Source organism: Carcharodon carcharias, chromosome 6 (genome assembly GCF_017639515.1).
Source record: "Carcharodon carcharias isolate sCarCar2 chromosome 6, sCarCar2.pri, whole genome shotgun sequence".
Taxonomy (NCBI): domain Eukaryota; kingdom Metazoa; phylum Chordata; class Chondrichthyes; order Lamniformes; family Lamnidae; genus Carcharodon; species Carcharodon carcharias.
In genome coordinates, this window is record NC_054472.1 from 107,369,785 (window position 1) to 107,441,873 (window position 72,089).

Below are 72,089 nucleotides of genomic sequence, written 5' to 3' on the forward strand. Positions count from 1 at the left end.
CCTGACTCTCTGTCTTCTGTGTGTTAACCAATCTTCAATCGGTGCTAATACATTACCCCCAATACCATGAGCTCTTATTTTGTGCAATAACCTTTTATGTGACACCTTATTGAATGCCTTCTGGAAATCCAAATACACCACAACTACCGGTTCCCCTTTATCAACTCTGCTTGTTATATCCTCAAAGAACTCTAGCAAATTTGTCAAACATGATTTCCCTTTCATAAAACCATGTTGACTCTGTTTGGTTGCATTAAGCTTTTCTAAATGTCCTGCTATTTCTTCCTTAATAATGGACTCTAGCATTTTCCCAACGACAGATGTTAGGCTTCCTGCTTTTTGTCTCCCTCCCTTCTTGAAAAGGGGCATCACATTAGTGGTTTTCCAATCCGCTGGGACCCTCCCGGAATCCAATGAGTTCTGGAATATTTTGACCAATGCTTCCACTATCTCTGCAGCCACTTCCTTTAAAACCCTTGGATGAAGGCCATCAGGTCCTGGCAACTTGTCTGCCTTTAGTCCCATTAGTTTCTCAAGTATTTTTTCCTTTGTGATAGAGACTGATACAAGATCTTTCCTCCCATTAACTCCTTGCTTATCTCTTAAGACTTTGGAATGTTTATAGTGTCCTCCACCTTGAAGACCAAGGCAAATATTGGTTTAAATTATGCCATTTCCCTGTTCCCCATTATCAATTCTCCAGTCACATCCTCCAAGGCTCCCACACTCACTTTAGCTACTCGCTTTCTTTTTATATATTCATAGAAGCTCTTGCTGTTTGTTTTTATATTTCTATCCAATTTACTTTCACAATCAATTTTGTCCCTCATTGTTAGCTTTTTAGTCATTCACTGCTCATTCCTAAAAAATTCCAAATCCTCTGGCCTCCCGCTATTTTTTGCCAATTTGTATGCCTTAGGATTTGATTGGATACTCCCCTTGACCGCATTTGTTAACCACAGGTGGTTCATCCTTCTCATCGAGTCCTTCTTTTTGACCGGCATAAATTTTTGCTGAGCATTATGAAATATCTGCTTAAATGTCTGCCACTGCTCATCCACTGACCTTCCCCTTTGTTTATTTCCCCAGCCCGCTTTAGACAACTCTTTCTTCATACCTCTGTAATTGCCCTCTTTAACTTGAGGACACTGGTTTGACATCCGAGTTGCTTGCCCTCAAACTGAACTTGAAATTCTACCACGTTGTGATCGCTACCCCCAGAGGATCCTTAGCTACGAGATCTCTTATTAATCCTACCTCATTACACATTACTAGATCTAAAATAGCCTATTCCCGGGTAGGTTCTGCAATGTATTGCTCTAAGAAACAATCTCTGCCGCACTCAACAAATTTGTCTTCCATATTATCCCTGCCAATCTGATTTGTCCAGTCAATATGCAGATTAAAATCACCCATGATAATTGTAGCACCCTTTTTACATGCCTCCATTATTTCCCGATTTATACTTTGTCCTGCAGTGAGGCAACTCTTCAGGTATAGACGACTCCCACCCATGACTTCTTCCCCTTGCTTTTCCTTATTTCCACTCGAACTGATTCCACATCATGGTCTATTGCACCCATATCACTACTCACCACCGCACTGAATCCTCCCTTTATTAAAGCTACCCAGCTCCTTTTCCTTATTGCCTATTTTTCCAGAATGTCAAATACCCTTGAATATTGAGTTCCCAGTCTTGGTCACCCTGTAACCACATCTCCGTGTATCAAGTCATATTCATTTATTTCTGATGAATAAAATGTATTTACCCAGAGACAGACAACAGCACCTAAAAGAGCAGGATAGAGGAGGACCCGGAGACAGACAGCAGCATCTAAGAGTGAGAGAGAGGAGGACCCAGAGACAGACAGCAGCATTTAAAAAAGTGAAAGAGGGGAGGACTGGAGACAAACAGCAGCACCTAAAAGAGCTATGCAGTCCAGTCTAGTCTAGTCCAGTCTGCCGCTTCAGAGCAGACTAGCCATGTTCTAAGAAAACTAAAGCTGTGATGTCACAGGAAAACTGGCTGTTGATCGGTTGGTGAGTATTTTTTCTCATTTATCTTTCAAAACTTGGGTAATTTTAGAAATTGTAAGGTTATATTAGTAATAGTAAGCTTTACTAATAGTAATGAAGCTTATTAGATTGGCTGGTGAGTATTTCCTATTTATCTTAACTAGGGAATTTCAATTGGGGTAAGTGGACCATTTATTGAAATAAGAATATAACAACAGGCAGGACTAGAGACATTAATTAAGGTTTCATCAGTAAAATAATTAATTAAACGCTATAAAGATGGCAAGGCAGGTGATGTGTGGAGGCTGCAGAATGTGAGATCTCGTGGACACCTATGTGTTCCAGGGCAAACATGTCTGCAGTAAGTTTCTACAGTTGGAGGAACTTCAGCTCAAAGACATGGAACTGTTGCAAACACTGTAACACATCAGGGAGGCGGAAAGTTACCTGCACACTTTATTCCAGGCAGTGGTCACTTCCTTTGGGATAAGGGCATCTGATTTGTTCCATGGTCAAGGACAGGAGTGTATGACAATGAGTGAGGCAGGTAAGGGAATCGAGAAGGTAAAAGTGGATGAGCCTCACTCAGCCGTTGCATTTGTCCAACAGGTTTGAGAATTTTGCAGCCTGTATGAACAAAAACGGGGTCTTCAGAGTGTATAAGCAAATTGACTGTGACATCATGGTACAGGTAGCCATTCAAGCGGTGGGAGTTAATAGGAAGCAGTGGTAGCAGGGGATGGAGTAGTCAGAGGAATAGACACAGTTCTCTGCAGCCAAGAGCAAGAGTCCAGAAAGATGTGTTGCTTGCCTGGTGCCAGGGTTCAGGATATCTGCTCTGGCATGGAGAGGAATTTGCAGTGGGAGGAGGAGGATCCTGTTATCGTGGTCAAAATAGATACCAAAAACATAGTTAAGATGAGAAACAAGGTTCTGCTTAGAGAGTATGAGCAACTGGGGGTTAAATTAAAAAGTAGACCCTCAAAGGTAATAATCTCTGGATTATTATCTGAGCCATGAGCAAATTGGAGTAGGGTAAATAAGATTAGAGATTTAAATGCAGGGTTCAAAAATTAGTGTTGGGGGAATGGATTTTGATTCACGAGGCACTGACACCAGTATTAGGGAAAGTGCGAGCTGCACCATTGGGACAGTCTTCACCTGACTATGGTGGGAATAGTGTTCTGGTGAGTCATATAACTAGGGTGGTAGAGAGGACTTTAAGCTAAATATTGGGGGCAAGGAATCAAGTGATAGAGGATGAAAGAAAGAAGACAAGGCAAGACAGCAAGGTAGCAGAAAGGGAATTGATATCTGAGTGTGGCAGGAAGGAACAGAGTGTACCAATTTAAGAGTGTACCTGCAGATAGGGCTAGATGTTGTGAAAATAATAAAAAGACAGAATGAAAGGCACTCTACTTGCATGCACAAAGCATTCACAACAAGGTAGATGAATTGACAGCACAAAAGGAAGTAAACAGGTCTGACCTAATTGCCATTATGAACATGAAATTTGACCAAGACTGGGAACTGAATGTTCAAGGGTATCTAGCATTTAGAAGGATAGGCAAAAAGGAAAAGGATGTGATGTAGCATGATTAATGAAGGATGATATCAGTACATTAGTGAAAGCGAGTCTTAGATCAGAAGATCAGGATGTAGAATCAGTTTGGCTGAAGCTGAGAAACAGTAAGGGGCAGCAAACATTGGTAAGAGTTGTTTATAGGCCACCAAACAGTAGTGGTAATGTAGAGGCAGTGAATGCATTGGTGGTCATCTTCCAAAATTCTATAGATTCTGTGTGGTTCCTGCAGTTTGGAAGCAGCAAATGTAACCCCACTATTTAAGAAAGAAGGGAGAGAGAAAACGGGGAACTACAGACCTATAAGCCTGACATCATTAGTTGGAAAAGCATTAGAATGTATTATTCAGGTTGTGACAACTGGAAAATTAGAAAATAATGGTAGGATTGGGCAGAGGCAACATGGATTTATTAAAGAAAAGTCATGTTTGACAACCCTATTAGAGTTTTTTGAGGATGTAACTAGCTGTTATGTTCCTTCTCTGTTGGGTCGCTTTGCTCAGCGAACACAGTTGCACGCCTCTCTATGGGTGAGTGAGTTGATAAACAAGATACTGCAGGTGCAGAGACCAATGTAATATGAAGCACTTGCTGCTTATTAACATGTGTGTTTCTCCAACCAGACCATATTCTAAGCTACTGATTAACATTGTAGTCGGTTCTACACAGCAATTGGGTAATACGGTCACGTGGTCAACCTGCTCACACACTCTTAGAGGTGCATTACCATACTAGCAGAATAGATAAGGGGAACCAATGATGTGGTCCTCCACCAGGACCTCTAGTACCACATTCAAAATATTGTGCACCCTCTCCCTCAGTTCCTGAGACATCTTTCTGTGTTGACTTCTCTCAGTCAGCTCACTGCTCACCTTCAGTGGAAGTTGGTGAGTACAGGCTACATATTCACTTCCAGGATAATTGTGTCTAATCAGCACTTGAGTGCGAAACCTGCAGCTGTTTGTTTCAACATCTGTAGGCAAGTTTAAATCATGATAATCATCAATTATCTTTACTTCCTCTCTTATTATTCTTATAAGAAAATTGCCCAGTATTTTCTAACTGATTCCTAGATCTGAGTTAAACTCGGCTAGTGTTTGAATAGTGTGAGCAAGAAACTTAGGCCAGGATTTTCCATGTCCGTCAGCATCGTGTTTGTTTGGTGGCGTGAGCGGACAATATGGCGAGAAGGCCAAAAGTGGGTTTCACAACACCGTGAAACCAGTTTGTTATTGTCTGCTCTGCCCGCCATTGGACGTCAAGAACCTCATTGTAATAAATCAACATATCATTATAAGGCCAGCCCACTGGACTCATCACCCCCACCCCACTGGATCGTCTGTCCACGTCAGTGGGAAAACATGATGACATGTTTCACAGCAGCATATATAACTCTTGCACTTAGCGGGCTGCACTTTGCTGGGAACTTCAAGGTCTGTTTGCCTACGTTGCTTCAGTTAGCGCTCACAGTTATCAGCACCAGGTTTTACAGACAGCACCACATCACTTTTAGGGTGGCTCACGGCAGGTCTTTAGCTACCAGATTAGCCATATGTGAACGGCTTTTCAATGGCTGCAGGGCAAGGTTTTGCTTGGGGAAGGGGGAGAAGTGGCCTCAGAAAAAGGAAGAGGCTGCAGGACGAGAGTTGTACTGGGGAAGGGTAACCCAGGATGTGTGTGTGGGGGCATATGTTGATCTGTGCAAGTGGCCTCAAGATGGTTAGGCCTGAGGAGACAGTCTGCAGAGGAGATGAGGACAGGTGGACATGTGAGGGTGTGTGTGAGAATGGGTGGTGATGTCCCTTGTGCTGGCAGTGAGTGAGATGTCAGTGAATGTGTGATGGGCTTGAGTGTGTGATTTTAGAGTGATGAGATGGATGCCATACTCTGGCTGCACGAATGAGATCATTCATCCCCTATCTGCACTGGATGGCCAACCTCTCCTGTGCAGCATTGGCACTGATCATCACTGCCATCACCTACCAAGCCGGAGTGGTAATGTTGCTGCTCCTCCTGCGGCCAGAACTGGAGTAGAGGAACATCACAGTGAGCCTCCATGGCGTCCAAAAGTTGCTCGAGGGCTGCAGTCTTCTTGTCTTTCAGGGCCCTGTCTTCTTTGCTGCAGTCCTGGGCTGGAAGCACTGAGCGCGGCTGTACTTTAATTATGGTGCCTGGCGTGATGAAGCGGCGAGGTGATGGTATGGCGGGCGAATGAGAGCCCGCCCTTCATGGAAACAGTGTGTTTCCCGGGAACGAAATCCCGGAACCTCATTTAAATCCCACTAGAATTGGCAAGGGTGAGTGAGTCTGTGGTAGAGAAGTTTTATGGTTTCCTTGTACAACCCTACAGGAGACAGCTGTACCTCCTGGTCCACAAAGAAAGTAAAAAGGAAGATTAAAAACTTACATTTTGTACCTCTTTCGTCAACAATTCACTACTGCGGCTTCCACCTCAAGCTGCCAAGTTAAAATTCCAGTCAGGTCCCAATGACACTATGTGTAAACAAATGTCCCACTGACTTTGGGCAGATGTTCTTGCTGCGTGTTCAGTTGCGCAAGTCAAAGTGCAACTGGTCATCTCCCGGAGGACTCCAGTGTGCGTGATTAACTTGGGTAATTAATCTGCCCACTCATTTTCCACTTGGCAAATAGGATTTAAAACATTCCCTTAATGTTTCCTAATAAAATCTGTGGGGCTATTTGTGTAATAATAAGCAGTTTTGTAGACTGTTGAAGCAGTTCTTAGTTATTTACAAGAAAATTATTTGAAGTAAATAAAAAACTAACACATGATGAGGTTTGGTTATAAATTGTGCAAATTCTTGGTGTGCAAACCAGCAGGAGAAAAATACATTTGAAATAAATTTCAATTAAGGAGGGCACCTTAAAAGTCAAAGCAACATAACAACTCTTCAACTGCAACACTCCTTCTGTTTTGTTTTGCTACTTCTGTTCTTTTCACATATTTTATTTTAAGTTGTGGGTCACAGAGCTTGAAAATTGATGCATTAACATACTGAATTCAAATTAGATGAACAGCAACACAACAGGTGTGATATTTAGCAACCAGTAACATTCAGAATTCCATGCAATATTTCTGAAGCTATCAAACTTTAAATGAAAATTTCCAATTCAACAAAAATAGGCAGAACTAAACAAGAATTTGGGAATTATGGCCCTATTTTCAGCAGCAAGTTTTAATATGGACTTTATTTTCATCACATTGTCAATTTATTTTCAATCACTAAATCAAGAAAGTTAATAACTGAAAAGCAATGGTAAGTTGGCTCAAAGGAGATTATATTGGATACAACCTAAAAGTTGGCACGAGGATCGTGGTGTACCATTAACCCGTGCCTGGTGATAGCGTTGCAGACAGCATTTAAATTTATGTTATTGACTCTTTCAGACAATTGCTGTGTGTCGCTCATGCCACTAGTGCTGGTCATTGTTGCAAGCCCTAGTAGGGGGCCCAATATCACAGGTCGCTAATGTTTGCTTAAAGGCAGCCTGCAGCTCTTAAAGGGGAGATGCATTGTGGCTGCAATAAGTAGTGAGCTTTATGAACTGAATCTGTGTTGTGAAAGATTGAATAATTGATTAATATGCAAGAGACCGTGCACCAATGGTTTTTTTGATAATACATTGGAGACTGTGGTGGAGTAAGTGGAAAAAAGAAATTTCCTGATTTCACATGAGTTGTCAAGGTAAGTGAGTGCATCTTCAAATGGCTTATCCTACCAACTGCAGCACTAGGTTCATCCACTGTGCAATTCTCTACACTCTCACCATTTACCTAACAAAAATCACTATCAACCAGGACTCAGCTTTACCTCACCCTCATACACATAGCACTATGGCAAGCCTCACACCTATAATCCACAACTCGCATATTCTGGCAACTATTCAATCATGACCACAACATCACCCAAACATATTGCAGGACACTCACTCACTGATACAGTTCCCCCTTTCTTGCAGAAGAAGGTGGCAGATAATAGGAGGCACCAGGAATTAAATGGAGGGGGACAAGCATGCCTCTATGTTTTAACCCCCATGGAAAAGCCCGTGCAAGCCACCATGGGAAAGGGCATTGCTGAGGCTGTGGCCAGTGGTGGCAGCAAAGAGATTGATAATGAGGGTTTCTGCATACTTTAGCTACCTTCTCTCACTCCAGTTCTCCCTTTTCTCCTCATGTCTTTTGACTCAAAAGTTACAGAGGGTGTGAGCCCACACTTTCTCCTCATTGTATCTTTTTCATTTCAGGTACCCAAGAACTGGAACATGCCCAGCCAGTGGAGAAAGAAGAAGCACAAAAGTTAGAGGCTAGGGTAGAGGTGGGCTCTTCACAAGTGCACAGAAGCCAGGGTAAGAGGAAAGGTGTGTGCAGGTGCTAGCTCATCAGAGAATGAGATCAAACAGTAGTTCTGCTCAGGGAACTCTGATGAAGACCTCAATAAGCCAGGCTACAGAAGAAGGTCTCTTAGGTGTAGTGTTCAACTGTTCCAAGTTTGATTATGAGTGTCTATTGACTTTTGACTGCTCAGAGTGAATGCTTATTTAAGTCTGGATGTGGGCACTTGAAAAAGAAACTAAACTGAGGCAAGCTGCTGTAAGCATGAGAGATCAGGCGTTTTAAAACATAGAATAAAACTCTTGTTATACATAAAAACTGGTCTCTGCATCTCTGCATATCATCTCTGCATATATCTGAAACATAAAACACAAAAATGTGTATATATATCTAAATGCTGATACACTGAAAAGCCTGCCAAAAAGCCTATAGTTAATGCCAAGGAATATGAAGGAGTCCAGCACAAACTTACCACATGGCTTTGCACAGAGCTTGGAGCCCATCCTTTTCAACACGGTCACCCACGGCAGCACATTTGTAGAACTCACCATGATGCAGAGTCTGATTGACAATGTCACAGTTTCCATTGCAGCATAAATAGTCTCCATCCACGGTCTGAGTGCTGCAGTGGAAGCTAAAACTGTTATCTTGTGAGCTCAGGCAGCTGCCCTCAAGGGGGTTTGGATATCCCTGCTCAAAGGGGTTTCCAGTGCCTCACAGCAGCCCTTCAAGTTGTTCTCAATCAGATTAGTTGGATTGCTGAGGCGCTAGCCAGAACAGTGACAGTAGATCCATGGACAATAAACCTGTTGTCCTGCTTCACGGTGACAGTATTCCTTCACCTATCCCTGCTACCTTGCCAGTGCCCTTCCTGTTGCCTCTCAGCCTGTCAGCACAGATTATTGTAGTGCTGGCTGAGATGATGCATGAGATGATGAAGTTGAACTCTCTAGAACCAGAGCTGCTTGAGATTGCTTTTCAAAAAGCCACCTGCAGCCCTCCCAATTAGAGGTCAGCAGCCTCCCACCATGGTGCAGCAGCTGGGGAGCATATTGTAGGAGAAGTAGGTTCGATTCACAGGAATAGGTGACTTGGATGGGCCAAACACTCCTGGAGTCACCTGTGTAGATAGTGCCGGGGTATGCACCTGCTGGTCCTCCCCCCATGGGTGCCCGAGGGCCCCTGGCTGACTCCTTGAGGAGAAGGGGCATCTGGAATGAGATCGAGCTGCTCCGCACCCCTCTCACGTACATACTGTTGGAGGCCAACTATGGCATCAACATGGAGTTCAGCCCATGCAGCAGTGCAGGGCCTAAGTCCTGGACAAATGTCTCTATGGCAGCCACCATCCCATCAGTGTTGAACTCGGTGCGTTGGCAAGCAGGCACTATCACCTCAGACTGAAGTTTGACAGACTCCTCTATCATGCCTTGCAATCTGTGGAGTGCAGCAGACATCTGTTCCTGATCTTCCCAAGCTTGCCTTTGCAGCTCTAGCAACTGAGGTGTGACTGAGTCCAGAGGCTCGTTATCTGACTCGGACTCAGCAGATTTCTGGTTTCCAGCAGTCCTCTGAGCGCCAGAAACCTGGGAAGTCCCTGCCTCCGCCTGCTGTGGATCAGACAGTGCGATGTGCCCACCAGATTGTGACCCCCAAGCCTACACTAGAGGTGTGTGTCTCAGGGCTGGTAGAGGGTGTGGGTGAGCGCTGTGACGGATCTTCAATGACAGCTTCAGCAGATACCACCGATGCCACCACCTCCCAAGCTGGATTGGTGATGTTGCTGCCTCTCCTTTGGCCAGAGTGGGGGTAGAGGACATCACGACATTCCTCCAGAGTGTCCAAAAGGCATTCCAGGGATGTGTCATTGACTCAGGGGGCTGCAGTCCTCTTGCCTTTCAGGGCCATGACTTATGTGCAACAGCCCTGGGCTGAAAGCACTGAGAGGTGTGCGTGCAGCTGCAGTTTAAATATGGTGCCCGGCGTGAAGAAGCCGTGAGGTGATAGTGTGGCAGGAGGCTACAAACGGCGTGTTTTCCTGGAATGAATGATTAATAAGGCAGAATTGGGAAGATACGGCAAGAAAAGACGTCATTGCAGCCGGCAAGTAAAATGTTATTTTTCTGTCTGCTACCACACTTAATGCAAATCTGGGATGATTCTTCCCTTTGTAATACAGAGAGTCTCAGTGACCTCCCTTATGCAACAGTGTTTTACATACTTCATGATGTTGCTTATATCTCCAGCAGTAGTCTGGAAGGATGAAATACATAAAATTTAAGAGCCACAATTCCCTTGACAGCCATAGGCAATGTGGGTCTTGCACTCCTTTGAGATTATAATTGTGCCAGCAGTGCTTGGCAGATTTCAGCCACAACCTCTTTAATAAAGGGAAGACATCTCAAGAATTGTTCATTGCTGAAGTTAAGGTGAGAGAAGTGCTTCCTAAAAACCTTCTGCAGATTAGGCCTCCTTTCCCCTGCTCTTCCTCCTCCCCCTTCTGGCAGCTCATCCTGATGTGTGACTCCTCTTTGAGCAGCATCTTCCAGTTGGTGAGCGGGGGTGGGGCGGTGGGGGGTGGGGGGGGGCTCACTTGCCGATGCATAGAATGATGCGGGACAAAGTCAGGCGTGCGTCCCAACGTCACCCCGCATCATTTAGATTTACAGTTCAGCGGGCGCGCAGCCAATTCGGCTGTACACCTGCCGAACTTTCAATGGCCTACAAGGCCATTAAAAAACTAATTAAGATAATTAATGGACCTGCCCATCCAACCTTAAGGCTGGCGGGCAGGCCAGGAGCCCAGGCGGGCTTCAGAAAAAACATGAAACCTCATCCATAGTCGGGATGAAGTTTCATGTGGGTATTTAAACTTTTTATTTTTATTTATTTTTATTTTTCATGAAATGGTTCAATAAAAGTTATGGACATTTCCCAACTAATGTGACAGTGTCACGTGAAGGGACATGGAGGGAATTTTTTCTATCACCTTTATTTGAAGTTTTCAATTGGATCTGACCTCCCTGAGGCAGCACTTTGCCTCAGGGAGATCTGTGCGCTCTTTCATGCACATGCACAAAAGAGTGCATACCTAGCTGAGGTAATCCTGGCAGATATCATGCAGGCCTTAATTGGGCCACCCACGTAAAATGGCGGCGGGGAAAATGTTGCCCTTTGTTTTCCCAATCATGTATGGTTGAAGAGGAAGGCTAACCAGGTCATCCCAGTCTGGAAGCAACTTGTTTCAGCAAAAGCTTTTACATAAGAAAAGTACTTCAGCACCAGTCATACCACATCCTTTAGGCTCTTAAAACTTGAGGCAAGGATAGGAACCTACAAAAATGTGTAGAGTCATACCAACAGTAACAAGAAATAATTCAAAAGCAACCCTCTAAGCAGTTCATAATCCCTTTAAATAGTGCTGATGGGGATCCTTCATGTGGCTGAATGCATGTTCAAGAAGTTAAAACATGGTGTACTTCGGTGTCTTATGCTCCAAAAATAGCAGTGCTAATGGCAAATTAGCATTGCATACTGATTGATGTCATAATCTGTGTGCTGCCTGTGGTTGTGCACAGGTGCACACGTGCAAACCAACTACCAAGATAAAAACAGAAAATTCTGGAAAAACTCAGCAAGTTTGGTAGCATCTGTGGAGAGAGAAACAAGGTTAACATTTCGAGTCCAATATGACTCTCCTTCAGAACTGCCCACGACCATGATGGTGTCCGATGCACTTCCTGCTGGAAGTATGCGCACACATCACGGACATATTTTTTGAGCATTAAGCTGAGTAACGCTTGAAGAATGAGTGCTACAGAACCCAATTACTTTCTCTTTATTTTTACAATGTGAATGACCATACAGCAAACCATGGGAAAAGTTCAAATCTGCCCCATTTTGGCAGGGTTTCCAAAGCTGCTGCTTTGTACAAGAGCCACACTCATCATTAATAGTACAAAGCCTCATTAAAGCAATGTCACTATCTGTGCATTTATCAGTTTTAATCTGCACCTTTTGCACCGTATCAACATTGAGAATTCTGCACTGATAAAAAACGCAGTACAAAGTTGCATTTGTTATTCATTAATGAGTTTTGCTGATTTTAATAGGTGTAGGCAGTGAGGTTATTTGCTTTATCAGTATAAATTTAAAACTGTTACAAGTACAGTAACTGTATGAAGTGCCAAACCTCTAGCTAGATATGGAGTCAGGATGTTGGTTGAAAGGTATATTCCTTTTCAATGAATAGCTCTGACAAGGACAGCTGATGCTGTCAGTAGCGTTCTTCATTGGCCCTTATGGACGATGACCCTTATGGGTATTTGCCTGCACAGTATCATAAATTTGGCGTTGTTATTTCAAGTGTTTCTACTTTAAAACTAAATTTGTTTTGGTAAGATTCGGTACAATACGTACCTGCTGTTATTTGAAAACATGTAGCTCGGTAAATAATCATGAAATGCTTGATATTGGCTTTTCGTCTCACTGGAGAATTATTACTATCTGGAACCTGCCTTACTCTTATTTCAGCCATTAAATCATTAAACAAAAATAAACCAATTCTAATAAGTAATTTGTTTTTCATTTCAATTCCACTATTTTCTTAGGTTTCCAACACCCTGAAAAAAACAGCACCTAGCAGATAATTCTGGTGGGGAATGTCCCATTTTCTCACCTGAATCAATTTTCAGGCAGTCCTGTAAATTGGTGCACAGATCTGTATCCCAAAATGGGCAAGAAGCTGTTTCAATATGCAAAGCAGAGCCTTATCCCAGTTTTCAGACTCCAATTGGACCTTTCAAGTGGAAATAGGTGGAGGGTCTATGGAACATGATGGTCCCACTTTCTCTAAGTGTTGAGAAGTCAGCGAAAGGGATTGCTGAAAGCCCCTTCTAAAAGTAAGTTTCTTGTAAGATTTATCTGGAACTGCTAAGTCCCACAGAAATCTTTCACCTTGCTGATGGTCTGTTCTCACTCCCTTGTACACCTGTGCTTCTCCCAACTTGAGGTATTTGCTGTCTGGGTATATACAATAAGGGTTGATTTTCTTCCTGTTCAGACCAGTGAATTGTAGTGGTGCATCCGTTTCTCACCCGTGACTCTCTAAGAAAATGAGGCACGAAGCTAAAAGTAGTTCTGGCCTCTCAACTATTGTGTTAAGTGGGCGCTCCTAACATCTCACCTGGAAGTAATTCTGCATGGCATTTCATTAATAGTTTCTGGATGGGCAAAACAAAGTATGGGCTAAGATTAAACAATGCATTGACTTACATGTTCTTTTTCTATATTTATAATGCAATGGCTTTTTTCAGTGATTCTGACATGTGACTTGGCACCAACTACATCAGGCTTCACATCTATTGCAGTTTTTACCTTATAACATAATAACACAGGCGCTGACTAGAACACTGAGAATGAACCAGAAGGTGAACATTATGAAACTTGATTTACTTAATATTAATCATAAGTACTATGCCATCTTGATTGATTTTTCTTTGCACTTTATAATCTTCAATTATTTTTACTTATAAAATTAAATGTCAGCAGAAGCTGTGCTCTACTTACTTTAGGTGCTGTGCAGTCTACAATTTGAATGATATATATGCTGACCAGTAATTGGTGAATGATTCCAAGTTCTCAATATTATCTGCATTTCTAACTAGAATAGTTATTTTGAAAATACAACAATCAAGATAAAAGATAACATTGCTGAGAAATAGGATTCATTTCTTCTTTGCCGCAATCATCTCAAGATAATTAAGAGGGCCAAAGTCTAAGATAACATATATTGTCCTAGGCCTGTTGAAGTAGTAGTCAATAGGCAGGTCTCTTTTCCCATTCATTTTTTTGTTTATTGCAGTATATCTCTCAATGTTATGGTTCTCATAAGGATGCTTAATCCACTTATTCAAAATTGCTTTGTGTGTGTGTTTCTTTATTGCAGGTGTTGACACAATAAATAGGTTAATGCAGGCATTTTAAAATGCACAGCAGGATTTCCCATTAATATATTAAGAACAACACTGCTAGGAAAATATAACCTCTATAATTGGACACTTCTATGTTTTATATTATGAGTTCCTTTCACATTGTTTCATAATATCAATCAAAGAGAAAGAGGTTTTCATTATTAATCATGACAATTCTGTCTTCCAAGTTTTCCTTATAATTTTCTGAAGCAACTTTCCCACCCACCAAACTGCGTGGAATTTTGTGGAAATCATACATACTCTTCGAATTAATTCAGGCTGGGTAGTTTCTTTTCACACACTGCGGGTCTAATTTTCCACTTCACTCTCTGTAATATGATGGAGCAGATCGCCTGCCCTTTGTAGAATTCACCCAACCTTCACTCCCATGGCAGTGTAGATTAAACGAGTTCTACAAAAGATGGAGATCCTGCTCCACCACATTATTGCACAGTCAATGGCATTAAAAATTACCCCCACCATCTTTCACAAACATACCAAAATGAAGGAAAATTCCAAAAAGGAAAATTATTTTCATCATGTTTTGATGTATGCAAATTAAAGCCAGAAGGGGAAGATAATAATCTAAATTGATCTGCCTCTAACAATCCCTCATAGTGAATTACATTGGGGAAAAGAAGCAATGTGATTATTGACTGCTGTTTTTATCTAGCTTTTGTAATCGAGTCATTGATGATTTATGCTGGAGTTAACAAAAAATATCTGATCTGAGTAAGGCTAGACTCTCCTTCCCAACATCTTATTTGACTCCTGCTACTTGGCTGACCTAAATCACTCTGCTGCTATCTTACTGCTTTAAATAGCCACGTGACTCACGATGCATTACATGGTGGTGGAAGGGAAAAGATTGGTTGCCTTGCATTATCTTGTAACTTTGACCCATGGCAGAACCTGATACCTTTTGGTTTCTAAGTCTGTAAGAGGTTCTGAGTTGGATAAAGAAAAGAGAAATTCATTGAGGAAAAGCAAGATCAAGTGCATCACAAATGTCAACGACAACAAGTGGTATTTATATAGCATTTGTAACAAAGAAAACACCCCAAGATGTTTCATATAAATATAATCAGACAAGAACTGACACAGAGCTGGTTTACAAATTGGATTTTAAAAAAGGCTCTTAAAGGAGGAGTGAAGTGTAAGGAAGGGAGGTTTAGGGAGGGATTTCCAAATCTTAGATTGGAGCCTAGATGTCAAAGGGATTGTAGGACATACAAGAAAGCAAAGTTGGAGGAATGCAAGACTAACAACAGGAAAAGATTAGAGAGACACGGAAGGATGATGCAATGAAGGGATCCGAACATGAAGATAAGAATTTAAAATTTGAGGTTTTGGGAGACAGGGAGCCAATATAGGTCCAAAGTGTGGAGATAATAAGTGAAATAGTGGCAGAGGTTGGAAGTGGCCCTTAAGTGGCCATTAATTAGCCACTGACCCTGACCCTTCCCTCGCTTCTTGTAAAATTGTGACAGGGCAGACATGGGTTGGTAGGCACCGGGAATGGCACCCATGGCATTTTATAGCTCCCCCATCTGCAAACTTGTCCGCAGGGAGTGTAAGTTTCTGCCCATGAGCCACATGGTGGAGACATAGGGGAGGATTTTCCCTTCATTGGGCGAGCCTGGGAACGGCCGCGCAATGGTCCACCGCCCATGATTGGGCTCCGACCGCAATTTCATGCTGGCTGACCAATGAATGGCCAGCCAGTGTGAATCGCACGCTGACCAATGAACGGGCAGCCACTGTGAATCGCACGCTGACCAATTAATGGGCAGCCACTGTGAATCGCATGCTGACCAATTAATGGGCAGCCCCTGTGAATCGCACGCTGACCAATTAATGGGCAGCCAGTGTGAATCGAACGCTGACCAATTAACGGCCAGCCAGTGTGAATCGCACGCTGACCAATTAACGGCCAGCCAGTGTGAATCGCACGCTGACCAATTAACGGCCAGCCAATGTGAATCACACGCTGACCAATTAATGGGCAGCCACTGTGAATCACACGCTGACCAATTAATGGGCAGCCAATGTGAATTGCACGCTGACCAATTAACGGGCAGCCAGTGTGAATCGCACACTGACCAATTAATGGGCAGCCAGTGTGAATCGCAAGCTGAAATTCTCAGCGCTGCTTGGGTGCTGGGGGAGAGGGATGGTGGTGTAGGAGGGCGAGTGAGGAAGTCAAAGCATGCGCTTAGGTGTGTTCAGTGAAAGCTCACTGAAGGCACAGAGCTGCCTCAGGGAGCTGAAGATTTTTAACATTAAAAATAAAGAATGGAAAAATAAGGAAAACATGTCCCCTCATGTGACTGTCACATGAACAGGAAAGTATTAAAAATGTGTTTTAAGAGCTTTTTTAAAATCACTGGTCAGAACATAGTTCCACCCGTAGATTGGGTTTCGCTAAAAATGCAAAGGCCACTTAGCCTATTCGTCCGCCCGCCATCTAAACGGTTGGACGGGCAGTGAAAATACAAATGAATTAATTGATTAAGGGCCTTAATAGACTTCTTAATTGTTGGCGTGCGCACTGCTGCCTCTCGTGTGCACCCGCCGAGTGAAATATCGTGAAAGTGCGCAATGACGTCAGAATGCTCGCCCGACGCCATTGCGCACTATTTTACTCCTGTTTGGGTTGGGCGCACGTCCATCCGATGAGGGAAAATTCTGCCCATAGAGCTGAGTGTATTCAGTGTAAGTATGGAACCTAACCCCTTGGAGGAAATTTTAACCTAAGCTATGTGTCAGGAACCTAAAAGTTGCTTTGCACAGGTCAACTGTAAAGCCTAAAGGCAGCATATTGCCCCTCTTAGGCATAAACCCAAATCCTCAATTCTCATCAAATTCTCCAGTCTTATTCCTACCCATATTATCAAATCAACTTGCCCATTTGTGAGAATGAGCAACTTATCACTCTACCTTACAAAGGAGATGTCTTTTATCTGAGGCAAACGTATTTTTCTCTCCCCAGTGTAATGCATAGGAAAGGAACACAGGCTATTGGCAAGAAGCGACCTTGGTAACATTGTCTGATTGACAGGGTTAAAACCTTAGAATGAATTAATTAAATACAGCCATATAAATACTGTGGCTACAACAGCAGGTCAGAAGTTGGAATTCTGTGTCAAGTAACTCACCTCCTGACTCCCGAAGTCAGTCACCATCTACAAGACACAAGTCAGGAGTGTGATGGAATGCCTGGATAAGTGCAGCTCCAACAACATTCAAGAAGCTTGATACCATCCAGGACAATGCAGCCCGCTTGATTGGCATCACATTCATCACCTTAAACTCTATCCACCATTCTGCCCATTCTTCCCATTTTCCTCAGAGCTTTCTGCCCAGCAACCCTGCTGCATGCCATGCAAATCAGGGTCCTATTGCATAGAGCCCCGATAGAATTTTAATGGCCTACAGTGGAACCAGGAGCAAGGTGTTTCTCCAGGCTTCACAAAACCAATGTAATCTTCTGCCCCAACCCCTATCCACACCCCTCCCATGTAAGTGAATTTTAACAACAAGATCTTAAACCTAGTGCTTTTCTTTCCTGCAGCCAATAATTAATCCTAGTGAAATATTACGAACAACGATTTATCATTTTGGAGGGAAATATAGCATAAGGTACATGCTCAATGGAAAAACTGTCAGTACATTTTAAACTAATTACATGAAGAGTATTGATGAAGAAATAACGTAAAACTCCTTTTGGCTATTGCTAGGTTCATAATGCTCTGTTATAGCACTATACCATATTTCTGCCACTCAATGAATTTATCTTTTGGTTAAGACTCGTATGCAATGAATGTGCAACTCTAACAGTCAGCTTTTGATGTTTGCTTTGAAATGCTTTACGGTGTTCCAATGTTTCAATTGCAATTTGTAGTAGCTGGCTACCTCTCCAGTGTTTCGTTCTGATTAAATAAGATAGACAATACACTTTTAAGTAAACAAAACTAAAAAGATTTAATTGAACTACAGGGGCTGGATTTAATGCGGAGGATGTGCTCTCCACACTGTAGCATAAAGGTCAGGGGGCAAGCCCGCTTCCGCTTGACTGGCTCACCCCACTTCCATTTTCTGGCCAACGGGCCGTTAATAGGTATTAGACAAGACTTCTGCCCCTCTCCAGGAGGAATTCCCACCTCAAAGAGCTATTGGTCAATTAGAGGTTGGCAGCTTTGCAGTACCAGCAGTGCCACTGGAAGTGGTGGCCACTTCTGGTACTGCACCGAGAACATCAAGGAGGTGATCAGCAATGGATCCAGATTTAGAGTTAAGACCGTGATCTCACTGGGGCCAGGCTGGCAGGCCCTGGTGAGGGGAGTGAAGGAGTATGGGGGGTGGGGGGGGTGCATGTTGGACAGGAGAGGAGGGGAGGGTAAATGTGGAGAGGTAATACTGTGACAGGTGACCTCGGATTGGCAGCATGCTCCCAGAAAGGAGGAACATCCCCCCTCCACATTTGACTGGCCACCAGCCTGCAGGGTCAAACCTGCCGGGATACGCTTTGGGCGCTGACTTCTCCCACCATCCACTAAATCACAGCGGTGGTGGGATGAGGCCCTTAAGTGGACATTAATTACCCACTTAAGGGCCTTATTTGGCCCAGGGTGGGCAGTACTCCCTATGTCTGCCCCACTGCTCATAAAATCTCAGTGGGGTGGGGGCAGGTGGTCAGGCAGTAGGCATGCCACTGATTGCACAACGTCTTATTTTATGGGCCCACCTACCTGCTTCTCTGCTCAAGGCCATAAAATTTAGCCCCAGGATATTATACTCTACAAGCATGTCCCTTTGACATGTCTATGTATCTTTTCAACAAAATCTCAGATTCTTGATCATATGTCACTTAGATTCTCTTGTGTACCGACAATTTAACAGTGAGTTAGATAGAGTCTGCAGTGTTAAATTGCATTCTATGTCAATAGAATAGTTGGCCAGAGAAGAAGGTAGAAAGAGCTCACCAAGAAAGGCTCCAAAGGGGGTTTCATTTTACCTTCCCACAGAGTTGAATAAAGATTTAATCTTAAAGCAAGTGCAAAAATCCAGGCCATCAGGATAATGCTGAAGGCAAAGAATATTTTTACAAGATTGGTTTTCCTATGGCATTGCTCATGTTAAAATGTATGACTGCCTCTGTCGCTGTACTTAAATTACAAGAGTGACTACACTTCACAAAATATTTCATTGGTGTAAAGCACTTTGAGACACCTGGAGGTCATGAAAAGTACTATATAAATGCATGTCTTTCTTTTTCCGCCACAGCTACTCTTACTGGTCACATATGCTCCCTTTCATGTTATTTCCTTACATCCCTCCCTCAACCACATACCTCTTTCATGTTACATCATCACATCTCTTTTGATGCGTTCCTTGTACAGTTCTGTTCTTGTGTCCCCTTTTCATTGCTGCCATGCCCCCTTCTGTTGCTGCAACTCATCACTCCTCTCTTAATACTGATTGCTCTCCCTTTGACTTTCTATACAACCTTAACCTTTGCTTATTGTCCATAACTCATCCTCTTCTATTGCCCCATCTGTCCCACCTGCTGCTTCTATCCCCCATTCTACTTTTCACTAATCCACTCTCTCACAGCCTCCCTGTTGTTTTTAGCCCTTTTAGTCTTTCTGTCAAGCTGCTCCATTTATGTCCTTTCATACGGTATCACCCTCCTGGTTTCCCTGAGTCTTTACCCTGGTTCACTGCCCTATGAAGCATCGCTTGTATTCCACTCTTGATGATCTACTCCCAAAACATACCCCTTCGCTCCATTATTTATGGCACTCTATGTGGCACTCACTTGTTGAACCCATATTTCTGAGGTCCAAAAGTGTAGAACTCAGATGTTTAAGTGGATGAAATGGTCATCCTTCGAGGCCATAAAGAGTGAAATTTGGGTGACAGAAAAAGCTGCAAAAATATCTGAGGCTCAAATCAGTCAAAAGAGTGAAGCTGAGGCCCAAAAGTGCCAAGATCCATGTCACAGGCGGCATATGCAGGTTGTCATTTTAGACCTGGCAGGAGCAAAAAGACTAAAATCTAAATGGGCTGAAATTCATCTAGTAAGTGGGCCCCAAAAAACAATATGGAGGATGTGGAAGAATGGAAGATCTGGAAGGGGAAAAAAGACAAAGACAAAAATTAGGGAAATTATCTTACAAAATCTTACCTTAACATGGCTGACACATAAGAGCTTGCAAAGTTATCAATTATGCTCCAGTATTCCGTTACCAATATGGTCCTCAGTAACATAGTTCAGGTTATGATTGGCAACTTTAATGACTATTACATGCAGTTTGGCTACTCTGAAATGAATGAAGGTAGTCAAATAATGGAAGCCATAACAGAAAAAAATCAGTTGCCCCCCGCCCCCCCACCCCCCACAAGCTTCAGTAAAGGTAATTAGAGATGTGGAATCAACCCCAACATGGTATATGCCTGTAGCACTATTGCTAGTCCGTGTACAAAAAATGTTTCAGTTCCAGTCCAAACCCAAAATACCAGTCTATCAGAATTAAAATCAATGTGTGTGTCTTTCTGAAGACCATCATATTTCAGCATTGTTTTAATTTTAGGAAGTCAAATTGGGAATGTTACTTGGTTGACCCTGATGCAGCCTTCATAGATATAGCTGGGACTCCTGAGAACTATGATTGCTTTGTGGAATTGATACAGAAGACTGCACAAAGGATCATATCCACCATCAGTATCTTAGGGTATTTGATAAAGCTAAAGAACTTTATGATGCTTACATTAAATACCTCTAGACAAAAACTTTTGCTGTTGATATAGTAACAGCAGGCTGAGAAACTTTTTACTGCAGTCGCAAATGAATAAAGTAAAACTCAGCAACAGCTACATAAGAACATAGGAAATAGGAGCATGAGTAGTCTATATGGCTCCTCAAACCTGCTTCTCCACTCAATATGATCATGGCTGATGTTCTGCACTATCAATATATATGGCGGCATACCAATGACCAACATCTCCTTCTCCTCATAGACATTTCCTGTAAGTATCTGTGTGAGTATGTGTGTTACTGTTAAAAATCAGACTTTTAATAGGATTGAAGTAACCCTGAGTGATGTCCCAGCATAGCTAAAACAATACTATACTGCCAATCCAGATAAAATATAGGAATGAGCACCCTATTTCTAGAACAGAGAAGCTAAATGGGAGCTACATATTGAGTAATATGCGAATAGGCTTAAGCGGGATTGCCTGGCCCTACTCGTCACTGGGATCGTCCTGTCCCGTTGAAAGTCAATGAACTTTTGGCTGGGCCACCGCATCCCACATGGTGGGTCCAACCACAGCAGGGCCAGAAAATCCCACCATAGCCATTGGGTGGAATTTCCCATGCCTGCTGGTGTTGGGCGTGCTTGGTGGCGTAAGCAGACAATATAACAAAAAGGCCAGAAATTGGTTTCATGATGTTGTGAAACCAGGTTGCAATTGTCCACTCAGCCCGTTGATGACAGGCGGCGTTTCCCGCCATCGGACATCAGGAACTTCATTGTGATACATTTGCATATTATTATAAGACCAGCCCACCGGAATCATCCCCCGCCTGCTGGATTGTCCACCCATGTTGGCATGATTTCACAACAGCTTGCACTTGGCGGGCTGCACTTTGAGGGGAACTTGAAGGTAAGTGTGCACAGTGCTTGCCTGGGTCGCCTCTTGGACTTCAAGGTTGCATTGGAGCTGTGGGGGCAAGTGCTACCCTGTGGTTGAAAGTAGTTCACAAGCATATGAAGGGTTGGGGGCGGGGGAGGGAAGCGGCCACGCATTAGGGAAACCTTGTGTGAAGTGACCATCCCTCTGTGGCTGAGACAGTTCAGACGCAGCCACATTGACATGTGTGGAGTTGGGTGTCTAGCTTATCTGCCCACTCAAGCAACACAGCGGCATGAAAGTGCCACCAAGTTCTCCAGGGCTTTTCACCTCTCAGGCACAGACTGCGAACTAATGAGTGTTTTAGTGGACTGCAGAGCAGTTGGATGACTGGGCACGTTGTACAATCTCCTTGCTAAAGCTGGCCATGGAGCATTCACTGGTGGAGGTTCTCACAGCCCCTTGCAATGTCATCATCCAGGTTTGGACCAGCTTCCCCCATGGTTCCAGCTAACAGTGCAACCTTGCAGTGTGGGTTAGGAGAATGCCTGCACTGGAGCTAAGAGCACAGCATGCAGTCCAATGGGCAAAGCTGCCTCCAATCGGTCAGGTGGAATGAGGCAGAGGTGGTTGGGGTTTCAGGCAGCAATGCAGCGCACTAAACTTTGGCTATCCAAGTGGTGGCCAGCCTCTGGGATGTGTTAAGACTTAACCAAGGCAGGTTCTTAGTATACCCAAGCTGACCCACACACCTCTCTCTTTCACCCTGAAGAAGGAGCATGGAGCCTGGTGAACTAGCTGAATGCCATGGCATACACAGGGCGAAGACAACAGAAAAGAGAGTGACGGAGTCAGCTGGCTACGCAGAGGAAGGAGCAGCACCCTCAAGCTGAAGGGGTAGCTGGAGCTCCCGCACATGCCCCGAAGAGCCACAGCGAGCGGTTGTTGGTCGGTACCTAGGTAGACCCAGGGTCTATAAACTTTCATTCCTGCAGATAGCCAAGAACCAGTGTCGCCAAAGACAACACATGTCTAGGGAACTGATCGGTCACATCTGCCAACTACTACAGGATTTGGCACCATGGGGACATGGAGGGCATCCACTGCCAGTGGCTGTGAAAGTGACGGCAGTGCACAATTTTTATGCCAGTGGCTCCTTTCAGGGCTCCACAGGTGACTTCTGTGAAATATCACAAGACTCCACCCACAAATGCATTCATGCAATCATGGATGCCATCTTCGTGAGGGCACACAACTTTTGTCTATTTCGCCTGGGATCAAGGCAGCCAGGATGCCAGAGTGATTGGATTTGCTCAGATCTTGGGTTTCTCATGGGTGCAGGGTGCGATCGACTGCATTCTCATGGCACTTAGATCTCCATCTCAACAAGCGGTCAACTTCAAGGGCTTCCATTCATTGAATGTGCAGCTGGTGTGCGACCACCACAGATGCATCCTGCAGGTCTGCGCACGGTTCCCAGGGATTGTGCACAACTCAGTTGGTCACAGATCGCTGACATCTTCCAAAGTCCTGCAGAGGCTGCAGGGTTGTCTCCTTGGGATAAGGGCTACCTGCAGAGGACGTGGCTGATGTGGCACCCGTGCGGCAGCCTCAGACTGCAGCAGAGCGACGTTATGAGGTTCACGCTGCAACATGCAAATTGGTGGAGCAAACCATCAGGATGCTGAAAAAAATGGTCTGGTGGAGCCCTGCAATACAGTCCACAGAGGGTGTCACACATTGTCATTGCTTGCTGAGCCCTTTACAACCTGGTGCTGCAACAGGGAGAGGAGCTGGCTGAGGAGGAGATGCAGGAGCTGGAGGTCTCCTTCGATGAGATGATGTCGATGGTGATAAGGGTGAGGAGGCCCTCGAAGGTGACGATAGTGGCGATGAGCCCATCGCACTGGCCATGAGGTCCTCATAGCTGCTAGATTTGTGGAGGATGAAGGTGGCATGCAGTGAGGAGATGCCATAGATGCTGACATTGCATCTGTGAACGTTTGATTCCAGTCTGGCTTATGGCAGCGCACATACCCTCTATGATAATGCTCCTGTCATGGAGACACAGTAGAGGCCTAATAGTTGCTCGATTGCAGGAGGATTATGACGTGCAGTGAGGACACTCCATAGATCTTCACATAGCCTCTGAGAATGTCTGACTCCTGTCTGGCCAAGGGCAGCTCGCTTGCATGTTAATGTGGCAATCATCTTGTTAAAACCAATTGGTAGTTAAACAGGCGATGGGCATTAATTATCCCAACTGAATAGAATAAAAAGGTACAGCTGGAACACTTCGTATGGAAGCTACTAGGAAGTTAGTAGCACTGAGGAGTTGTCTTGGAAATAAACCAGCTTTAACCCAGAGACCTGCCTGGACTAATTCTTCTGCCATAATCTCTTATTGTGAGTAACATTGCACTCTGTGATCAGGGTCATTTCACGGAGAGGCAGCCATGAAACTTTAAAAGCACCTGTTCCTTTGTCCGCCTTCAGCACCTGAGCCCTTCAGGAGCACAGCGTAATTGGCCACAGATGCTGAAGAGATGGGCACCAGCCCCACCTTAAAGGTACTGAAAGCACACAGAGACAATGACGGAACTCTGTGACACCTGCCCACAACTTTCAGGCAGCAATAACAAGCACCACCAAGGTGCAGGCATCAGTAATGTGTCCAGGGAGTGTGAGGCCAGACCATCACTTTGGTCTGAAGGTTGCACAAAGCACAGGGAAGAAGCCCTGGACTGAGCCACCTGCCTTTACCTTGTGCAGAAAGGTTTCACACTTGAGTGACACGATCACTGCTCATCAGAACAAGGAGCCATAGGCAGGGAGACATTGTTGAGAGTTTATTTACAATAGTGAACAGTATGTACAAGTGATTAACACCTGTGCACAGGCTGTGCAACTAATTCTCCTGAACTGTCGTAACCCTGCCTCTACGTCTTGGTGCTCCCTGGACACCCACAGTGGAGATGGAGGCAGCCTGCTGACTGCTCCGCCCTATCTGTGGTGACCTTGACAGACATCCTCTGGGGGGCTGAGACCTGTAGGCGCTGGCCTGCTTTCAGAAGCCTGATTTGGGTCAGTGGCACCCTCCTCGGCCTGTGGTTTGGAGCTGCTGAGGTCACAGGAAGAGGGGATTTGCTGGGCCAGGGTCTCCCAGAGTCACCTGGAGGATGGCCCCAAGGTGGGCATCTGCTGATCCTCCTCCCTATGGGTGTTGAAGGGCCCCTGGCTGCCTCCTTGAGGAGGTAGCTGGAGTGAGATCGGGCTGCCCTGCACCCCTCTCACGTACACTTTTTGAGGCTAACTATGGCATTAGCGATGGAGTTCAGCCCACACAGCAGTGCAGGAGTGATGTCCTGGACCAAGGAATCCATGGCAGCTGCCACTTTACCGGTGTTAACTGCGATGCATTGCAATGCTAGCACTATCACCTCAGTCTGAAGACGGATGGACTCCTCCATTGTGCCTTGCAATCTGAGGAGTACAGCGGACATTCCTTCCTGGTGTTCCCGAGCTTGCCTTTGCAGCTGCAATAACTGTGACATGACCAAGTCCAGAGGCTCATCATCTGACTCAGACTCAGCAGATTTCTGGCCTTCAGCAGTCCTTTAAGTGCTGGACACGTGGAAAGTCCCTTCTGCCGCCTGCTGTGGATCAGACAGTGCAATGTTCTCACCAGATGATGATCCTGAGGCAACTCTAAAGCTAGGTCCCACTGAGGAGTTTGTCTCTGCGCTGGTGGGGGGTGTGGGTGCTGTGATGGATCTTCAGGGAGGATTTCAGTGGATTCCTCTTCTGAGCTTCCTCGGAGCTTGATTGGAGGCCCTGGCTTGTGGACTGTCTTGGCTGTTTAGCAGATATGTTTGTGAAAGCAAGGGGAGATAATGCGTGCATGGCTGTGGCCTGTGAAACAGGACACATCACTCGATCACAACATGGTTGTCTGATGGATGTTGCACTGCTGGATCCTCACTTGCTAGAGCACCACCAACCTCACCATCAGTGCAGGAACAGTCCAGGTAGTTGCTGGCCAGCTGAATGGCTCTATTTTCAAAGTCAGTGGGGATCTTTCTGTCAGGCATTCCTCCAGCGGTAAGCACCCTCTCACTTTTGTCCTACATGAATAGAGATGGAGAGAGTGTAAGCGGGATGCCTGCCAGGCCAGATGATCGGTATGCCTGGCATGTGTGGGTGGTGAGTAGTCCCATGGATGGGATGAGTACAATGAAGGTGTGTGTGAGACCGTGAATGGTGATGTCCCTTGAACTGGCAGGCGGTGACCCTGTGTATGTGTGATGAGCTTGTGAGTGTGAGTTGAGAATGATAAGAGTGACTTACCCTGGTGGAAAAGAGGAGGTCATTCATCCTCTTGCTGCACTGGGTGGCTGTCCTCTTTCGTGGCATTGGCGCTGACCACCATTGCCACCGCCTCCCATGCTCGATTGGTGATGCTGCTGCCCATCCTGCAGCCAGAGAGGACATCCTGGCGGGCCTCCTCAGCATCCAAAAAACGCTCGAGGGACGCGCCATTAAACTAGGGAGAGGCTGCAATCTTTTCGCCTTTGGGGTCATCCTGCCTTCTGTGCAGCAGTCATGGGTTGGAAGCATTAGGAGGTGCGTGTGCAGCTGTATGTTAAATATTGCACCCAGTGTGATGAAGGGCGAGATGATGGCGTGACGGGTGAATGACAGCCTGCCCGCCATCGAAACGGCGTGTTTCCCAGGAATGCATGATTAATGCGGCAGGTTTGGGATGATATGACGTGAGAAGCTGCCATTGCGGCTGACGGGTAAAACATTGTTTTCCCTGTCCGCTACCTCACTTTGTGAAAATCTGGGATGATTACGCCCATTGTTTCAACTCTGTCCACCTTGGTGTAACACTGCATCACATTCTGAGTTCCATGGAACACATCATCAGGACTAAAGCTAAAGTTGAAGCTAGGAATATCATCCTACAAAATATAGCTAGCAGAAAGTAGTGCACTAATCCAAACACAATCCAGACTAAACCTCTGAACACTCTATTGTTCAGCTGCTGAATATGTATGGGGACACTACGCCCTTGCAAATAAATTGCTGTCTGTTCTTGATGTCTGCTGCCATTGCATTACTGGTTACCTTAAACTACAATAGATAATCCTTAGCTACTGTAAAATATTGCATCTGCAGACATCTTTAGAGCAGCCAAAAGAAACAAATTAATGATCATCACCATTCCAGTACCATGTTGCATAGAGTAAACTGAAGCTGAGGTACTTCCTGCAATCTGACAATCTCCTGACTCCAAAGTAAAACAGTGGAGATTAAATGCCTGGAAAACCTATCTACTGGATAAGTCACATTGTTTGAATATCGAACCTGATGAGCATCGCCCAGCTGGAGTCTCTGTACCATGGCCAATCACACTGGTGATGATCTTTCAAAAGTAATGATGTAGGAACTTAGTTACAATGACAGTAACTCAGTAAGATAGGACATGGTAATGAGCCGCAAAAGATGAACCATCTGCTCTACTATGAGTTCCTGCTTGAGCCTTATAATAGCATTGACCTTGCCAAACACAATGATAATGCCAAGCCATGTGTAGCCTTGTGACAGGTAAGAGTGTGAAAATATAATACAATATTGAATCAGTGTACTTGAAAGGCCTGCCAATGCATCAGAACTTGTCTGTCATTGCTCAGTGGTTCTCTTTTCCACCATTAGTGCCAGGGTTGAACATCTGTGCCCAGCTATGGAGAGACATGCCACTGCTGTCCCTGGATCACCATCTGTTCTTGCTCGCTTGTGAAAAGTGAGTCTTTAGGTGCCCCCGATGTGTGAGTATCTGGGCTGGTACATGGTATACAAGAGTCCTGTGATGATGGACCCTCAGAAAAACTCAGTTCCTCTGAGAAATCGTCATCAGTAACCTCCAGCAACTCCTGTTGAATGCATGAAAACCCTATCTTAGATAAAATACATGAATTAGTACTGGTAAGATAAAAATGTGACAAGCTATAATTATGAAGATGATGAAGGGCTAAATTTTACAGCCTCCCCACTGGATGTGTTTTTGGTGGGGGCGCACATAAAAAATGATGGGTGGCTTGCCCACCAATTCCCCAAAGTACAGTGGGTGGGTAAGGCACCTGCGAGCCCACTTGGTCTTAGGCCTATTAAGGCCCTTAACTGCCCAATTAAGAAGCAATTAAGGGCCTAATTCTTGCCTCTTCTGCCAAAATACGGCTGGTGATGGAAAGCAGATGAGAACGGGCAGGCCGCCTTTTCACCAACTCTGGTGAAGAAGTGGATGGGTATCTTTTTTTTGGGGAGTACCCTGTATGCATCAGGGGAACCCTCCCAGGTGGCACCCTCATTTGTGCCTCCCCTCCAAAACCTAACCCCCGTCACCTAGACCCCTCCACCCTCCCTAGGGTGCCCGATCCCATATCGTCCAAAGGCCTCGGGCTTACTTGAGTCCGGTATCCATGCTGTCTTCTTCATGAGACAGCTTGCAGGCCAGCAGTGCCCATTACTGAGTTCTGGCATTGCTGGGAACACAAGACCTCTTAGCCAATCTGATTGGCTAGCAGGTCTCAAGGACGGGACTTCCTTCCACTGAGGAATGGAAGTCCCACTTTAATGTTAAGGCTGCCTGCAGGGTAATATGGTTGTAGGGCAGCCTTTTCCAAAGTCAGTTGGCTCGAAATAGAGCTCTGAAGAAGAGACATATGCCTGTGCCATAATGCAGTGGGTATATAGGAAAATGTTCGGAGGGAGTCACGCCAGGTATCTAAAAGCCTTGCAAATGCAAAGGTTGCAAGTGGGACAATGGTTGGCTTTGACAGAAGACTCTAATGGAGAAGGTGCCTGAGTTTGCTAGTGCTGCAAATTAGATTAAAAATCATTTTGAGCCTTCACTGGGACCTCTTTGTCAGGCAAGGGTGCCTGGAGGTAGGTGTTAAGTGAATTTTCTACATCCCAGTCTGGACCCTGAGATTGTTGTTCCAGTGGACATTGTACATTTGGAGGAGACTCCTCTTCCAGTGAAGAGGAGAAGAGGAGAAGGAGGAGGGAAGCTGGCCATGGACAGGTGCTCCCTGTGGTCGAGAAGGCTGTGGGACCTACTGCTGAACGAGGGTTTGCCAAAGAGAGACATCAGCAGGCAGGCAGATGTAGGCGAAGGCACTAGCTGCCAATAGAATATACCGGCAAAGATGACATACCTCCAAATGTCAGAGTGCCAGTGCCTGAGAAGACTGCGCCTCTCCAAGGAGACAGTCACATCAATCTGTGACATGCTGGCTAGGGGGATTGCCTCAGATTGGTTTGGTGGACACTGATGCCGGTGGCCTTGAAGGTCACAGTGGCCCTGAATATTTTTGCCGGAGGCATCATCTGGAGACTGTTGTGGGATATTGCAGCCAAGCAGCCCATCATTGCATCAAGGTTTTTTACTGATGCTATGTTCAGGCGTGCCCAAGAGTTTATTTAATTTGGCATGGACAAAGCAAATCAGGCAGACAGAGCAAGCGGGTTCAGTAGTATTTCCGGATTTCCAAAATTGAAGAGGTCAGAGATTGCACATATGTTGTAATAAAAGCTCCATCTGGACAGCCAGGTGTAATTTTAAACAGGAAAGTATAGTAGTGTCCAGATTGTGGGCGATCATAAGCAAAGGATAATTCAGGTGTGTGCACATTATCCAGGTGGCAGACACAATGCACTCACATTTAAGCACTCCTAGACACCAGGGATATTCACCAACCTGAAACCTTTGGATGGCTGGCTTCTGAGAGATCAAGGATACCCTCGAAGAGATTGTTGATGACACCAGTGAGGAATCCACAAACAGAGCCTTAGAGAAGTAATAATGATAGTCTCGCATCCACCAGGGCCATCACTGAGCAATCATTGGTCCGCTCAAAATGTTGTTTAGCTGTTTGGAATGATCAGTGGCGCTCTGCAATATGCTCCTGCTAGATTCTCAGTTATGATCATTGTCTGTTGTGCGTTACACAACCTGGCCTTCCAGAGAGGGGAAGCCCTGGCGGAGGATTTGATGGAGACAGCCCCATCCTCTGATGATGAGTCTGATGATGAGAGGGTGAGCTATGCCAGCCAATTGAGCAAGCCAGCCCACAGAAGGCTCTGGAGTGCCCAGGAGGCATAAGATTTTCTAATACTACAAAGATTCTGTGAGAAATATGTCTCTTGCTGAACTACACCATCTTGACAGTTAGTTACTTTTTCCTGTTATCTCACTCACATGAACACCAGGGCTGCATCTGAGAAGGCCAATGTAGAGTGACCAAAGAAGGCCGAGCAGATCCACATGAACACAAACTCCCTTAACAGCACCAAGTCAATCGAATTCAAAACCATCACAATAAACACAGATGGTGCATGAATACAGCCAGAGCATCATGTGAAAAGAACAATCATTAAATTACAATCTTCAAAACTCTCAAATATGAAAACCGCCCATGAGAACCCATATGTGACTTCTGGGGCCTTTTCTTGACTTCTTTACATGTGCTATGGCATGGTGCTCCCCCTCACTGCCAGCTGTGCTGACCTTTATGTCCCTTTGCCTGGGATAACCTTGGCCAGCATCCTATAGTCCTCTGAAGCTGTGAAAGCCCTGATCTGGTGGGAGTCTCCTGCATGAACCTCTCACATTAAGTCCAGCATCTGCCACCTGATGATGACTCCAAAGGCTCAACATCAGCCTGGGGTTCAGCATCTAGGTCAGCTCCAGCACTCCTCTGAGTCCCAGAATCCTTCACTCGCTCAGTCTCTGACAGCTGGTCTTGCTATTGTGATGTGCTCTCACCATTGTGTGGATTCCTAAGAGAGGGCTCGTGCATACCCACTGAGGTGCATGTATCCGCGCTGGTGCTGGTTGCGGAGTAGAGATGTGATGCTGCACCCTTTTGAGGCCTTCTCCTCCTCCTCAGAGGTTATCGATGGTCCCCCATGGAAGTTCTCAAGCAGAGCAACAATAGGCTCATCATTGTTGCTGCTCAGAAGACTAGGGCCAAGCTCCCACCCGCTGCTGCTGTTACTCCAATAACTGAAAGGAATTCAAAGTTTAAGTTTTCAGTCTTCTACCCTCAGCCTCCAGAGCACTAATTCTGCTGCAGCTGCCACAATCCCATGGCAAGGCCCCTTTAAATGGGTGGCCATTACTGACTTCTAGTTCTTGTTCTGCCCTCTCTGTCCCCAGAAATCATGTCTTTTATGGCTGATTGGGCATACTGCCCACCATTGCTCACTGCTGTTGGCAGTGGATGGATGTTAATTGGCTGCAAGATGCTTTTGTCTGGCATCTTTAAAAGGCAGGGGTGGGAGTCATGATCCACGCACTTCCAGGTTGCGTGGAACCTGCCCACAGCCAAGAAGCATAAAAGTCACTCCCTAGTTAAGCATTGAGGTGCAATGTGTTCATCCCAGGTACTGGGCATTCACAGGCAAAATTTGTAACATCATGGACCTAGTATATATTGAATGAACAGTAACGTCTTTGGTTAATATCGCCTACGGGATGGTTGGCATCCTTAATTTAACACACTTGAGTTTTTCAGACCCTAAAACCTATGGCAAGTCACCAATAGCATTGCAGCTGACATATTTTGCTTATAACAAACTAGAATGATAAAAAGGACTTGATTTTGTAATCCTCTTTTGATATCTGCTGTTAAATGAATGGAAAAAATTACATGAGGATCATTCCTTTAAGGAATGTTCTGGGAAGCCATCACCTCTTTGCAACCTGCTGAGAGGATGACAGTATCTTATCTGCTTACTTTTGTCAGTCTTTCAGCATTTTCTACTGCAAAGCTTCATAGATTTATTTCCTGAAGCTGTGATAAAGATATAGGCAGAGATGGAGTATCACTGTTGACAACTCAAATTAAGATATTACGTTGGGGCAGAAATTTAAACTTCCTTTCTGGCATTCAATTCCTTTCAAGAATAATTTTGGTGTCACTTGACAAAATGACTGGAAGCTTAAACATTTTAAAAGTGTTTTATCACAATAATGATTCTTTGACTGCTTGCAGCAGAATGGACTGACAATAATGGAAGAGAGCTGAGATTATATTATCTACTATGTACAGGAAGAAATTGTCACGTGTTGAATAGAATTTTGCACTGTACTTTTTTTAAAGATAGGTTTTGTTATTTCTGAGTCTAAGATCAAAGCATATGAAATGAGTAATTGGAAGGATGAGGAAATAATCAGTATTGGACTAAGATAAATCAACAATTTACAATCAATTTAAAAATACGTACATTACAGTGTGTAACAAATTTGTTATATTGCATAAAATGTTTTCTGCATTAAAAATCCTTCAATATAAAGCAACAGTTGTATAAACAGATGAATAAAAAGAAAAGAAAGTCCTAAATCAACTAACTGAAGCAAAGAACAGATACACAAGGCTGGATTTTCTGGCCCTAACATCAGCAGGCATCATCGTGGGTGGGACAGGAAAATTTAGAGAGCCACGACGGCTCTCCAAATTTTCCTACTCCACCCTCGATGATGCCTGCCAGTGTTGGGGTTGGAAAATCCCACCCATAGTTATAAGGCATAGTAGTCTTTTGTCATAGCATTCTAGTCAGACAAAACAAAACTTAGATTCAAAGCTCTCTATCTTGGATAATTGCATCAAGGAGCAAAATTTAAATTCCATTCTTTAAACTCCAATAAATCTTACGAACAAGTTTAAGCATATAACAAAAATTGTAAATCATGCTTGTTAAAAAGCTGATTAAATTAAAAATAATAAAGTTGATGTGATTCACCTGATCAACAGAACCACCATATTGTTCTGAATGCTAATCGCCACGAGTATGGCTAACATAATTCAAAACTGTTGAGTGAACATCAGTCATTGTCTCCTTTGAACCTAGTTTCTTTCATAATAATTTGCCTTCTTCCATACTTAAAATAGAAGTCTTGGACTAATTATTGGTTATGGCTCATTTTGGGATGCGGGTTTGTGGTTTGCAAATTTAGTGCCACCTCCTCACTTACCTGATTGTAGTTTTGAACCTAGCAGGACCCACATTACTGCTGCCTGAAACCTCGGTGGGGGGGTTAAGCAGTATACGATGACAGCATGTGCTGCAGCCAACCTGCTCTTCATAAAGGCTCTTTGCCCCTTTTCAGGGAAAGCTGCACTGATTCACAGGAAGTTGCTACTGAATGCTATTACAGCAATTCTAAACAGGGAAAATGGAACATCAGGGCAGAGAGAGGGCTCCCAAGTTCACAGATGTGGCACTGGAGGCCTTAGTGGTGGAGGTGGACAGGGGGAGAGAGGTCATATCCCAACAGGGGGTCAAGAATCCCTCAGGCACTGCCTCCATGCCAGGGAAATTAATGCAAGGAGTCTTGCCTCAAGTGTTATATCCCAGAAAGCCAGGTGGTAAAGAACAGAACTGGAGCCTTTTATAAGGATTCTTTTTTATTCTTTCATGAGATGTGAGTGTTGCTGGCAGGCCAACAGTTGTTTCCCATCCCTAATTGTCCTTGAGATGGTGGTGATGAGCTGCTTTCTTGAACCCCTGCAGTCCATCTGGTATAGGTACATCCACAGTGCCGATAGTGAGGAAGTTCCAAGATTTTGACCTAGCAACTTTAAAGGAACAGCGATATATTTCCAAGTCAGGTTGGTGTGTGGCTTGGAGGGGAACTTGCAGGTGGTGGTGTTCCCATGCATCTGCTGCCCTTGCCCTTCTAGATGATAGAGGTTTGGAAGGTGTTGTCGAAAAAGCCTTAATTGGCAAGTTCTGCAGTAAAAATTGTGCATGGTAAACACTGCTGCCACTGTGTGCTGGTGGTGTAGAGAACAAATGTTTAAGCTGGTGAATGGGGTGCTATTCAGGTGTGTTGCTTTGTCCTGGATGGTGTTGAGTTTCTTGAGTGTTGTAGGAGCTGCACTTATCCAAGCAAGTGGAGAGTATTCCATCACACTCCTGACTTGTGCCTTGTAGATGATGGACCGGCTTTGGGGTGTCAGGAGGTGAGTTACTCGCCACAGAATTCTCACTCTTTGACCTGCTTTTGTAGCCACAGTATTTCTATGGCTGGTCCAGTTCAGCTTCTGGTCAATGGTAAACCCCCAGGATGTTGGTGCTATTAGTTACAGAAATACACATTACAATTATGCATCTCCTCACACAACAACCACAGTTTCAGTCTGTTTATTTTTATAGGGGCACAAGTGAAAACCTAGTTGATGCCCACCATCTGCATGCAATTACATTTAATGAATATACAGTTAATATCAAGGACCTGGCAGCAGCACCACTCAAAGTCTAATGACATCATGTGGGTGGTTAAGGTTAATGAATGCATCTTCATAAGACATCTCCTACCCACCACACCAGCAGCTTCTCACTGCACCGCTCACACTCACCCATCAACATAGCTTGACACTTAAAACTCACACCTAATATTCATATTCTCCCATCACCCTAACACACATTCCGGCCTTAAAACCCACCTCTCACTGCCTCCACATATTCAGCTGATGCAGACACATCACCCAAACACACTGCCACACTCTGCTCTCTCCCTCTTGCAGGACAAGGTCACTACACCAAAAGAGAACAGAGCAAATCCAATTGGGGTCAAGGATGCCTGCATCTCCTCAGCCCTACAAGGAGATGACTCTTAACATCATGGGGCTGGGTGTAACAGAAATGTGATAACAGAAATAAAGCATTTTGATTTATTGGTATGATATGTGTGTCAGTGGCAAGGCCAACATTTGTTGCCCATCCCTAATCACCCTTGAATTGAGTGGTTTGCTAAGCCATTTCAGAGGGCATTAAGAGTCAGCCACATTGCTGTAGGTCTGAACTCACATATAAGCCAGACCAGAAAGGGATGCCAGATTTCCTTCCCCTAAAGGACATTAGTGAACCAGATGGGTTTTTACAACAATTGATGATGGTTGTTATTACTGAGGCCAGCCTTCAATTCCAGATTTATTAATTGAATTTAAATTCCACAGCTGCCATGGTTGGATTTGAGCCCATGTCCCCCTATGATTAGCCTGGGCCTCTAGATTACTAGTCCAGTGACATTACCACTATGCCATCATCTCCCCCATACAGAGGATTCCAGTATGTTACTACCTTATGCTTTTTCTCAACTCCCAGCCCACCTCATAATGCTATCTGGCATGATGAGCAAGCTGCTGAAGGTGTCACGCTTGCTTTCCACCCCTCCCCTGCTTCCCTCACCCCAAATTTATCCTTCTGATTTTCTGCTTTCAGATGTCCCAGGCCTGCCACATGCCCAGCAATCCCAGAAGGAAGAGAGAGGGCCACAGCACAGCACTGATGAAGTGGCCTTGTTATCTGATCTGGCATTCGCAGCCACCAGTTCAGATATTGGCACTGAGCATATCTTACAGTCGGGTATAGAGTTGGCATCAGCATGCAGTGATTCATCGGCATGCGTGAGCTGAAGCCAGGGCAGAGGGAAAGCTTCCTGCTGGACAAGCTCACAGACAAGTTTTGCTGCAGGGAACTCAGATGTGGACTTTAATGGGGTGGCATTCAAGAGAACAGTGATGAGGATGCACACTGTGATGTTGGTACATTGGTTGGTGTGTGACACAGCTCTCTGTCACTGTGAAGGAGTGTGGAAGAGTTCAGCTCCAACTTGACAGAGGGCATATTGCACATAATTTCCCCTCCCTGGAGCCTCTGCTTCATCTCCTTCTCATGCTGCAGACCCAGAGGAACTGCAACAGCAGGCCCCATACCTGTTGTAGTCTTTGCAAGTAAACATCACCAAATTTTCCGCTTTCCTTATGAGCATATAGCAACATCCCTGCCAAACCCAACAACTCCCCACAACAACCTTAAAATAAAATACAATTATTACAGAAACTTTACAATTCAGAAGTTAGGGTCAATCAACTTAGTTGCAAGTTGGGTGCCTGGCCCTTTAAATTATACTGGTTAGTGGATCCCCCTTGCAGCTTTGTGGATGTTCTATGGTGAGTAACAAGCAAGTAAGTTGAATGGGTCTTCATCATTGTGTGTCAAATCAGCTGCTTGATGTGGCCAGGTAGGAAGACCTCGAGGTGCGCACAGCACACATGCATAAGCTTCCCAGCTTGGGGTACTGCATGGGCTGCCCCAGAAGTGGTCAATGGCACTGCAGACTCCACCAGATCAGCCTCTGCCTTACGTAGTGTACAACATAAACTTCTACCCTTGACTACGGGTTGGATACGAGAATTACAAGAAATAATGAGACAACACTCAAACCCAAAATTAATAACTACTCTCTTTACTAGGTTTGGTAGGAATATCTGTTAATGATACCTTAGGCAGCCTTCCATCTTGTGAGATGATTGTTTGTACCGTGGTGGTCAACTCTGTGTTAAACATCGCCTGGTATGGCTCAGGAGCCATACTCTGCCATGGGAGTCTCTGCCACATTTGCTGCAGAGGAAGGCAGTTGCCCGAGAAGGTGCAAGATTTGCTGAACTGTTTTTTTCCAGGCTTTCTTCTCAACCAGCTGAGTTTTCTGTCCCTCTCCACCTCTTGCAATGCCCCTCAAAACAGACAACTTACAGAGGTCATGGCTGTCAGCAACCGTATACCAATTGTCTGTATCAATGTCCGCCATCTTCATTTTTCACTTGCAAGTGTTCTTCTGGCCAAAGTATGCACATCCAGCAGGTTGTGACTCAGTGGCCAGTTCACCTTATAGAAGGTGTTTGGGTACACCATCCACCCAATGAATGCAGCTAAACCAGTGTAGATGTAATTGTCTTAGTAATGAGTGTATGCCTTTGGAATTAGCACATCCAATACCTCTGAGTTGGTAACCTTGTCCTGCCAAGTAATGCAGAGGATACATCTGAGACAACAAAGGTGAAAACTGTTCAGCCTTTTTTCTGCCTAGCATATGTCTCAACACTGTAGGGGAGTGCACTGACAACTCAAGCTTGGTAGACTTGCAGTTTGGTATCCTCCATTTGGTTGCTGTGTTTCACCCTCTCTTACTCAGCTTGGACATGATAGCTGCAACTTTTGTGATGTGTGAATTGATTTCAGCATCAAATGATAAATGGCCAGTGTTTGTGGAACCTAGATATATGAAGCTACCAACAACCCCAGCATCACATTGTACAGTTAATAAAATAATACTCATTAGCAATACCATACACCTGCTAGTCATAAATACATTACAAGAGGTTATACATATGATCACCTGGTGAATGGTCACTTCATATTGATTTTACTCTTCAGCAACTGACCAGGTAGCTTGTCAACAGTGCCAAATCACTACTTGCAATGATCTTTATACTCTTCTTTCCATGGGGGACATGGACATTTCGTTGACCAGGTCATACTGTCCTATCAAGATCCACTGTGAGTAACAATTGTCCAATGATATTTTGAATCATTTGATGAAACCATAGGATTAAATCCTGCCTTGATAAGTTCTATGTTTCTTAAACTTTTTCTCAGTTAAAATTGGGGCTGGATTTAATGTGTGAGGTGGAGAGCCAGTGGCAATCCCTTTGTGGCAATTCCTTGGCACCCTGATGAGATTAAAATCCAATCATGCGCCTACCTGCCTGCTATCAAGGTCTTTGGATCTTGAACAATGGATGTCCAACCTCCAAGAACTGTTAGCCAATCAGATGCTGGCAACTGTTCAATATCAACAACACTACTAGGGACTGTGGCCACTGCCTACTGTAGTAGACCCAGGAGGAGGGGCAGCCATGGGGACCCCCGAAGATAGATAAGTGTGGTAGCTGGGGCCAGTTATGCAGGATCCTGTGAAGAGGGAGAGGGAATCAGTGTAAAAGGTTAGGGGTCTTCCTGCAGGGGCAGCACTTGCCATTAGCAGGTCCTTTCCATTGGAGGGCCCCTCATGGCCACTGGCAAACCCACGAGAGTATATCTGGCAGTCTGTCCACATCGCATGGCCTAGCTGGTAAAATACTGGTGCCAGTGGGCTAAGGTTCTTATATGGCCATTAATGTGTTACTCTAGGGCCTCAATTGATCTAGGAGTGGGAAGGCAGTCCTCAACCATTCCCACCTTGGACTTAACTTGGGGGAGTTGAGAAGTCAGCAAGCTTTCCATTCGAGATCTCCTCTCCCATTATATAGTCGTCCTGCCTTCCATTCTGTTCCGAGTGAGGGGGGAGGGGTGGGTTTAAATTCCGCCCTTGCTTGTGGAATCAGCTGCTCTGAATTTTAGGACATAAGTCAGGACAAAAATAGGCAAACCCTGAAATCACCAATCAATCTTAGTTTGTGTCAGTTGTCTTGCAGCTTCAAGACACTTAGTTCGACACTGCTAACGGCTGAATTAGTATTTTTTAAACATGTTCAGCTTTGCTGATCTTTTATCCCTGTGGTAGAATTTTATAACCCCACCGCTGCCTCCCCCCACCACCCCTTAGAACTGGCATTACTTCGGAATCATCGAGTTATCCCTCTTTATGTCCAGTTTCTTATTGAAACATGATATTTTATTAAGGTTCTAATTTTGCACCAAAGTAAGACACCTCTTTGAAGTATGGCTGTTTGTAGGTTTCATTGCTATTCATGACCCTTGGGCCTCTTGTTAAACATTAGTTGGCTTCAAAAATGTTGTTTCTCATCACAGACCAATGATCTTGTTTAGCTTGAAAAAAAACAGATTGACTTGGGATGGTGTTAGTTACAGAACATGTCTATAAAAAAATCTTTATAGTCTTCTGTACGTTCACAGCAAATCTTTATTAACTACTTGTAACTATATACATGTATCCAGTAGAGCATACAGACAAGGAGCTATGCCCATGTCTACATCTACAGTGCTGTTTGGAAGGGAGTTCCAGGATTTTGATCCAGCAACAGTGAAGGAATGGTGATATAGTTCCAAGTCAGGATGATGTGTGGCTTGGAGGGGAATTTGAAATTGGTTGTGCTCCCACGCATCTGCTGCCCTTGTCCTTCGAAATGGTAGATGTAATGGGTTTGGAAAGTAGTGGTGAAGGAGCCTTGATGCTAGAGCAAGGAAATTGGTGGCCTGTTTAACTGTCCTACATTGTTCCACTGCAAGTTTTCCATGATACCTCAACATATAGATTGGATTTTATCACAGAGTACTGTATATTAGCATATGTGTCAGGAATTTTAGGACATAAGTCAGCATGTTCTGCAGAATCCTGTCCATTAAAATAATGAACTGCACTGGCACAATGATTTAATTCTTGATATGCATTTCCATCAAAGGAAACTGTACATCAGGAGTCTTAATTTGTTAAATTTGAAAATTAATAATCCCTGGCTGCGATTTCACAAAATGTACAAGAGTGCATTTCTTGTTGGGAGCGTCATGTTGAGAACCACTCTTAAAATTCCATCACAGGATTACATACATTAAGCAATTTTTGTCAGAAGAATCAATATAGTGAGTGTTAAGTAAATCATTTTATAAAAATTGTGACACAGTTATTATTAATAAAAGTGGTAAAAGTAAAATAAAACCCAACGAGATTTGAACCAATAAGCAAAAAGGTTAAGGTGGGGTAGATAGGTTTTTAATGTGAATGTATGTGAGGTGATGTGGACTGGAACATGACACATAGTTACAGCAGTGAGTTTCCTTTGGGACAGGTAGAAAAGTTAGTTATTGTGAAGTTAGTTATCAACAAGCTGAATCAGCTTTTAGAATGTGTCTCAAGGGGCTTTGCTTATAATTTTTTTAAACTTGTTGCTAAGGCGACATTGAGAAAATTATATGCAGATTTCAATGCTCTTTTTTTATCAAACGTGCATTGATTCATTAGAAGAAAATGTACAGAAATAACTCCTCTGATTTGTTGCTAGGGTTTCTATGTAATGAAAATAGGCTTACACAGCTAAACTTATTTTCATAAAAAGTAAACTTGATAGACAACGTGATTAGGGTTTTAAAAATGATGACAGATAAGCAAGTTATTCTACTTGGGTTGTAATCGCAAAACTCAAGAAACAAAGAACAAACTGAGCAATTCTCCAACAAGCGTAAAGATCTCCCCCTGCAGAGTAATCAGTATATGGAAAAGTAGTTATAATGATAAATTGATTTTCTCCTTTAAAATGAGCTTAGCATCTAAGTATAAAAATGGATTTAAAGGATCATCATAACACCATTTGTGGGACACAGGGTACCCAAACAGGAGGGCTCCACTGAGCCTGCAGTCAGGCAGGTAGGCTATACATGGCATGCCTCCCACCTGCCACCCCAGACTCCTGGCACTGGTAGAATATCATAAATAGTAGGATGAGGGCCTCAAGTAGCCATAATTGGCCAATTCAGGGCCTCAGTTAGCATAGGATGGGAAGGGCTTCCACTTCATGAACGTGCAGATAGTGTGTGATCACGGGATGTAGATTCTGCAAGTCTGTGCAAGGTACCCAGGCAGCTCCCACGACTCCAACATCCTTAGACACTTCCAGGTGCTGAGGCTGTTCGATGATCCAGCTGGATGGATGGTTGCTGGGTGACTAGAGCTATCCCCTCAGAAGTTGGCTCATGACACCTCTCCGCCATCCAAGAACAGAGGCCTAGCAGCAGAACAATAGGAGCCAGGACACCACAAGGGCTGTGGTAGAGAGAACCATCGGTCTTCTCAAGAAGCACTTCCGATGCCTGGACCGTTCAGGGGGCGCACGGCAATACTCCCCGGATTGTTTGTCACTGCACTTTCCACAATCTGGCGCTGGAAAGGGGGGGCGTAGTGGAGGAAGAAGATGTAGACTAAGATGCTCCGGTTGCAGATGATGAGTCCAGTAGTGAGTCTGAGGATTAGCAAGCAGAGGAGAATGCTGAGGGGATCAACACTGACCCAGGCATCCTCCAGGGAGGCAGGGACACCTGGGAGGCTTCAATCCAATGAACCTTCAGCTAGCACACCACAGACATACCTCCAACACAAGCCAGGGCTACAGGTTCCATTCTCGATACCTGAGAGCAATACCTGCCTGGTTAGGAACATTAACTATGTGCCTTGTCAATAAAGCTCAATGACAAACAAGTCACTTATAATATCATGGGTTCCGTCCACCTGCAGAAGTAAGGAATCACCCTGAGCCATACTCACATATAAACATTTAATAAATTAACAAAATAAACCAGAAAAGAAACTGAATGCAAAGGTGTTCAGCATTACACCAACTTGTCATCAACTCATAGTGGGGCAACATAAGACCACCAGCGAGAAGTCTGTGGTGTGCCTAAGGTGCCTTAAGTTTACGTTTCCGGGTGCTACAAATAGGTGCTCCCCCCTCGCTGGCACTGGCATCTGAGACAGCCTGCTCACTGTGCTGTCCTGTTGGCCTCAATGACCTTGCCATGCGTCATCTGGCCTGTGGAGCCTTTGATGACCCCACCTGGGAGGGAGTGGCCAGTTCCATGGCTGGCATCTCCCCAGTCGCTGCAGCCTCATCGGATTTCCACGGTCAGTGGCAGAGGGGCGGAAGAGCTGCTGCCCTCATCTGAAGCGCCCTGAGAGGAGCCCGCAGAGACGACAGGCAGCTCCTGCGCTGACGTGAGGTCACTTCGGACCTCCCTGCTCACCACTGGATAGGCACTGAGGTGGGATACTTGGTGCCCAACCCATCTCCCACACTGGCACTGAGCAGCTGAGGTCAATGCGGCTGTGAAGGCTTCCAGGTCTGAGCACAGCCCCAGGATGCACTGATTGTTCTCCTGGAGGAGCCTTTCCACGAGAGCCGCTACTCTCTTCATGGAGGAAGCATGGCGCTCGGCCATGAGGTTCATTGCATCGGTGATGCTCTGCATGGACTTCTCCAGCACAGGCACCATGCCACGCATTGCCTCTGCCAGATCTCCCACATACCCTGCTGGACTTCCAATGTCTCCTGCCTCACGGACAACTCCAGAGGCACAAAATCAGTCACCGACTGAGCATGTGGCTGGTCCACTGCAGTCCTCTGACTACCGGCACCATGGGCACTCTCTGTCTCCACCCGCACCTCAAGTGACTGTGAAGTGCCCTCACCATTATGCCCCAGGACATTAGCCGACGATCTAATTCCCACCAAGGTATTGGTATCTGCGCTGGTGCCTGCCTGGCAGAGATGGTGTGATGCTGGTGATTCCATTTGATCTCGGCCCTCAGGTGTCAGATGTGGCCCCTCTGCCTCCTCCTCCCGGCCCTGCTTCAGTGATGCTGAAAGGAAGAACAAGGGTATTTGATTAGTTACAGTGCAGACAATGTCAATGTCCATGCCTGACCCCCGGATCAGTATGCGCTCATCCTTCCATAATCAATGGTCAACCCATGTTGGAAGCTTCAATCACTGAACATTCTACAGTGGGATGGCTGCTGGGACACACATGGTGACCTCAGAGCACGGCAATTCTTACCTCCCCCAGCACCCCAGCCTCACCGCCACAGGTCAATCTGGGCGCATGGTGCATCTCCCGCTCCATTGCCTCCTGCTCGTATCTGGTGATTATGGCCAACCGGGCCTGACCTCTGCCAGTTCGCATCCACTTGGCGGCATTGTGTGCAGTCTTCTCCTGAAAAGTCCACCCTGTACCTGGATTGCCATCACATCCCTGCCACCTCAGCCTGAGTTGGACATTGCAGGGCTCCAGTGAATTGTCACCCCGCAGCTGCTGCACACTCATACCAAGAAGCCAGGGTTGACACCCCTTGCCCACATGCTGCATCCAGCACATTTGCCACCACATGGGCTAGTCTTGCAAAGCAAGGACGTACAAGTACGTGGAACACCAAGGGCAGCAGATGGATTGGTGCCCTGCCACATGGAAACATCCCTCCCAGTATGTCAGCAGCCTGACTTTGACATGTTTCGCAGTTCCAGCACTGCACCTAGGGGCAGATCCTTGAGATAGCCTCCAAAACAGTTCTCTGGGTGTCAGTCTAACACATGCTGCGGGTGCAGAACCCATCTCAGCATTACCCTCTCAGGGTGAACTAGGCATGAGCAATATCTGTTGGCCCACCCAGCGAGGGACACATGTCGTGAATCATTCAATGCAGTAACTGCACTCAGAGTTGGGGCGGGTGGGAGGGTGGGGGCGGGGGGGAGTTGCGGCTGGTGGGAAAAGGCTACCTGCGGTATTAAGTCATCTCTGCCAGCACAGTACTCACCCTTCTCGAGCGCAAGAAGTCGTTGAAGTGCTTGTGGCACTGGACCCACGTGCATTGCACCATGTCATGGGAGCTGCCTATATTTGCCACCCCCTCCCAGACACGTTTGGTCATGTAGAGGGGCCTCCTCCTCCCGCCCCTAGGAACGAGGACCTCCTGCTGTGCTGCCACCTCCTCCAGGAGGACAGCTAGGCACTTATCAGAAAAGCGAGGGGCACAGTGCCCTGCTGCCCTACCCTCCTGCCTGGCCTGCTTTCCAGCACGCTCTGGGGAACCCACCTGTTTGCCATGATGCATAGCCTTTGCAAGGCTGCCTGCGTGCTATTTGAACAGGCCGCCGGGTCGTTATTGGACCCAGCGGTCATTGCACTCCCAACGCCGTTCACCCACTCTCTCTATCCTCGGGAGCCACGTTTCACGCTGGGCTGGCCTTAATTGGCCCGCGCACATAAAATGGTGGCACGGGGCCAATCCGCGCACGCTCCTGGCGGTGATCTGCTCCGTGCCTGCTCCCGAAAAATTCTACCCATAGGTGGTATGTCCGATAGTAACTTTAAACATATCATTTATGAAAAAATTTATATTTATTTGATTCTAGTTATCTTATTTATTGAATACATACAAAGTTAATTTGCTGAAGCAGGTCTGATTATGTGTAGTGTTGAGATTGCACAGAATTATGAACTGAGTTGCAAAATAGGAAATAAAGATGATTTTTGGACTGGCAGTGTAGTAACGAACTCCATCATTTTTGAAACTCTATCCAGGGCCACTGATTGCCATCCTTTGCCCTTTTTTTTACCACCACACGCCCACCCTGCCTCCCCAACACCCCAATCTCCTGCTGAAGCCCCTTACCCCTAACACTTGTCCATTTTAGTTGAAACTACAAGTTCAACTTCCTTATATCCCTCACCACTTATATTCCTCTAATCCCTTCTAACATTAGTTAATTCTGTGTTAGCTCATGAAAGAAACACTCCTAAGCCTAGTACAACTGCATTTTCAAATTACCAATTCTCTAGCTATTGACTCTTCATTAACCAGAATACATCTACAATACGGACTCGAAACGTCAACTGTGTTCCGCTCTGCAGGTGCTGCCAGACCTGCTGAGTTTTTCCAGGTATTTTTATTTTTGTTTTGGATTTCCAGTGTCTGCAGTTTTTTGCTTTTATCTTTTTGCTTACATCTACAACTACTCATTTGCTTAATTGCTCTCTTATTTCCAACTCTTTTACCTTTGTCCCCAGTAAAACCTTTATTCTCTCCCTGGTCACTCCTCTTGGTATTGCCACTCCTTTTGCTCTCTCAAATCCAAATTACTTCAAGCTTCTGAAAAATTTCTACTCAAATATATTTCCATTGTTTAAACGGGATGTCTTGAAGCCAGCATATTAATGTACCATTCTCTTTTATTTCTGTAGTCATTGTCCAGGAACCAGTCTGAGCTCCCAATGAAGTAAAGGAAGCTATTACTTCCCATCAGCTACCATCATTAACATTGACTGTTGCAATTATGAGTGATTTCATTAGAGGAAAGAGCACTAGATATATTACAATATAATAAAATTAAAATATTGTGGATGCTGAAGATCTGAAATAAAAACAGAAAGTGCTGAAAATACTCAGCAGGACTGGCAGCATTGTGAAGAGAGAAACAGATTAATGTTTCATGTCCGATATGACTCTTCTTCGGAACTACACAAGTGATCAGGAGATTACTGTCATTCCACAAAAAGCCTTGTATGATATGCAATCACTTGTGGCATTCACTTGTCCTCACATTCGTTATGGGTTACATGCTAAGAACTAAGTGTTATCACACATCATAGTGACCAAAAGGCATTTGTCTCTTTTTACTCAATGTGTCAAGGTTGAAATATACCATTACAGCAACATGTATGTGCAATAAACGGTAACTCGCAGATGTTCAAGGTTACTCTGCCTATATGAGGAAGAAATAATCCATGTTCTGAGGAGCGCAATTATAGACAATGTCAGAGAAAGAGATATCATAGGGAATGTTGGAGCTGTTGGTTTATGTAGATGATCTGTTTTGCTTTCTATCGTACCCTTCATGAACCATTACTGAACCATTTGTATCACTCCTACTGAAAGCATCATGGACACTCCGCTCCCAAGGAAACCAGGAAATCTCACTTCCTTTTTCCATTAGATGTGAAGTGGCAAGAATAAATGGATAATAACAGCATACTCTAGCTGAAAAGGCATGTTGAGATATTGCTTGTTGCTCAATGTGGAATCGGGATCTGACATATCACCAAATTATTTTCCTGCTCACTCTGTAAGTTGATGCTGGTCAGAATGCTTCCCTTATTGGAATCTCTAGCCCATACAAGTTTGATTTGATTTGATTGTACATTATACTGGTAATGATTGCGTTGCTTTCCCCCGCAGCTTCAATTTTCTGGCCTTTTGACAGTGATGAGGTGCAGCCCAAAGTATTCATCAGCTACCAGCGAGATGTGCAATCAAAGGTGAGCAATGGATAATAATCTGTGCATCATCAACTTATTTTATTTAAAACTTCATGTATTCCATAAGGAGCAATGTGTGATGATCAATAATGGAGTAAGCTGATGAATTTTATTTTGTGGTGCTATATTATCTGTCAAATTAACAGTGATAGAAACTTGTTTTAATTGCTGCATAGCAAATCCCTGAAATGGCTTTAAGTTTGTGGTATTTAATTATAAAATCATGTTATGCAGGATCTGAAGTAGATGATATATTAAAATTTTCAGGTCGATTTTGTCTTAGGTAAATCATTGCCTGTCCACCAATGACACTTCACCTGAAAACTACACTTGTGGCAGAATTTTAGAAAACCTTAGAAAAGTCTTAGAAAATTCCTGGCCATTAGTACTATTTTTGGATCTTGACTGGTTACGACAGCAGCAGCGCATCTTCAAAATTTCTAGAAAGTGGACAGTTAAAAACCTGCCCCCGGGATTGCCAACCAAATGGGGATGATGGGCAATGTGAGGAGGTGGCAGTTCGATTCAGTGTTTTCCATTGCAAGGGTGGTTAGGAGTCTTACTGTGTCTGCAGTGAGAGTGCTGTTGAGGGGAGTACAGCAGGAGTGGAAGGGATGCAATGGAGATGTGATCAGTTTGAGGGAGGCACTTGCTACTGTATCATTCCCAGCACTATCGGAAACAACAAATTACAAGAGCTTCTCACAAAATGACAAGCCTCTGCCAGTGGAAGATACCAGCTTTGCCATTTTTTTTAACTGTTAAAGGTTAGAATGCCTTGAGCTCTCAAGCTATTGCAAACCCCAGTGTGCAGCCTCCTCCTCTTAGTTGCCGAGGTGCTGACACATAGTGGGGCTTGACACTAGGAATATTGCAATGTCTGTGGAAGTATACTGTTAACTGTCTAATTATCCACCTCAGTTGGCACTCTATCACTGCCAAGTAGGTTGCCAAAGTTGAGCGAGCTAAATGTAGCATATACTCCACCAGTACTAGGCTAAAATAGAAAATATGGACCTATCACATAACACTCTGATTTGCATCTTGTTAGTTTACTGCCTGACTCACATGGATGTTCTGGCTTGGGCTACCAACTGTGACTGGAGGCATTCCTGGAGTTTCGATAACATAACATTTTGACCACACAACATCTAACCATGTGATACCTAATCAAATGATGACTCATCATGTGACATTTAATCATGTGTCATTTGTTCACATGCCTTCTACAAATGTTACTGCATTTACCTTACAAAGGCTCTGCTGGGATGTGTCCAACAGGTCGATCTGATGCGTCTAGTGTATGGGTGAACAGAGCTAGCATGCTTCCCGCTTTTTGTGTGATAGTTTTGCTTTCCATTTTCAGCCTATGCCACTGGCTTGCAGCAATGCGAAAAAGTCTCTCTCCCCATCAGTGCAGAACCTCTCCATAGGCAAGTCCTCAGCTGTGCCTCCTTATGGTGACAAACAGAAACTGTGTCTCTCATGGCCCCAGGCTAAAGCTTCTGAGGAATTCAAAGGAAATTTGGCCACCAGATATGTAGAGTGCAGGCCCACTGGTGCATTGACACATCCTGGTGCTCATGAACCAAATTCCCAGCTCTAGGTGAGTATCTCCACTGCCTTGTGGATACCTTGGAGAATTGAAGGCTCAGGGTGTAAATCCTGACAAAAAAAGGCGGACTGGTGTAATCTTTCTGACAACTCCTGCAACCAAGCTGGTGCCAAATGTAGTGCTTTGCTTTCCTTTGGGCCCAATAGGGAAGGTCAAGAGGGGTGCCCCTATGTTTTGGGCAGCACAGGGTCTCCATAAATTTTGCCCAGGCTTAGACCTTGGAAAGGATCTTCCAGTTTTTCTGTAGAACTTTAACATAACATGGATGAAGCAGTTAGGAGTGATAAGCCCAACTCAATTGGAGAACGGGTGTTACAGGCTGTCTCTGATATTGAGAGGGACCATCGTGTCCAACTAGTCAGCCATTGCCCACCTCAAGTCGGGCAGTAATGTTCTGACCTGCCACGATCCCATCTTCTTCAATGGGTGCTTGGAGCTCAGAGTCTCTGCTCAACAAGTCAACTGTATCCATCACACTACACAAACAAACAAAAAAAAGCAAAGCAAAGAAAATGCCAACTCTTCATTTGGCAAGCTGGAACATCAGGACCATGAGCACGGGAGTGACAGATGATTTGCAGCTGGTCAATAACATGCGCAAGACAGCCATGATGAAAATGGAGCTTGACCACTGAACATTGACATCATAGCTTCCTTACAAGAGACCAGGCTCACTGAGAGTGGATCACTGAAAGAAAAACATTACACATTCATCTGGCAGGGGACAAGTTCAGAGGGAACGTGTGAGGAAGGTGTAGACTTCACTAAAGGAACCCTCTGCTCTCAATGATAGAGCCCTCCACAAATGATTCAGAATGTGTTCTCTCATCCACCTCTCAACTCAAACAGGGCCAGTTAACCTCATGAATATCTATGCTCCAACCCTGCACACCACTACCAAGATGAAAGTTCAGTTCTATGAGTGGCTTGTCTCCACTATCAGCAGAATATCTAAATCAGAGCATCTTTACCTACTGGGGGATTTTGTTGCAAGAATGGGCATGGACAATGAGGCTTTGTGTAACTAATGCTTTCTTTGAGAACAAACCATGTCACAGGTGTCTTGGACATACATACAAGTATACAAACATTCAAATTAGGAACAGGAGTAGGCCATTTGTGCCTCCTCTGACATTTGATAATATTATGGCTAATCTGATTATGGCTGCAACGCTACTTTCCTGTCTGCCACTATAACCTTCGACTCCCTTGTTAATCAAGAATCTATCTAACTCAGCTTTGAAAATATTCAATGACCCACACTGCTCTGTGAGGGAGACAATTCCACACACTAATGACTCTCTGAGAGAAAATAATTCTCCTCATCTCTATCTTAAATGGGAGATCCCTAAGTTTTAAATTGTGTCCCTAGTTCTAGCTTCTCCCACAAGGGGAATCATCCTTTCAACATCCAGCCTGTCAAGACCACTCAGGATTTTATATGTTTCAATAAGATGACCTCTCATTCTTCTAAACTCCAATGGATACAGGCCCAATCTTTCCAACCTTTCCTCATGAGATAACCCCTTCATCTCAACAATCAGTCACATGAACCTTCTCTGAACTGCTTCAAATGCAATTATATCCTTTCTTAAGTAAGGAGACCAAAATTGTACACAGTACTCCAGATGTGGTCTCACTAACACCCTGTACGACTGTAGCAAAACACCCCTACTTTTATATTTTATTCCCCTTGCAATAAACAGCAACATTCCATTTGCCTTCCTAATCACTTGCTTTACCTGCAGACCAACTTTTTGTGATTCATGTACCAGGATACCCAGATCCCTCTCTACTGCAGAGTTCTGCAATCTCTCTCCATTTAAATAGTAGCCCATCACTTCTAAGCTTTGGGGCACTGTATCGGGGGGGTGGCGGGGGGTGCATACCCAATCTTGTGCTGAGGAACTCCTCCCACAAGAATTTCCCAGGTAAGGATTGCATGGAAATTGCCTGGGAAGTTCAAACCTCTGATGGGCAATTGCCCTGCACTGGGAATCACCGGATAATGCAATTTAAATCGCAAACATTGGATGGTTCCGACTGTGTTACAGTAATAATTGCCCCAAAAAAGTTAGAAGAATTAAAACCACTTCTAGCTCTAGCTTCTGGGTAACTATAGCACTGACCTACTCCAAGCCCCCATGGGACTCCCCTATCACCCTGACTAAAAGCCCTGAGTCAACCCACAGGACACCCCCTGAACACCCACAGAACCCTGCAGACTACACCCCCACCTCCAACTGCCCTTCCCATCCCCCAACTACACCTCACCACCCCAACTATGCCCGCAATCCCTGACTGCCTTCGCCACACCCTGACTCTCCCACCGACCACCCAACACCGCCCCACACCCAACACTTACCATCCCCCAATGACTGCCCCCATCCCACTGGACAGAAGGCCTCAGGAATCCACTACGCTACACAGATCTCACCCAGCCTGAGTCAAATAGGAGTGGATGGATTTCCAAGTAAGGAACTACAAGCAGGGTGGCAATCCTACTCAATGGCGACTCCGGTGGAAGTTACGGCCCAATATACTGCATTTCTATTCTACCTGCCAAAGTGGACAAAGTTCACATTTTCCCACATTGTACTCCACCTGCCAAATCTTTGCCCACTCACTTAACCTACCTATATCCCTTTGCAGACTCCTTAGTCCTCTTTACAACTCTCTATTTTTTGTGTCATCGGCAAATTTAGCAACCATACATTTTATTCCTTTATCCAAGCCATTGATATAGATTGCAAACAGTTGAGGCCCCAGCACTGATTCCTGTGGCAATCCACTAGTTACAGCTTGCCAACCTGAAAAAGCACCCATTTATTTCTACTCTTTGACTCCTGTTAGATAACCAATCCTCTATCACCAAGATCAGGGCGTTGGCTTCAGATGGATCTGATCATCACCAGGCATGACCCTTCTCAACACAGGCAGCTAGCACAGCACTGATTGTGACACAGATCACTCCCTGGGCTGCACCAGGTTTAGGATGCAACCCTTGAAGCTGTTTCATTCAAAGCAAAAATGCCAACCCATGTCAACATCAGCCAACCTGCCTACCCAGATAAGAACCAACAGTTCCTTGACTCAATTGAACAAATGCTCTCTGACATTTCCACACAGAATGAAGAAGTGCAATAAAACATACTTTGAGACACTCTAAATACCGCACTCTCAACAAATGGGAAGTGAGAGTGGAAAAATGTTGACTGGTTGAAGGCTAACATTACTATGATGGAACCTGTCACTGAAGCCAAATGGTCCACTCTCATTAATTGCAAAAGGAATCTGAGCATGGCTTCCTTGCGTCCGACACTGCAACCCTGGACAGAAGGCCTCAGGAATCCACTACGCTGCACAGATCTCACCCGGCCTGAGTCAAATAGGAGTGGATGGATTTCCAAGTAAGGAACAACAAGCAGGGTGGCAATCCTACTCAATGGCGACTCCGGTGGAAGTTACGGCCCAATTTATTGCATTTCTATTCTACCTGCCAAAGTGGACAAAGTTCACATTTTCCCACATTGTACTCCACCTGCCAAATCTTTGCCCACTCACTTAAACTACCTATATCCCTCTGTAAAGTCCAACAGACTGCTTGGTGGCATCCCAATGACTACTGATTAGAACTTGCCAAAATATCCAAATGTCCTTCGACACAGGAATGCTAAGGGCATATATGATTAAATCAAAAAGGCAATAAATCCATTAGCAAATATAACAGCTGCATTGGAAACAAAGATGGGAGAGGACATCATTGACTGCAGCAGACAGCTGGAGAGGTGAGTGGAACCCCACCTTGAGTTGTACTCTAGGGGAGCACCATCACCGAGGAAGCACCAAGCACCATAGACACTCTCCCTGTCTTGGCAGAGCTGTATACTGAACACACAATTGAGGAGCTTAGCAAAGCTATTGACTTGTTTGCCATGGGTAAAGCTCCAGATGATGCTATACCACCTGAACTTATCATGCCCAGGAAACCAGCACTCCTGCAGCATCTGCATGAACTTCTCCGCCCCTGCTGGGGTGAGGGGACAGAGCCCCACGATATGCAGATGCAAAGATTGTGATCCTGTACAAGAACAAGGGTGACTACAGTGATTGCAATAACTATTGAGGCATGTCTTTGCTGAGCATCATGGGAAAAATATTTGCCTATGTTGCTCTTGTCAGACTGCAATGCATCTATCCTAAATCCCAGTGTGGTTTCAGAACTGAAGCCCTACAGTTTTTTTATTCGTTCTTGGGATTTGGGCATCGCGGGCTAACCCAACATTTATTGCCCATCACTAATTGCCCTTATCTATGGGGCCCTTAAGAACCACCACATTATTGTGGGTTTGGAGTCGCATGTAGGCCAGACCAGGTAAAGATGGCAGATTTCCTTCCCTAAAAGACATTAGTGAAGCAGATAGGTTTTAACGACAATCAACAATGGCTTTATGGTCATCATTAGACATATATTTGCTCCAGATTTTTAATTGATTTCAACTTCCACCATCTGCCATGGTGGGATTTGGACCTGGGTCCCCAGAGCATTACCCTGGGTCTCTGGGATACCACTCCAGTGACAACACCACTCTGCCACCACCTCCCCCTCTTCTCATTCCAACAGCTATCGGAGAAAAACAGTGAATAAAGGAGACCACTATATATTTCCTTCATTGATCTCATCTAGGCGTTTGACCATGTGATCAGAAGCAGTCTATTTAAGCTGCTGGAGAAATCTGGCTGCCCGGTGAAGCTGCTCAATGTGATCTCCTCTTTCTATGACAACATGTTGGGTAAGTTCAGGGGTAACATTGGAACCCTTTGAGATCCGAAATGGGGTCAAGCAGTGTTGTGTTCTGACACTGGCACTCTTTGGCATGTTCTTCTCTTTGCTGCTGTCTAGCTTTAGGTCGTCTACAGAGGGTGTCAACTTAAATACCAGATCTTATAGAAAACTGTTCAGCCTTGCTCATTTCAGATCCAATACAATGGTGCACCACCTCCTCTTCAGGGAGTTGCTCTATGCTGACGATGCATTCCGTACTAAGGAGCAGCTGCAGCAGCAAATGGACAGATTCTCTCAGACCTGAAAAGAGTTTGGTTGATCATCAGCATTAAGAGGACTAATGTCATGGTCCAGATTGTTGCCATACCGCCATCTATCAGTCTTGATAATGTGACACTGGAGTTGGTTGAAAGCTTCACATATCAAAGCTCCATAATCATTAGAAATCTGTCATTGATGCTGAAATCAACACATGCATCGCAAAAGCTGCAACTGTTGTGTCCAAGCTGAGAAACAACAGCAAGCTGACTTAGAACGCCACACTGTCAACCTACAAAGCCTGTATCCTCAGTGCACTCTTGTACATGGTGACACCTGGACAACATATGCTAAGCAGGAGAAAAGACAGTTTCTACTTTCACTGTCTAAAATGTATCCTCAGCATCTTTTGGCAGGATAGGGTCACCAACTCAGAGGTCCTGGAGCATGGTCTTGTACGCAAATCCTCTTGCAATAAAGGCCAATGTACCATTAGCCTTCCTAATTGCTTGCTACACCTGCACGTTAGGTTTCAGTGACTTAATGATGAAGACATCCAGGTCCCTTTGTACATCTACACTTTCTATCTCTCACCATTTAAGAAGTATTCTGCACATCTGTTCCTCTGTACAAAGTGGATACCCTCACATTTTTGCATGTTATAATCCTACAGCCATGTTCTTGCACATTCACTGTGTCTAGTCCCTTTGAAGCCGCTATGCATCTTCCTCACAACACACATTCCCGCTCAGCTTTGTGTCATCCATGAACATGAGAATATTACATTTGATCCCCACATCCAAATCATTGATATATATTGTGAAGAGCTGGGGCCCAAATACTGATCCTTCTGGTACCCCATTCATCACAGCCTGTCAACGCATGAATGAATTGTTTATTCCTACACTCTGTTTTCTGCCCATTAACCAATCTTTAGTTCATGCCAGTATATCACCTCCTATCCCATATGCTTTAATTTTGTTTACAAACCTCCCTTGGGTGTCTTTATCAAAACCCTTCTGAAAATCCAAGTATACTACTTCCACAATTATCAATCCTGTTAATAACATCATCAAAAAACTCCAACAGATTCATCAAACCTGATTTCCCATTCATAAATCTATATTGACTATGCCCAATAGAATCATTATTATCCAAGTGTCCATTTATCATATCTATTAGAATAGATTCTACCATTTTCCCTACTATTGATGTAAGGCTAACAAGTCTGTAGCTCCCTGATTTCTCTCCCCCTCCCTTCTTAAATAGTGGGGTGACATATGCTACTTCCAGCCTGCAGAAACCATTCAAGAATCTATAGAATTTTGGAAGATGATCACCAACGCATCCATTATCTCCTTAGCTACCACTTTCAATGTTCTGGGATGTAGAATATCAGGTCCTGGCAACTTATCAACCTTCAGTCCCATTCATTTCTCCAATACAACCTTCTTAATAATATTAATATCCTTCAATTCCTCGTTTTCCCTAGTCCCTTGGATCTCTAATTCTGGAAGATTTCTTGTATCTTCCTCAGTGAAGACAGACACAAAGTAATCATTTAGCTTCTCTGCCATTTCTCTATTCCCCCATTATAAATTCCCCTGACTCTGCCTGTAATACACTCACATTTGTCTTAGCAAAACATTTCCACTTTACATACCTGTAGAAGTTTTCACAGGCTGTTTTTTTAAATTTTTTTGCTAGTTTACATTCATATTCTATTCTCCTTTTTCAGTTTCTTGGTCCTCCTTTGCTGTGTTGTAACATCCTCCCAATCCTCAGGTTTACTATTATTTCTGGCAACTTTATAAGCTTTTTTAAAAATCTTACACAATTCTTTGTTAGGCACAGTTGACTGATCTTTCTTTTTGGTTTTTGTGCCTTGAAGGAATGTATAGTTGCTGTAAGCTATCTATTGCCTATGCGCTGTCATAATTTCATTAATGACCTCAGATTAAAGGCACCCCGAGGTAGCTGCAACCACGTTATGATTGAATTTTACATCCAGTTTCAAAGGGAGAAGAGCATGTCTAAGACTAATATTTTAATCTTAAATAAGGGCAACTATGTGGGCATGAAAGCTGAACTATCTGAAGTGAACTGGGATACCAGACTATGGGATAGGTCAGTCGAGAAGCAGTGGCAGACATTTAAGGGGATATTTCATAATACTCAGAATAAGTATACTACTATAAAAAAAATTTCTAAAGGGAGGACCCATCATCAGTGGTTAACTAAAGGAGTTTGGGAAAGCATCAAACTTAAGCTAAAAGCATATAACTGTGCAAAGATGAGTAGCAGGTCAGATGATTGGTCAGGATATAAAGAACAGCAGAGAATGTCTAAGACGTTAATCAGGAGAAAGAAATTAGAATATGAGAGGGAGATAGCTGGAAATGTAAAAATGCAGAGCAAGAGTTTTTACAGGTATTTAAACAGGAAAAGATTAGGTAAAGCAAGTGTTGATCTTCTAGAGATTGAGAATGGGGAGTTAATAGTTGATAATAAGGAAATGGTGGTAGAAATGAACAAATATTTTGTTTCTGTTTTCACTGTACAGGATACAAAAAAAAATTCCAAAAATAGCTGCAAATCGGAAGATTGAGGGGAGAGGGAAACTTGGTAAAATTACAATCACTAGGGAAGTGGTACTGAGCAAACTGATGGAGCTGTGGGCTGACAAGTCTCCGGGTCCTGATGGATTTCATCCTAGGGTGTTAGGAAGATGTGACTAATGAGGTAGTAGATGCATTGGTGTTAACTTTCCAAAATTCCCTAGATTCTGGAAAGGTTCCATCAGACTGGAAAGTAGCAAATGTAACCCTCTATTCAAGAAGAGAGGGAGGCAGAAAACAGGAAACTATAGGCCAGTTAGCTTGACGTCTGTCATGGGGAAGGTGTTAGAGTCAGTCATTAAAGAGGTTATACCTGGGCACTTAGAAAAATTGAAGGTAATCCAGAAGACTCAGCATGGTTTTGGGAAAGGGAAATCATGTTTTTCCTTTGAAGGAGTAACATGTACAGTGGATAGAGGGGAGCCTGTAGACATACTGTACCTGGACTTCCAGATTGGATTTCATAACGTTCCACATCAAAAGTTATTGTGGAAAATAAAAGCTCAGTGTAAGGGTAACATATTAGCCTGGATAGAAGATTGGCTGGCTTGCAGAAAACAGAGAGTATGCATAAATGGGTCTTCATCTGATTGGCAGGATGTGACAAGTGGAGTCCCACAGGGGTCTGTGCTGGGACCTCAACTTCTTATAATTTGCATCAATGACTTAGATGAGCGGTGTGAAAGCATGGTAGCTAAATTTGCAGATAACACAAAGATAGGCAGGAAAGTACGTTGTGAAGAAGACTTAAGGAGTCTGCAGACAGCTATGGATAAGTTGGGTGAGTGGGCAAAAACCTGGCAGATTAAGTATAATGTGGGAAATGTGAAGCTGTTCACTTTGGCATGAAGAATAAAAAAGCAGAGTATTACTTAAATTGAGACTGACTGCAGAATTCCAAGGTGCAGAGGGATCTAGGTGTTCTCATGCATGAGTCACAAAAAGTTAGTATGCAGGTACAGCAAGTAATCAAGAAGGTTAATGGAATGCTATCCTTTATTACGAAAGGAATCAAACATAAAAGGAAGGTTGTTATGCTTCAGTTATACAGGGCATTGGTGAGACCACACCTTGAATATTGCATGCAGTTTTGGTCGCCTTATTTGAGGAAGGATGTAAATGCATTGGGGGTGATTCAGAGGAGGTTTACGAAATTGATACCTGCAATGAGCGGGTTATCTTATGAGGATAGGTTGGACAGGCTGGGCTTGGAGTTCAGAAGAGTGAGGGTTAACTTGATTGAAGTATATAAGATCCTGAATGGTCTTGACAAGGTGGATGTGGAAAAGATGCTTCCTCTTGTGTGTGAGTCCAGAGCTAGGGAGGCACTGTTTTAAAATTAGAGGTCACCATTGTAGCGCAGAGATAAGGAGAAGCTTATTCTCTCAGAGGGTTGTGCGACTTTGGAACTCTCTGCTTCAGAAGATGATGGAGGAGGGGTTATTGAATATTTTTAAAGCAGAGGCAGATGGACTCTTGTTATGCAAGGGAATCAAAGGTTATCGCAGGTAGTTGGGAATGTGGAACTCAAAACACAAACAGATCAGTCATGATCTTATTGAATGGCGGAACAGCCTCAAAGGGCCGAATGGCCCACTTCTGTTCCTTTTTTGTACGTCCGTATGTCATACCTTTTAATGTATTTCCCCAATCCACCTCAGCTATTTTGCCCCTCATGACTTCATACTTTCCTTTGTTCAAATTTAACACCCTGACTTCAGATTGAACTACCTCATTTCCAAACATAATGTAAAATTATAACATATTATGGTCACTCATTCCTAAAGGTTCTTTTACAACAAAATTATTAATTAGCCTTTTCTCATTACATAATACTAGATCTTAGAAGTATGTTGCCTCAACATACTTCTCCAGAAAGCACTCCACCCTAACACACTCCAGAAACTTGTCCTCCACAGCATTAGTGCCCAATGGGCTTATCCAGTCTATATGCAGATTGAAATCACCCATGATTACTGTATTACCCATGCTACATGCTTCTCTACTGCCAGAAGGTTTCCATGCATGTCTGTGCAAGATATTCTGGCAGCTGCACGATTCCTTCATTCTGTGCCAGTCACATCTCCCTTTATACTCCAAGCAGAGTCAGTGGGTGGCTTCTTGGAAACAAGGGCTGCCCTCTAAGGACATGGCTGATGACACCAATGAGGAGCCCTACCATGATGTAGAAGAAAGATACAACCAGAGGTACATAACCACAAGAGCACTCAATGAGCAAGCCACTGAGTTACAGAAGATGTGGTTCAGGTGCCTGGGTCAGGGGGCTGCCCTTCAGTATGTACCACCGTGGGTCTCGAGAATGGTTGGGGTTTGCTGTGCCTTGCACAACACAGCATTGAAGACAGGAATGGAGGAGGAGGAAGAAGCTGAAGACCGCTCTGCATCCTCAGAGGAGGAGGAAAATGAGAAAAAGTCTGGTGTGTCCAGGGTGCCTGTGACTTCTCACCTAGCTGCCAGAGAAGCTTGCAACAGAGTCATCTAGACATGGTTCAGATAACCTGAGTTTATGAAGCCACATGACACAACAACGTTGAGCCCGTGACCCAGTGACCCAAAACACAAATAATTCCCACAGTCAGAAATCCCTTCGCCTCATTCCTACCCTTTGCTCATCTTCTACTCTGGTCATATTATTCTGAAGGCTAATGTCCATTTGCAAAGCAGGAGGATACAATTGAGATATCTAAACAATAGATAGTTGAAATGATGTGCATTATACATTTACAGTTTCAAATAAATTTAGATATTGACATTGTTATAATCCCTCAAGTGGATCCTCTTGTGCAAGCAAAGTGTCTTTCTTTTACTTATTTGTTCTATGTTGTGATACCCCTGTGGCTTTAACAAATCTAAAGACTAACTGTTTGTTCCCCTGCTCTGACTGCTGAGTTGCCCATGGCAGGTATCCAAAAAGGTTTTGGGGTCCTTGAGGATTCCACCAAGACTCCTCCACCTGCAATTGTGCAGGGGCAGACTCGGTCATGGGCACAGGAGACATGATGAGGGGCTGAGATGGGGCGGGGTGGGCGCAGGAGAGAAACGGCTGAAACGTGAGAGCAGCTTAAGCAGAATCCCCACTTCCTTGTCCCCTTTCTTTATCTTCCTTCTCTTGGTCTATCTGCACTTTCCCTGCTAGCCCAACCCCTTGTGGGGGGAAGGGGCCACAGTTTAAAAAATAAGGGGTCTCCCATTTAAGGCTGAGATGAGGAGGAACTTCTTCTCTGAGAGGATCATTAATCGTTGGAATTCTGTACCTGAGAGCAGTGGAGGCTGAGCCATTGGATGTTTTCAAGGCTGAGTTATACAGATCTTAAATCTTCAAGGAAATCAAGGGTTATGGGGGCTAGGGAGGAAAGTAGAATTAAGGCGACAGTCAGATCAACCATGATCTCATTGAATGGTGGAGCAGGCTTGGGGGCTGTATGGCCTATTTCTACTCCTATTTCTTATGTTCATATGTTCTCGTAGACAGCGATTTTCTGCACTTCAGTGAGATACTGAGCAGCCAAGCTGAGGCTTTTCTCTATTCTGTTTAAAGTGGCAGACTGAGCATGTAGGCCATTGGTCTGGGCCAGTGTGCACTCATTGCTTACCATGTCAGATTTACAATGCAGCTAGCTACTCTTTCCATGGAGGTGGACATCAATGCAAAGGCTAGAGACATCACAGCACTCATGTTTGAGATGGAACTTGCCCAATCTCTCTCCAACGGTTCCCAGTCCACAAAACCTCAGATTTTTTTCCAGTCACTGCTCCAGGATTGTCCTCTTTGTGGGTGACCTCCAAGGCTCAGCATATGTGTCCAGCTGAACAGAACTTGGAGTATCCTGCACCCTCCGAAAGGGACTCTCAGCTGCCTGTAACTCCAGCATCTGCTCCTTTTCATATGTGATGTGCGCCCCATCATGCAACAACCTAGCTATCTCTATGGAGCCCCATTGTGGCATGAGTTACTGCCCCTGAGATGTGCAATGGTGCTCCTTCAAAAGTGCATTACCTCTGAGGACTTCCTACTAGTTCAACTCCTGCACCACGATTGTAGGGCCTATGGGAGATTAAACACATGACTTTGAATCTTTTCTCCTTGTCAGTTCTATGTCATCATTGTAGAAGTGTTCACATTTCAGTTTATGGTGACAGTAAATCATCCTGACTGAGGGCTGTGTGCCTATGTAGCTGTGTAATAAGTAATTCTGTCACCAACTATCTGAGAGACCCCCATTTCTCCATCGCCAATGGCTGGGCACTCTCCCTACCACCCTCCATCACGTCCTCTTCTCCAGCAGACAGGCAGCGATGACTGGAGGGCCACTCCCTTGTTCTCTGCTTCTCCATGGAGTTATGTGCTCTCTGCTGCAAAGAGAGAAAGCAGAGTTGTGAGTGTGTGAAATGAATTGTGTGGAGAGGAGGGAAGAACAACATTTGTGGAGGGTAACTGTGAGGCATGGTGTTAGAAAACACAAAGATAGGGCGAATGTGTGTATTGGCTGCTTAGATGAGGATATGAGGAAGTTCCTGGAGAGAGGGGGGATGAGTAGAGCTTCAAGGTTCGTTCGACTGAGGAGTGCTAAACAGGAGGATGCTGGGGAAATCAAATGAGAGGAGTGGAACCTGAAAGTGTTATGTCATTCACCTCTGTTGCCCTCCTGAGGTTATTAAGCATTGTGCAGCATCGTATGAAGCTGCGATAGAGCATATTTCTCATTTCCTTGGACACTTTCAGCCACATCTGCTTTGTTTGTGAGTTTACCCTGTTCTTTTTGTCCTTGGGGAGCCCGACCCTCATCGGGAATTCTAGTGAAGAGTCAGAGAACTGGGGGTGGGGGGGTGGGGGGAAGAGGTGGGGTTAGCGCAGAGTTGGGGAGCGTAGCCACGTTGCACTTCAATTCTTGTGGTTGATGAAGCCTCAGAAATCAACCCGAAATGCAGGCATTCTGACTCCCGTCTGTGTTCCTTTAACTAGAAATCCTTCTATTGACAGCTAAGATGTGGGGGTGTTTATCATCTTACCATACCCTGATCGCTCGGGAAACCTCGAAGTGGGATGATGCAGCAATAATCATCTGTGAGCCAGCGGGTTTCAATAAAATGCTACCCAAAAACCTAAGGTAAACCATAGGACTGGTGAAACCTCAGGTAAACAAAGCAGAAGCAATAAAAGCTGGCCCCAACTGAGGAATATAAAGCAAATCAGGGATTTTTTGGGTATCATTGGGTTATCAGTGTTTTTTTATTCTGTGCTTCGCTACCCGAGGTTCGCCTCTTGCCAACCTGACTAAAGCTAAAGCACCAAATAGGGTATGGTGGTCCCGATGTGCAGGCTGCTTTTCATGACTTAAACCAAATTTTTCTAACAATCCACTGCTCAGGATCCCAGAATTAGAAAACATGTGTGTTTCAAACCAATACCTTAGAATTAGGTTTGGGTCTCTCAGATAATGGAGGGAGAGGAACTTTCCATGCCTTGCCTGAGCAGGGAACTGTTGCCTAAGGAACGTTGGTATGCTACAGTAGAGAAGGCTTTCCTATCAATTAAATGAGACATAGAAGCCTTAAGGGGAACACCTGCAGGTGCTTATTTCACCTCGTGACCAATTGCACACCCCTCAAATATATGTTCTTCAACGAAAAAAACAAAATGCTTGTGTTATAGTGATTTTGGCACTCCAGCACTGTTGTTTTGAGGGGGGGAGTGGCTTATAGGGAAGCCAATGCCCTCTCCCACACATACTGCCTTGCGATGCCAGCCACTGGAACTAATGGCTCTGGGTTGAAGGTGGTGAGTGGTGATTGCTGTGTGTAGCTGGGTGATTGAAGGCATGTCAGCTGCACGCTAATGAAGGCCGTGATTTCAGAGGAAGGGTATGGCTCCTTTAAGAAACTCCTCTTCTAAATAATAGCAGTCCATGTCCAAATGTAGCCAGACCTGGATAATATCCAGGCTTGGGCTGACATGTGGCAAGTAACATTCGTGCCACACAACTGTCAGGCAACAAGAGAGAATCCCTTGAAATTCAATGGCCTTACCATTACTGAATCCCCCACTAGCAAAATCCTGGGGGTTACCATTGACCAGAAACTGAACTGGACTAGCCATATAAATACTCTGGCTACAAGAGCAGGTCAGAGGCTAGGAATCATCTGATGAGTAACTCACTTCCTGACTTCCTAAAGCCTGTCCACCATCTACAAGGCGCAAGTCAGAAGTGTGATGGAATACTCACCTCTTGTCTGGATGAGTGCAGCTCTCATGACACTCAAGAAGCTTGACACTGTCACCGTTCAGGACAAAGCAGCCCATTTGATCCACAAACATTCACTGCCTCCACCACGCACAGTAGCAGCAATGTGTACCATCTACAAGATGCACTGCAGGAATTCATCAAGACTCCTTCGACAGCATCATCCAAAACCACGACCACAACCATCTAGAAGGACAAGGCCAGCAGATAGATGGGAACACCATCATCTGGAAGTTCCTTTCCAAGTCACTCACCGTCTCGACTTGGAAATATATCACCGTTCCTTCACTGTTGCTGGGTCAAAATCCTGGAACTCCCTCCCTAACAGCACAGTGGGTATACCTACACTGCATGTGCTGCAGTGTTCAAGAAGGCAGCTCACCACCACCTTCTCAAGAGCAATTAGGGATGGGCAATAAATGCTGGCCCAGCCAGTGTAGCCCACATCTTGCGAATGATTTAAAAAAATTGCAACGAGAGTTGGAAGGAAACTCTCCCCAGCCAGCTAAACCTAAAATGGGAAATTCAAGAGAAATTACGCATGAAAGAGGCTCAAGTTGAAGAGGTATCCATCATAATATGTGGTGTAGTTTTGTGTTATGTGGATTAAAAGAAGTTGTTTGGAACTTGGATTGTTCAAAGGCTTCTGTCATTGGGATAAAAGAGGCTCTGTGACAGGAGAATCCTGCTTGCAAAAATCTCTATTTATAACATATTTTGAACTGAGAAGCTATACATCACAGGCTTTTCATTAACATTTTTCTTATTTTTATACTAGGATCCAAAGCAAGAAGGAAGCAATAGCCAATACCTCAGCTTTACTGTCTTATCTCCAATTTAGGAATGTAGTTATCTTGCAACAAATATCTACTTTGTTATTTCAGCAATAATCTACAGTGTCTCGTAAGACACATGATTGTGCAACTTTGAGCGACTGATTTAGATCTGAATTCAGGAGATGTTAAATGACAAATAATTGATACTCTTGTTCAAACAAATGATCTATACTTTCAATATAGAGATTGACATTTCTACCAATCTTGAAGTGGTTAGCTGCTGAGCTTATGTCTGTGTTAATTAGGAGACATAAACTGGAATTTTCCACCCCCATTAGCATTGGGCATCATGGGGGCGTGAGCGGGCAATATGGCGAGATGGCCAAAAATCGGTTTTACGCTGTCGTGAAGCCAATTTGCGATTGTCCACTCTGCCCATCAATGGCAGGCCACCTTTCCAACCACCAACGTCGGGAACCTGATTTAATTGCATTTTCATCTCATCATCCTGCCTGCCCACCAGAAACCCCACGCTGGATCATCTGGGCACATCGGTGTGATTGCATTTAAAAGGTGTGCAGCTGGCAAGCTGAACTTCGAAGGAAACTTGGAGGTAAGTGCACACTAACATTTGCGCTCACAAGGGTAGCTTGACTTCAAGGAAGATGTGCTGCACATTCTGGCAAGGACACAGGAAAATTGCTTTTACCTAGCCGGCTGACAATGCAATGCTGGAGCATGGGCTGTGCTGCGGTTGGGATGAGGGGATGGGGGGTGCAAGATAGCACGGTCTGATGGTAGTGCACAAGCACGTGTGGTTGGGGGAGTGGGGGAAGTGGCCACGCATTAGGGAAGCCTTGTATTAAGTGAGCATTCTTCTGCAGCTCAGACAGTTGAGGTGCTGCTATATTGAGATGCTGGGAGTTGGGCCTCTAGCTGATCTGCCCACTCAAGCAATGCAGAGGCATGAAAGAGCCACCAAATGCTCACGAATTTTTCACCCCTCAGGTGCAGACTGCAACTTAATGAGTGTTTTAGGGGACTGCAGAACAATTGGACGGCTGGGCACAATTTACAATTTCCTTGCGAAAGCTGGCCATGGAGCAGTCACTGGTGGAGGGGCTCACAGCCCCTTGCAATGTCATCATTCAGGTTTGGACCAGTCTCCCCCATGGTTCAAGCTAACAGCACAGCCTTGCAGTGCAGGTTAGGAGAATGCCTAAGCCTGAGCTGAGAGCACAGCATGCAGTCCAATGGGCAAAGCTACCGCCAATCAGCCAGGTGGAGTGGGGTTTCGGGCTGCCATACAGCACACTAAACTAGCCATCCAAGTGGCGGCCAGCATTCTCCAGTTGCACTAAGAGGCCTTCAGACTTAACCAAGAGGTTCTTAATACACCCATGCTAACCCACGCATCTCACTCTTTCATAATGCAGGAAGAGTACACCAGGAAACATAGAAACTTGGAGCAGGAGTAGGCCATTTGGCCCTTCGAGTCTGCTCCACCATTCAATATGGTCATAGCTAATCCTCTATCTCAATGCCCTATTCTTGCTTTCTCTCCATGCTTTCTCTCCTTGATGTCCCTAATATCCAAAAATTTATCAATTTCTTTCTTGAATATACTCAATGACCTGGCTTCCACAGCCTTCTGTGGTATTGAATTCCACAGGTTGACCACTCTTTGAGTGAAGAAATTTTTCCTCATCTCAGTCCTATATGGCCTGCTCTGTATCCTAAGACTGTGGCCCCTGATTCTTGACTCCCCAGCCAAGGGAAACATCCTCCCTGCATCCAGTCTGTCCAGCACTTTTAGAATTTTATACATTTCAATCAGATCCCCTCTCATTCTTCTAAACTCTAGTGAATACAGGCCCAGTCGAACCAATCTCTCCTCATACGACAGTCCTGCCTTCCCCAGTATCAGCCTAATGAACCTTCACTGCACTCCCTCTATGGCAAGTATATCCTTTCTTAGGTAGGAAGACTAAAACTGCATGCAATACTCCAGGTGTGGCCTCATCAAGCTCCTGTATAACTGCAGTGAAACATCTCTACCTCTGAACTCAAATCCTCTTGCAATGAAGGCCAACATACCATTTGCCTTCCTATTTACTTTCATTGACTGGTGTACAAGGACACCCAGATCCCTTTGTACATTCACATTTCCCAACATATCATCATTTAAATAATACTGTCTTTCTGTTTTTCACAGCGAAGCATATAACATCACATTTATCCACATTACACTGCATCTGCCATGTATTTGCTCACACACACAACTTGTATAGATCTCCGTGAAGCCTCCTTGCATCCTCCTCACAACCCCAGCTAGTTTTGTGTTGTCAGTGAACTTGGAAATATTGCATTTGGTTCCCTCAACCAAGTCATTTATATATACTGTGAATAGCTGGGGCCCAAGCACTGATTCCTGCAGTACACCCCTAGTTACTGCCTGCCAGCCAGAAAAAGACCCATTTATTCCCACTCTCTATTTCCGGTCTGTAAACCAATTCTCAATCCATGCCAGTATATTACCCAATCCCATTGGCTTTAATTTTGCCCACTTGCCTCTTATGTGGGACCTAATCAAAAGCCTTCTTGAAATCCAAATACATTACATCCACTGGCTCTCCCTTATCTATTCTATCAGTTACATCCTCAAACAACTCCAGTAGATTAGTTAAGCATGATTTCCCTATCATAAACCCATGCTGACTTTGTCTAATCCCATTAATGCTTTCCAAGTGCTCTGTTACCACATCTTTTATAATAGACTCTAGCATTTTCCCCACGATTGATGTTAGACTAATTGGTCTGTAATTCTCTGTTTGTTCTCTCACTCCTTTTTTAAACAGTGGGGTTACATTCGCAACCCTCCAATCTGTAGGAACTGCTGCAGAGTTTATAGAATTTTGGAAGATGACCTCCAATGCATCCAATATTTCCAGTATCACTTCCTTTAGTACTCTGTGACATAGATTATTAGGCCCTGGGGATTTTTCAGCCTTTAACCCCTTTAGTTTCTCTAGCACCATTTTTTTTTACTAATATTGATTTTCTTCAATTCCTCCCTCTCATTAGACCCTTGGTTCCCTAACATTTCTGGGAAATTATGTGTTTGATTCTTCTGCCATTTCTTTGCTCCCCATTATAATTTCCCCCAACTCTGACTTTAACTGTACGATGTTTGTCTTTGATAATCTTTTTCTTTTCACATATTTATAAAAGCTTTTACAGTCAGTTTTTAAGTTCCCTGCTCATACTCCATTTTCCCCTTCTTGATCAATCTTTTTGTCCACTTTTGCTGAATTCAAATCTGCTCCCAATCCTCAGGCTTGCTGCTTTTTCTGGAAATTTTACATGTTTCCTCTTTGGATCCCTGGGGCAGAATTTTCTAATTGGCGTGTGAGGGTGGGCCCCGCACGCTGACGTGTAAAATGACGCAAAAGCAGCATGACATCATAATATTTCAGTGTGCAGTCGCGCGATGATCTCCAATGCGCGCCTGTCATTAATTAACGGGCCACTTAAAGCCTTTAAGGCATCAGTTGATGGCAATTTTTCGGGGCCTGTGCGATCTTCAGGACATTGCACAGGTGCAACGGGCAGATGGGTCGAACACATTTGTATTAACCTCATCCACGGGCAGGATAAGAGGGGTTAGTGGGGTCGTGAGTGTGCATAGTCAGATTTTTAATTTGGAAAGTTACTGATACATGCCTGTGTGAGCAGAAATACTTCAAAACTCATACCAGCTGCTTGGACAGGACTCACAACCTTCAAGTCAGCACTCTACAGTGAAGATCCTTTTGGGGGCCTGCAGGAAGCCTTCCCTTAGCCTGGGAATGGGAGTTGTGCTCTCCACAGGAGGTGCCTCCTCTGAGGAGGAAGGGAGGGCCAGAAGGGGGAGAATGCTAGGAGTGCACATTTGGCCTTCAGGGGAGTCACCTTTGGGAGGAGAGGCGCAGGCACAGGGGCGCAGGGCCAACAGGAAGTCCAAGGCAGAAGGGGCAGCAGAAGACGCCACTATCCTGCTGCCAGGGTTTACAGATGGCGAAGCAGCTACCTCAATATGTCTGAGGTGAAGTGCCAAAGGAGGCTCCGTCTCTCAAGGGAGACAGTCAACCCTATCTGTCAGATGATAGGCCCTGAGATCTCCGCAAGCTTTGTGGGTGGATACCCCATGCGAGTGGCTCTAAAGGTCACAGCTGCCCTCAACTTTTATGCCTTTGGCTCTTTCCAGAGTTTGATGGGTTATCTTTGCGGTGTCTCCCAATCAGCTGTTCAAGCAGGTGTCAGATGCTCTTTCAGATGTTCATTGGCATTCATCCATTACCGCTGGGACCAAGCCAGCCAGACAGAGCGAGCCAGAAGCTTCGCAGCGACTACTGGCTTCCCCTGCGTCTAGGGTGCCATCGATTGCACACATGTGGCCATCAAGGCGCCAGCAGGTGAGCCCGGTGCCTTCGTCAACAGGAAGGGCTTCCACTCCATGAACGTGCAGATAGTGTGTGATCATAGGATTCAGATTTTACAAGTCTGTGCAAGGTACCCAGGCAGCTCCCACAACACCTACATCCTCAGACACTCCCAGGTGCCGGGGCTCTTCAGTGCTCCAGCTTGGCTGGATGGATGGCTGCTGGGTGACAAGGGCTATCTCCTCAGAAGGTGGCTCATGACGCATGTCCATCCAAGAACAGAAGCTGAGCAGCGGTATAACAGGAGCCACGCCTCCACAAGCTCTGTGTGGAGAGAACCATCGATCTTCTCAAGATGCGCTTCCGATGCCTGGGCCGTTCTGGGGGTGCACTGCAGTACCCCCCAGATTGTGTGTGGCTGATAGTGGTTGCATGCTGCGCTCTCCACAATCTTGCGCTGGAAAGGGGGGACGCTGTGGACAGAGAAGACGCAGACGCAGTGGCTGCAGCTGCTCACGATGAGCCCAGCAGTGAGTCCGAGTATGAGCACACACAGGGAAATGCTGAGGGGGTAGACGCTGACCCGGGCATACTCCAGGGACACCCAGTAGGCTTTAATTCAAAGAACCTTCAGCCAGAGCACCACAGATGGACCTCCAACAAAAGCCTGTGCTGCAGGCTCCATACTCGATACCCGAGTGCTAAATTTGCCTGGATAGGAACATTAACTAAGGGCCTTGTCAATAAAGCTCAATATGACACAACTCACTCATAACATCATGGCTAACCATCCACCTGCAGAAGAAAAGAGTCACCCTCAGCCATGGTCACATGTCTAAATTTAATGATATAACAAAATGCACTTAAGGAAATAAAATGACAAAGGTGTTAAACAGCACACCAACTAATCATGACCTCATTGCGGGGAAACAGAAAAACACCAGTGAGAAACCCATGGTGTGTCTAAGGTGCCTTAAATTTGTGCTTTCAGGTGCTTTGTCGAGGTGTTGTCTCCTCGCTGGCACTGGCATCGGAGATAGCCTGCTAACTCTGCTGTCCTGTTGACCTCAATGACCTTGGCAAACATCCTCTGGCCCCTGGAGTCTGTGTTTGCCCCTGGTAGGGAGATGCCAATTCCACAGCTGGCATTTCCCCAGTCGTTGCAGCCTCATCTGATGCAACGGTCACTGGGAGAGTGGTGGAGGTGCTGCTGCCCTCATCCGAAGCGCCCTGAAAGGAGCCCGCAGAGACGACAGGCAGCTGCTGCGCTGATGTGAGGTTGCTTCAGACCTCCCTGCTCACCGTGGATGGATGGGCACCGAGCTGGGAAACTTAGTGCTCAGACCATTTCCCACACTGGCACTAACCAGCTGAGGTCAATGCCGTTGAGAGAACTTGCAGGTCCGAGCGCATCCCCAGGAAACCCTGATTGGTCTCCTGGAGGAGCCTCTTCACAAAAGTTGCCACTTTCTTCATGGAGGAAGCATGGCTCTCAGACATGAGACTCATTGCATTCGTGATGGTCCGCGTGGACTCCTCTACCATGAAGACCAAGCCAAGTATAGCCTCATGTATCTCCACCAGATCCTCCCACAGACCCTGCTGGGCTTCCAGCGTTTGCTGCCTCATGGACGATTCCAGAGGCACATCATCAGCCACCGGCTGAGCATGTGCCTGGGCCCCTGCAGACTGCTGGCACCATGAGCACTCTCTGTCTCTGCCAGTTCCCCCAGTGACTTTGAAGTGCCCCAAGGACACTAGCCAATGATCTAATTCCCACCGAGGTGCTAGTATCTGCGTTGGTGCCTGCCTGGCAGAGATGGTGTGACGCTGGTGGGTCAGAGACTTCAGGGCTCTCAGGTATGAGTGGAGGGCTCTTGTGCTCCTCCTCCTGGCCCTGCTCTGCAGATGCTGAAAGGAAGAACAAGGACATTTGATTAGTTAACGTGAAGACAATATCAATGTGCATCCCTGTCCCCGGGATCATTATGCGCTCATCCTCCCATAAGCGATGGTTGAGCCAAGTTGCAAACTTCAGTCACTTCAATCAGCACTGCCATGGCTGCTGGGGCACTAATGTTGACCTCAGTGCTGGGCAAACATACCTGCCCGTGGCACCCTGGCCTCACTGACACTGGTGGACCTGGGCGAATGGCACCTCTCCAGATCGAGGGCCTCCTGCTTGAACCTGCTAATGCTGGCCAACTGGGCCGGCCCTCCACCAGTCCTCACCCGCTCAGCGGCATTATGTGCATTCTTCTCCTGAAAAGGAGAGAAGAACATTGATTAGTGCTACTTGTACCTGGACTCTCTTTGCTGCTGTCCCAACCCAACCAGAGTAGGACATTGCAGGGCTCCAATGCCTCCTCACCCCACAGCTGCCGCACACTCACACAAAGATGCCAGGCCTATCCCCCCCAACCTTGGTTAAATGCAGCCTCCGTCACATTTGGCACCACCTGTCCAACCTCACAAAGCAAGGAGGCACAAGCATGTGCAACGCAAAGAGTAGCAGATGGATTGTGCCCTGCCAGCTGGAAGCTCCCCACCCAACATGTCAGCACCCTGACTTTGACATGTTTTGCAGTTCCAGCACTGTGCCTAGGGGCAGATCTTCCAGGTTGCCCCCAAAACAGTAATGTGGGTGTCACTGCACTACATGCTGCGGGTGCAGAACCCATCTCATCATCACCTTCACAGGATGACCTTGGCATGGCCAATACCTGCTGGCCCACCCAGCAAAGGACACATGCCGCCAATGATTCATTGTAGTAACTGCACTCAGAGTTGGGGGGTAAAGCCTATCTGCTGTGTTATGTGACCAAGGCCAACAAGGTACTCACCCTTCCAGAGCGCAAAAGCTCATTGAAGCGCTTGCGGCACTGGATCCAGGTGCATCGCACCACATCGCAGGAGCTCACTATCCCCACTGCCTCCTCCCAGGCACGTTTGGTCATGTGGGGGGCCCTCCTCCTTCCGTCCCTGGGAATGAGGACTTCCTGTCGTGGTGCCACCTCCTTGAGGAGGGCAGCAAGGCAATCATCTGAGAAACGAGAGGCACAGTGTCCCCCTGCCCTACCCACCTACCTGGCCTACTCACCAGCAGCGCTCTGGGGGGCCCTTCTGCTGGCCACGTTTGATAGCCTTTGCAAGGAGCACTTTGAAACAGGCTGCCGGGTCGCCATTAGACCCGACAGTCATTGCAGTCCCATCGCCGCCTGCCCACTCCCGCTGTCCTCGGGAGCTGCGTTTCACATTGGGCCCACGTAAAATGGCGGCATGAACCCAATCACAGGTGGTGATCGGATCCGGGCCCACTCACGCCCCTCCTGCATGGCCCGCCTGACAAGCAGAAAATTCTGCCCCTAATGTCTTTTCTAAACCACGATTGAACCATCTTTCCTGTTTTATTTTTGCGCCAGACAGGAATGAATAATTGTCATTCATGCATATGTTCCTTAAATATTGGCCATTGCCTATCCACTGTCAACCCTTTTAGTAAGATTCCCCAATCTATCATTGCCAAGTCGGGCCTCATACCCTCATAGTTCCCTTTACTTAGATTCAGGACCCTAGTTTCGGATTCAACTTCTTCACTCTCCATCCTAATGGACAATTCTATCATTTTATGGTCACTCTTCCCCAAGGGACCCCACACAACCAGATTGTTAATTAAACCTTTCTCATTACACAATACTGAGTCTAGGATAGCTTGCTGTCTAGTTAGTTCCTCAACGTATTGGTCTAAAAACCATCACGTACACACTCCAGGAAATCCTCCTCCACAGAATTATTGCTAGTTTGGTTTGTCCAATGTATATGTAGATTAAAGCCACCCATGATTACAGTTATACCCTTATGGCATGCTTCTCTAATTTCCTGCTTAATGCCTTCCCTTACATCTCTGTTACTGTTTGGGGACCTATAGACCACCCCAACAACACTTTCTGCTCCTTGATATTTCTTATCTCCATCCAAATAGATTTCACATCATGATTTTCCGAGCCAATATCCTTCCCCACTATTGCATTGATTTCCTCCTTTTCTAACAATGCTACGCCACCTTGTTTCCCTATTTGTCTGTCCTTCCTAAACATTGAATACTTCTGGATATTCAGTTCCCATCCATAACTGCAACTATATCATTAGCTATATCTAGTTGTGCTGTTAATTCATCTACTTTATTGTGAGTGCTCCGCACATTGAGGTACAATGCCTTAAGGCTTGTCTTTTTAACCTTGTTAGTCATCTCAGCTTTATTTTGCACTATGACCCCATTTGTTTTTTCCCATTGTTTTTAATGCCTTCCACTTTTGCTTCTTACTTTACTGTCTTTTGTTTCTATCCTTGTTTCCCCCTCCTCTGTCTCCCTGCTCAGGTTCCCATCCCCCTGCCTTTCCAGTTTAAACCTTTCCTGACCGCACTAGCAAACACCAACACCCCCCCCCCTTCCCCCGCGCCCCCACTCCTCCCCAAGGACAGTGGTCCTGTTCCTGCCCAGATACAACCCATCCTGTTTGTAGTGGTCCCACCTTCCCCAGAACCGGTCCCAATATCCCAGGAATCTGAATCCCTCCTCCCTACAATACTTCTTCATACACGTATTCATCCGATATATCCTGTTATTTCTACTCTTGTTAGCACGTGGCACTGGTAGTAATCCTGAGATTACTACCTTTGAGGTCCTACTTTTTAATTTACATCCTAACTCCCTATATTCAGCTTTTAGGACCTCATTCCTTTTTTACAAATGTCATTGGTACTAATATGTACCACAACCACTGGCTGTTCACCCTCCCCCTTCAGAATGCCCTGCAGCCTCTCCAAGACATCCTTGACCCTGGCACCAGGGAAGCAACATACCATCCTGGAGTTTCTTTTGTGGCTGCAGAAATGCCTGTCTGTTCCCCTTACTATTGAATCCACTATCACCATAGCACTGCCATTCTTCTTCCTCCCCTGTTCTGCAGCAGAGTCACTCGTGGTCCCATGGACTTGGCTCCTGCTGCTTTCCCTTGAGAAGTTGCCCCCCCCCCCCACATCAGTATCTAAAATGGTACGTCTGTTAGAGAGGGGAATGGCCACAGGGCCTACACTACCTGCCTTCCTCTACTCTGCCTAGTGGTCATCCATCCCCTTTATGCCTGTTCAGTCTTTATCTGCGGTGTGACCACCTCACTGAACGTGCTGTCCACAATAATCTCAGCATCGTGGACGCTCCACAGTAAATCTACCCACAGCTCCAGCTGCAAAATGTGGTGAGCTAGACTGCAACTGGACACACTTCCTGTGCACATAGTCGCCCGGGACACTGAAAGTGTCCATGACTTCCCACATAGCGCAGGAGGAGCATATCTTGGGTGCAAGCTCTGCTGCCATGACTAATTAGTTACTCTCTTTAAAGAATACTAATTATGCTAGGCACCTTATTGCACTCCAAACACTCCCACTACAGTCCAAATTCCTCAACTTATTTTGTTGAAGCTAATGGGCTGCAGCAATTTAATTCGAAGAAAAATTAGAAGTAGAAGTACTCACCTAACTCTACTTACCGATCAGCTGCCTCCCCTGTGTCATGTCACTTTTTGAGTCATGACATCCTCACACTGCTGTGGAGCTTGGAGCCTGGAGACCTAGCTGTATGCCTTATGGCTTACAGGGAGCCGAGGCAAAGGAGGAGATAGCAACAGAGCTGCCTGGCTGGGCAGAGGGAGGAGCATCACCCTCAAGAAGAAGGGGCGGCTGGGGCTCCAGCACATGCCACTGAAGAACCACAGTAAGCCATCACGGATCAGTGCCTAGTGTTATGACAGGTACAGCGGAGTTATTTAAAAATCCCAGAGAGAAACTTTAAACAACTGTCATAACCTATAATTTTAAGTGTTATGTTTGAGATGCGAACTTTAAATTCAGGAATCAGACCATCAGTTCTTGAGGTTTTACATTAAACTAAATGAAACATTTTATTAATTTACATGGGTTAAAATATATGTACATACGGCAACAAATTACTACTATGATAATTTTTAAAATAGAGGTTTAGTCTGTGAGAATGTCTTAATTAGATTAAAGCCAGTTGCTCTGGGTGCTTTGATATGTACTAGTTTTGATATGTAA